This window comes from Balaenoptera borealis (genome assembly GCF_965194805.1).
Source record: "Balaenoptera borealis genome assembly, chromosome: 6".
NCBI lineage: Eukaryota > Metazoa > Chordata > Mammalia > Artiodactyla > Balaenopteridae > Balaenoptera > Balaenoptera borealis.
Window position 1 is genome coordinate 91834808 of NC_138863.1, and position 72089 is coordinate 91906896.

Sequence of the window (72089 nt, forward strand, 5' to 3'; positions counted from 1 at the left end):
GCAAACATTTTAAATACATTAAATATACATTTGGGTCTGTGCAATGTCACAGACTTAAGAGCTAGTATTTTCTGTGACCTTTGCATCTGTTTTTTATGGATGCTCACCAGAAATTTAAATTTTTTCTTTTGCCCAGATTGGCAGAGTTTTCTTTTTTTATTTTGTTTTATTTTTTGTTTTAATTTTTTATTGAAGTATAGTTGATTTATAATGCTGTGGTAGTTTCTGGTGAACAGGAAAGTGATTCAGTTATATATATATATTTTTTCATATTCTTTTCCATTATGGTTTATTACAGGATATTGAATATAGTTCCCTGTGCTATACAGTAGGACCTTGTTGTTTACCTATTATATACATAATAGTTTGTATTTGCTAATCCCAATCTCCCAATCCACCCCTCCCCCTCCCTCTCCCCCTTTGCAACCACAAGTCTGTTCTCTATGTCTGTGAGTCTGTTTCTGTTTCGTAGATAAGTTCATTTGTGTCATTTTATGGTTCCACAAATAAGTGATATCATATGGTATTTGTTATTTTCTTTCTGACCTCACTTAGTATGATAATCTCTAGGTCCATCCATGTAGCTGCAAATGGCATTATTTCGTTCTTTTTTTATGGCTGAGTAGTCCATTGTATATATGTACCACATCTTCTTTATCCATTTATCTGTCAGTGGACGTTTTGGTTGCCTCCCTGTCCTGGCTATTGTAAATATTGCTGCTATGAACATAGGGGTGCATGTATCTTTTTGAATAATAGTTGTGTCCAGATACATGCCCAGGAGTGGGATTGCTGGATCATATGGTAGCTCTGTTTTTATTTTTCTGAGGAACCTCCATATTGTCTTCCATAGTGGCTGCACCAACTTACATTCCCACCAACAGTGTAGGAGGGTTCCCTTTTCTCCACACCCTCCCTAGCATTTGTTATTTGTAGACTTTTAATGGTGACCATTCTGACTGTTGTGAGGTTGGTACCTCATTGTAGTTTCGATTTGCATTTCTCTAATAATTAGCGATGTTGAGCATCTTTTCTTGTGCCTGTTGGCAATCTTTGTGTTATCTTTGGAGAAATGTCTATTTAGGTCTACTGCCCATTTCTTGATTGGGTTTTTGGTTGTTGTTGTTATTGAGTTGTATTAGCTGTTTGTATATTTTGGAAATTAAGCCATTGTCGGTCGCTTCGTTTGCAAGTATTTGCTCTCATTCCGTAGGTTGTCTTTTCATTCTGTTTATGGTTTCCTTTGCTGTGCAAAAGCTTGTAAGTTTGATTAGGTCTCATTTGTTTATTTTTGCTTTTATTTCTATTGCCTTGGGAGACTGACCTAAGAAAACATTGCTATCTATGAATTATGTGAGAGAATGTTTTGTCTATGTTCTCTTCTAGGAGTTTTATGTGTCATGTCTTATATTTGTCTTTAAGCCCTTTTGAGTTTACTTTTGTGTATGGCGTGAGGGAGTGTTCTAACTTCATTGATTTACATGAGGCAGTCCAGCTTTCCCAACACCACTCCCTGAAGAGACTGTCTTTTCTCCATTTTATATTCTTGGCAGAGTTTTCAATTAAGAAAGTTGCCAATTTTTACAATAAGCAAGGATCAAGGCCCTAAAATACTTTGCTCCACTTAATACTTTGTCTTTGGATTTGGCAGGACTCTCTAACAAATGCAGAAAAGTGTCAGAAACACTTTAAATAAGTTAAGGTTTATACTAAGGGCAACAAACAGTTTTGTTGGGTTTCTTGAGCTGTGGTTACAACAAGAATATAAACACATAGGTATAAGATAGGTGCTTGAGAAAGAAAGTAATCCATTACTTAGCATCTTCTATACGCATGGCCCCATGTTAAGCACTGGGAGATGTACAATGATGTATAAAACAACATTCCAAATTCATGTTGTGGGCTTTTTTTCTGAACCACAAAAAAAGACTTGAATATTCAATATGTGACTGCCTCAAGTCCTTTGTAATACCATGAAGTGCAGGCAGAAGCCAATAGTTCCATCCCTCGCACCTGTTGTACCCTTGTATCTTTCCACCACTGACTGGTAGGTAACTCCTAAGGATTTTCTCTTAAAAAAGGCTTGACTGTTCACATTACATTAAATTGAAGCAGGTGAGAATTTATTTATCCTCGTATTTTATAGTAAGGGCTGTATGAGAAAAAGGCCATATTTACAAACATCCGTCTATAGACTGCTAGTCTTCTTCATCTTTAAGCAGCATGTTAGTTCTATTCTTGTTTTGTTTTGCACATGTGCTTTTTAGAAAAGACCATAATTTGCTCTGTAGTCTTGATTTCCATTTTTTTGGTGAAGTTGTTCAAGGTCGTCATGGTCCATATCCATCAATCATGCCTGCTTCACAGATTTCCTTTGTCAGTAGTACATATCAGTATGATTAATGGTTCAGGGTTCATAGTCAGGAATCTGATTGGATAACTGTCATTTCATTTGTTGGAACTGACAATTCAAAAAACATTGATAAAGTTATCCAAGAAAAGAGAGTAATGCAAGTCAGTTTTACTTATTATGAACAGTAAAGCTTGGTAATTTGTTGGTATAAATAGGCTCTATACGTCAGTGTATTTCCTGGACCTGAGGGAAGGCATTAACCCTTTTTAAGTGACTGTACCACAGCATTAAGTGGTAGCTCTGTGATGTGAAAGAGTGAATATCATACTATGTTGAAGGCTTCATCACTGGTGAATCAGGGTCCGTGACCTCTTTAGTAAAACCTTACTTTTGTTCTGTTTCTAACAGGGAGTAGTAATTATTTACTTACTTTTTAAAATATAGGTATTTATTAATTATAAAATTGCTTAACTACTTAAGAGGTGTGCTGTTTTTTTAAGAATGACAGCTGTTTATTATTAAAGATAATGTAAAGATTATCAAAAACTTTTCAAAAATCCTCTGAAATACTACTGTTAAAGATACTTTTTTTAAAAATATATTTATTTTATTTTATTTTTGGCTGTGATGGGTCTTTGTTGCTGCGAGCGGGCTTTCTCTAGTTGTGGCGAGCGGGGCCTACTCTTCGTTGTGGTGGCTTCTCCTGCTGCAGAGCACAGGCTCCAGGCGCGCGGGCTTCAGTAGTTGTGGCTCACAGGCTCCAGAGTGCAGGCTCAGCAGCTGTAGCACACGGGCCCAGCTGCTCCGTGGCATGTGGGATCCTCCCAGACCAGGGCTCGAACCCGTGTCATCTGCATTGGCAGGTGGATTCTTAACCACTGTGCCACCAGGGAAGCCCTAAGGATGATTCTTGATCTTAGAGGAGATCTTAGAAAGAGGGGCATAGGGATGATGGAGTACTGAAATAGACTCAAGTGTTTTCTAGAAATTTAGTGAATGATAAAAGGTGTATTTTAAGTCAGTGGGTTTTTTTTTTTTTTGTCAATTGTGTTGATATAGATGGTTTTCTTTTTGAAGAAAATCAGCTTGTTCTCAACTCACTCTTGATACTTATGTAAACTTCAAACATATCAAAGATTTTTTTACAGTGAAATTATAAAATTATTATGATTAAATATGTTAATATTCTAAAACCTTGGTTTTAGGAGGCCTTTTAAAATGTGTCAGAAGTCCAGAATTAAAAAAGGAAAAAACTAAGTTTGACTGAATAAAGTAGAAAAACTTCAGTATGGCAGAAAACAAACAAAACACTACAAAATCATAGACAAAATTAAAAGAGAAGGCAAAGTGGGAGGAAGTGACAACACATGACTAAGTTAATTAGAGATTAAGAATAAGAAACTACAATAAACAAATGCACATAGAGAAATACTTCTTCACAGAAGGGGAAAAATCAATAAACATATGCTTTCTTAATGTCCAAGGTATCAATAAGCATATACTTTACTAGTATTTTAAAAATCCATAGCACAGGGCTTCCCTGGTGGCGCAGTGGTTGGGAGTCTGCCTGCCAATGCGGGGGACACGGGTTCGAGCCCTGGTCTGGGAAGATCCCACATGCCACGGAGCAACTGGGCCCGTGCGCCACAATTACTGAGCCTGCGCGTCTGGAGCCTGTGCTCCGCAACAAGAGAGGCCGCGATGGTGAGAGGCCCGCGCACCGCGATGAAGAGTGGCCCCCACTTGCCGCAGCTAGAGAAAGCCCTCGCACAGAAACGAAGACCCAACACAGCCATAAATAAATAAATAAATAAATAAATAAATAAAATCCATAGCACATATTTTATTAGTATTCCCAGAAATTCCATTATAATCAACAAATGGAAAGGATTTTATTGTCAGTAAAGCCCGTGAAACTTAGTTGTCTCATTTTTCCAGATTATGTGGTATGTAGACAGCATGTAGTCTCTTTACCGATAGAAGGGATGGGATAAGACCAGCAGTGTCATATATGATTCCACATGGAAGTCCAAGAATATCTTGGGATTTTCTAGATTTTACATATCAGAGAAAATGCTCTGTTTATGTTATGAGATATATTTATAATTTTAATACACAAATAAGTGAATGATCAAAATTGTTCAAACTATAGCTTTTGAATACATTCTCATGGTGGATATTTATGCCTCAACCACTATGAAACTCAGACTGTTATTGAAAAGGACCTTTCCCTCTTTCTTTACACTGAATTCAGGCTCTTGCAGATCTTTCATAATTTCTGCTTTGAGATCAGGTGGTGCTGTTGTACTAAAGTTGCGGGTTTCTGTCAAAAAATCCCAAAGCAGGTCTCCATTTTCATTGCCGTCAATAAAACAGTCAGATATGTCCATGGTGGACAGAAGGTCATAACACTCATACTTAATCCCCATCTTGTCCAGCATCTGCATGAGGTCAGATGACGTGACATACTGGCAGAGCTCATCCCGGTGTAAGTGAGATCCGTACTTTTTCCACAGCTTGTTCCAGCTACTGGTTCCTGTGCAACAGAACAAAATTCATGCTTTCAGTTATTCTTCGTTTCCTTTACCTACTCTGCCAACCAGTACACTAGATGCTTGGACTAGAGCAGTCAATTTAAAAAAAAAGAAATTCTTGCCTTTGTGTAGCTCAGTTCAAGGAGTGAAGGGGGTGGGAGGAGAGAAAGTTAAATAAATAAGTAAATAAATCATATATCAGATGGTGCAGAGTGCTAATGAAAAACAAATCAGAGCAAGGAATAAGGGGGATCGAAGAGTTGGATGGGTTGCTGTTTTATATCAGGTGGTCGCAGACAGTCTCTCTAATAATGTGACATTTGAGCAGAGACATGACAGCAAGCCACACAGATATCAGAAAGGAGATTACTCCAGGTAGAGAGAAAAGCAACTGCAAAGGACCTGAAGCAGGAACAGGCTTGGCGTGTTAAGAACTAGCCAGGAAGCCAGTGAGATTGGAATTGAGTGAACAGAGGGGAGCATGGAAGGAGAGGAGGTTGTATGGGTGATGGTGAGGAGTAGATTGGGTGCTAAATCGTATGGAAAAAGATGAGAAGCTGTTGTAGTGTGGTCTAATAGAACTTTCTGGACTCTTGGACATGTTCCATATTTGCATTGCCCAGTATCGTAGCCACTAACCACTTTATGGTTATGGAACATGTGAACTGTGGCTAGTGTGACTAAGGAAGTGAATTTTAAGTGTTACTTCATCTTAATTCATTTCACTTTCAGTAGCCAACTGTGGCTTCCATATTGGACAACACAATATTAGAGTGACTTAACCTGATTTGCATTTTCATAAGGTCACTCTGGCCACACAGATGGGCTATTCTCTATTGAGAATAGACTATAGGGGCGTAAGGACAGAGCAGGAAGGACAGTAAGAAAGCTACTGCAATAATCTGGGTGCTAGATGATGTTACGTTGCACCAGCAAGATTGGAGGTGATGAGAAGTGGTTGAATTTTTTATATATTACACTCCTAGATCCAGTGCCATTTGCCAATGATTTGGATATTGTTAACAATAATAATTTGGATAGTGAAAGAAAGAAAAGAATCAGTGATGACCCCAGTCGTTTTGGCCCAAGCATCTGAAAAGAGAGAATTGCCATAATTGGAAATGGGAAGAATGAGGGAGGAACATTTTTAAATGTGTTATCAGGCATCTGGTTTTGGAAACATAAGGTTGAGATACCCGTTGGACATTCAGGTGGTGATAGGAGGAAGGCAGTTGTTTATGTTAGTCTGGTTCAGAGGAAAGGGTCTAAGAGTAAAAATTGAAATAGAAAGAAAGAGCACAGCAAATACAATGATAGTTTACCCCAACCAAAGATGGGGTAGCCTCTCATGTCTGTACAATTACAGTATGCTGCCTTGCACTGCAACAGCTCGGTTGAGTCCTAAAAATTTTGTCCCCAGCTTTAGAAGATATATTAGCAGTGTATGTTGTATTTAATTGAAAACCTGGCCCAGTGTAGAAGCTAAGAGATACAGCATCTGTGGGAGAGATAGGTTGGACCGTTCTGACACTTCATGAATGAGATGAGGTTTGGTATTTAGTTTCTCAGAAGCTCAGTTTTCTCATCTATAAGATAGAGATTACCTCAAATGCAACTGCAAGTATTAAATGAGATATTTGAAGTGAATCATTGCTCAGTGGTAAGCACATGGCAGATGTGTAATAAGTACTTACAAAATAAATGAATATTATATGGAATTACTTTGATAATGTATTTCCACTGGTTGTAATCTTGAGAATGTGAAAAGACAAATTTGCTGTTCAGAAATCTGTAATAATACTAATAAATCAAAACAAAAGAACAGCTATTTATGGACTTTCTAACATACGCATCTAATACTGGGCTATTACAGAGATAGTGGATATGTGCAGCAATTAAGAGTGGTCTCTAAAGCCTGACTTTCTGAGTGTGAAGCCTGGCTTTTCCTCTTACTAGCTTTATGAACCTGTGCCTCAGTTTTGTCATCTATAAATCAGGGATAATAATAGAATATCTTCATAGGATTGTTCCAAGGATTCACCAAGTTAATAAAGTAAGGCACTTAGAACCATGACTGGCACATAGTAAACACTGCTGAAGTTTTATGAAATTAAGTTGGACTTGGCCAAAGCAATATAAGAGAGAACTTACAACTCAATGAGTTTCCAGGATTAAAAGTTAAGATTTCAAAGGCGTGAACTGTTTTGGTTCCGAAAGCTCCTTTATGATGTAATGAAAGTAATCGGACTCTCCAGAAAACTATACAAACACTATATAGCCACACAATTCTGCATATAATTATAGGGCGTTGGCCTCATGCATGGGCTTGGCTAAAGTCTCCTGATTTAACTCAACAAAAGAGAATAACCAAGGCAGAAAATGGTAAATAATAAATAAATAAATAGCCTAGATAATTGATGTTCCACTAACATTTCAGAAGAGGGAATGATAACTACAGGATAAGCTCTAGAAGAAGGTGGAATTGGAATGAAGCAGAAAAAAATAAAACCTCAGTTCAGTGAAAAAAAAAAAGAGAGTCATGAGCATGTACTACAAAAATCTTTCATTCCAAAGACAGTGACTGTCTAAATAAGAATTTGCCTGCAAACAAGACTACAAGAAAATAAATATTTCAGTGGTTGAGGAAAGGCTCTGTTATCATTCACCCTGGCAGAGAAAAAAGAACCAAACACTAATTGCGGAGAATTTGCTGGTGTCAGTGTTCTGTGACTCAGTGCCATTTCTGAGCTGAGCAATTAGAAACTTTCTGACTGATACATTATCATAATGGCTCCCGGTGGGCACAACATATGGTGTTACTTTTGTTTTCAACATGATATAAACCAGGTCCCTCACCCCCCCACCCCGTATTAAAAATAACACACCATGATTTGCCTCCTTCCTTAGATAAGGAGAGGGCAGGACAGAAAATGTCACGGATCTCCTGGCTAATCTCCTGTAACCAGATAAGTTGCATTTTAATTAGCAACTCTCTCAACGAAAGCCTGGCTACTACATTTGGAGAAAAACATGCCACTAACATTATTTTAGTGTGGGATACTCCTCATTTCAAAAATCCACCTCTTCTTATTTCTCTTTTTTTTCATCCCCAAATCAAATCGTTTATCATTATAATCAGGAACTTCTGTTTGTTATAAATAAATAAATATTTACTGAGCTGGGCTAACTCTTTAATGGATACTTAGGAACCAGAGGAAAGCCTCTGTTCCCTCCAGCAGCATGTATTCAAACGGGCTGACCAGAAAAATACTGTCATTTAATTCTGATTTCAATTTCTCTTCCTTTTCCTAATTAGTTTCACTTGCCTACCCTTCATTGCTTTTGTCTGCCTATTGGTGTGCACTGTGTGCCTGTGAGTATGTGTATCTTCTTTATTGAGTCTTTTATTCCTGTTCATTAAATCCATCTTCAAATCTCCAGAACTTTCTGTATTTTCTGATTCCATGTCTATCATGTTAGCTAAAACATGGTATCTTTTTCTGAATGGACATTCAGAACTAGTTGTAGTTGGGATCGTATAAGGCAGAAATAATAAACAATTATTCAGTTCAATTCAAACACATTCACTGGGTGTCTTCTTCTAGGTGCCAAGGGTTTTGCAAAGATCTGGAACTAGAGATAAGAGGCAGAGGCTTCTGCTCTCCAGGAACTCTCCTTAAACTCCCTATCTGCCTCTGATCAGAAATTAGCACCTTTTTGAAAGTATGTACATGTCTGAATCCTCCATTAGATTAGGAGCCTTTCAAAGGCAGAGGAGTAACAGTCATCTTTGCAACCCCAGAGCCTAGCAGTGACCAACTAGAGGAGCTCAACAAAAGCTGAATGAACCAAATCTACACGACTATCCTATGCAGCCAACTTGGGACCAAGAGTGTAGGCTCTGTTTGAATATGCTGAATACCTCTGTCACCTTAACCAAGCTAGGTGCCCTGCATAATTAAATCTAGAAACTGACCCCGTATTTCATTATCTTAGAATCTAATAAATTGCAAAAAAAAATGGGTGTCCATATGGTGCTCAAATAACTGAATAATTTAGTTTATTCAGAGAGAGAGCGCATCAGTTCAGTAACAGGTCAGTGTCTGACTCGGATGGACGGGCAGGAGCCTTAGCTCTGGGGCATATTTAAGATGACCTTTTAGAGCAAGATGTTAATCCAGACATACCATTATGTGCTTAGGTGAGATACTGGCTTGATGAGTGTTCTTAGAAATTTAACTTAGTGACTAGTTCTAAGCTTGCCCGACTCTGTCGGCATCAAGTACTCAGTTTGCTGTGTTGCAGTGAGGCTATGGATGACAATATTGCCCCGAAAGAAAGGAAATACACAAACAGGCTTCTTCACTTCTGGGTAATTATGAAGCAAATTCCATTTAGAAAGTGACTGCAACAAATGTGATAAAAACAGAGCCTAGTGTGAACCATTTTGGTGCAGGTGTTTCAAGTTTTAGGGTAATATTCAAGTTTAAGGAATGTTTTCTTTGGGCAAGTATGAAGAATGGGGTTTCAAGAATTATAGTTGGGGCTGAGAAAGTAGTTCAGGGTAATGGTTTTTCTACAGCGGTAAGGTAGGAAGTTGATCAGGCACCTCAGATGACCTGGGGAGCTTTCCCAAACTTGCCTGCTATCCACAGACTGGTCTGGCAGATAGGGATTTGCAGTGATATCATCAAATGAAAAAGTGACTAATAAAAATGTGGATCAATTCAACACGTGTTAATTGACAACGATATAAAACAAATCTGATTAGAAAGTTCTTGTGATTAACTTTGTTTTCACTGTTGGAAATTGACCATGCTCTATTTTCCTGAAAGTTGACCCATATATTTGTATCCGTTTTATGAATGCGACAAAGCAGTTCTTGCTATTTTTACAAAAGAAGCCCATAGGCACTTCCGTACACCGAGGGCCCAACAGAATTTATCTCAGAGAAATATACTGTTGTTAAGATGGGTTTATAGGTGCACAGGTTTATCTAGGTCAGAGAGGCAGAGCAAAAGGGAGTTAAACTGCTCTAGGTAACAAATAAGAGGGGTAGAAGGGGGAAGTGAGGAGCTGGTATCTTAGGAAAAGCACGGGAGTTAAGAGGGTTGTGTGTTACCAGTGTTTTCCTCTTTGGGATACCTGCCTCTCACGCTGTGCGCAGTAATGAAAAATTGTAAGCTGTGTGCTGAAAAAGTTAGTAAAACATCTCCACCGTCAAACTACAGAAGGAATAAGTTTTGACTCAAAATACCTTTTTTTATGGAAGCTAACTGGTTTTTGTGCTTTTACTGCCTTTCTTTGATTTTTTTCCCCCATGAATGTATATAGACATAGTACATGTGAACTACAGTATATAGACATAGTACATGTGAACTACATGTATGCATAGTTGCCATATTATGTAGGTATGATTATCTGGAAATAGTCCTTGCATGAACTAAGACTCACAGACCAAGTTCACACAGCTAGGAAGTGCCTGAGCATTCTTGATTTTATGTATCTTCCTGCATTTCACTGGGCCTGTTGTGGTTTGCACATATCCTGATGCCAATAAACCATGGATTCTATTAACGTATTCATGATGTAGCCAGCAGAATACTGTATCCATAAGGGCACTTAGTCCATTCTCAGTTGCTTGTAGACTGCTCATGCCACTTTCTAAACCTTAGGCTGGCTTTTTCTTATTGGTAGGCATATACTCATAGAGAGCTGCCTTCTGACACTCAAATACTTGACTTCTGAAAATATTTAAGCATAAACGAAATATATATAACAGTGGATCTGCATTTGATATGAAATATATCCTAAAATCAAACATATATGACTACTGGATGAATTGCTATTTCTGCCTGCAACACTGTTTCTTTATTATTGATACAGATTATCAAGAATAGACTGCCCTCAGTGTTGATAACTAAATTTACTTCTGCATTCCTAAATGCAGTACAGAGTGCTTTACCCAAGTGTCCTAATTTAGAGAGAGGTTGGTGGGAAACATCCAGTTTACAGAAGCCCTTCTAAATGGTAAGATAGAACTCTCCCACACAAATGAGTATTTTTCACTAAACTGAGATAAAAATAGTATATCAAATGTTCCCTTAGAGAAGAGGTTGTGTACAGGAACTCTCATTTGCCAAACTCCCACATGAGTTCAAACCCAGGATTATAGGCAACAGCTGTGTTTGCCATCCTTAAAGCCATTCCTCATATTTAAGAATACTTGGGGACTTCCCTGGTGGCACAGTGGTTGAGAATCCGCCTGCCAATGGAGGGGACACGGGTTCGAGCCCTGGTTCGGGAAGATCCTACATGCTGGGGAGCAACTAAGCCCATGCACCACAACTACTGAGCCTGCGCTCTAGAGCCCGTGAGCCACAACTACTGAGCTCCGGCGCCACAACTACTGAAGCCCGCGCACCACAGCGAAGAGTAGCCCCCGCTCGTAGCAATTAGAGAAAGCCCACGGCCAGCAACGAAGACCCAATGCAGCCAAAAATAAATAAATAAATACATTTATAAAGGAAAAAAAAAATAAATGAATTTTGTGACCTATGGTTTCTGAGTACGGGGTCTGGTATAAGCTGAGGGAGATAGAGGCTGCTGTGTACGGGGAGTGAACCTGCCTAGCAGTGTGTGGACAATCCACAAAGGCTGCTGAATGAAAGAAGTAATGAATTAATGAATGCAGCAATGTCAGTGTTTCATTTGCTGATCTGTTTACTTATGTTCTCCGTGTGGTACTTATTGTATCATTGGAAACAACGTGACATGATCAAATGCCTTCTTTGGAAAATAACACGACAAAACAAAACAAGTGAACTATTTTTGATAGTTATTTGAGAAAACCTAAATGAACAACATTGATAGTGGCTCTAGAAATGCAAATTAATCAAATATGATAGTGTCCCAAATATTTAAACCTTTATTTTATTGATATTTATTAATAAACATCACAGAAGAGAAAGAGACATTCCAGGGACAAAAAGGAGGTAAATAGATATATTTACTATTTTTAGTCTCGTTAAAAACATTCCTATCAGTTGTATCTGCTGTATGTTAAATGAATATTTTTTATATAGAGACAACAAGGATATATTTTCCCGAGAGAAAGAAGTAAACAGACATTTAATTCCACTGGAACTCCTAAATTGAAAGCTGTTGTGAAGGACTTTCCTAATACTGTGTTAATTAATTGACCCTGATCAGAAGCCAAATCAAGAATTTCATAATGAAGATGAAATATACCAGCTGCCTTCAAACACATCCATCCATGCGCTATCACTGTTTTAAAATTCAGGCTGAAGGAAAATAACTTACCGGACACAACAGCAATGAGAATCTTAGCACTGGTAGCTAAGAGACTATGGAAGAATTTCAGGGTGGCTGGGATGTCTTTTACATAATACAGCATCTAGAAATGAAGGAAGAGAGAAACGAGATGCTTTACTATGTCAACGTCTTTGTTGCTTGGACTGAATACTCACTAGAAGGTTTGATGTTCAAGTTGAGTGGATTTTTATTCAACAAAACACTTAAGAAATTTAAAAATTAACGATGTTACATATAGAGATAGAATAATAGTGTGAGAAAATATTTGGGGAGAGGGGAAACTATGGTATTTACTCAACTAGAGTCAAACAGCTTAAACTTTACTCTTTCTGGCTTCATTAACACAGACATTTATAGCTCGAGACAGTCTGCATTCCACATGGGGGCAGTGAATTCTAATGCTCACTCTATATTTTGTGAGTTTTAGTAGTTCTGGGCAAAAATGGTGCTGGAACCGTAAAAACATTCCATTTCATGGAGCGTTGCTTTAAAATTAAGCCCTTTGCACTAGCTTCACCATAGGCTCACAGATGCTTTTTTTAAAATCATGGAAAATGTGACAGGCTTTGATGTTGACAGATTCTCTAGGGAAATGGACTGGATAAAGCCTAAAGTTACATGCATGGTCCCAGGGTGCTAGGAGTCAGCCCACCCTTTTTTTTTTTTTAAATTGAAGTATAATTGCTTCACAATACCGTGTTAGTTTCTGTTGCACAACAAAGCGAATCAGCCATACGCATACATATGTCCCCATATCCCCTCCCTCCCATCCTCCCTATCCCACCCCTCTAGGTGGTCACAAAGCACCCAGCCGATCTCCCCGTGCTATGCGGCTGCTTCCCACCAGCCAACTATTTTACATTCGGTAGTGTATGTATGTCGATGCTACTCTCACTTCGCCCCAGCTTTGCCCTCCCACCCCGTGTCCTCAACACCATTCTCTATGTCTACCTCTTTATTCCTGCCCTGCAACTAGGTTCATCAGTAGCTTTTTTTTTTTTTTTTTTAGATTCCATATATATGTGTTAGCATACAGTATCTGTTTTTCTCTTTCTGACCCAGAGTGAAGTAAGCCCACCCGTTTTTAATAACTGAACCATCTCTGGTGAAGTGCAGGGAGAGGTCTTTCCACCCAACACAGATAGAGCTTGGAATTAAACATTGGCAGTAGAAAGTTTTCCCTAAGGACTTACATCCCTGGAATCTACCCCCAGAGACACTTCTTAACGTCTCATCTTCAGCTCTCTTAAACAAGAATTCAATGTTTTATGTAGATGCCATGATAGAATTTATTGCATAAAGCAAAAGCAACCTAAGCTATGCCCCTCTCACACAAATGAACGCAATACAACGGAGCTGCACACGACTTGTGCAGTATCACGGGCCATATTTAGCATCGTGTCACTCCATGCTGTTCATCACAGGGACCATGCATAGACAGGCACCCAGATGCAGCTAATCCACAGGATGGCTAACAGTCCGTGACATGACCTGGCTGAAAAGAGGAGGTGGGTCATAGCAGGTGCTCTGAAATTTGATCTAATAGACATAGAATCTCTGCAGTTGATTATGAATATTAAGTTGAAGGATGTCATGAGAACGCTAGGACTGTTAGGAGCAATGAAAAGAGAAATAGCACAGAAAAATGCAGAGTAGATGGAGAGGAACAGAGCAGTAATGCAAAGGAAGCAGAGTTGCTATAAGAAAGAAAGAACAGGGCTTCCCTGGTGGCGCAGTGGTTGAGAGTCTGCCTGCCAATGCGGGGGACACGGGTTCGAGCCCTGGTCTGGGAGGATCCCACATGCCGCGGAGCGACTGGGCCCGTGAGCCACAACTACTGAGCCTGCGCGTCTGGAGCCTGTGCTCCGCAACAAGAGAGGCCGCGATAGTGAGAGGCCTGCGCACCGCGATGAAGAGTGGCCCCCGCTCGCCGCAACTGGAGAAAGCCCTCGCACAGCAATGAAGACCCAACACAGATTAAAAAAAATAAAATAAATAAATAAATAATAATAAAAAAAATGATAGTGTCTATTAACTGTCGCTAAATATAAGCACTAATCCATTCCTAATTACTGTGTTTTAAAAGCCAACACTCTTCAAACACTGAGATATTTAAAGAAATGGGTTAAAATAAATAAATAAATAAAAGAAAGAAAGAACAAACGTGGAGCTTTTGAGAGAAACTGGAGAATGATCTCTGAAGCTGCAACATTATATAAGAATTTTATAAGAATGGGATCTGGAGCATATGTGGAGGGATTGGCTTTTGATAAAGGGAGGCTTTTGTAATAAGAGGAAAGAAAGACATGGTGCATACAGGTGCAGCTATGTTTGTAAATTTGGAGAGTGAAAGATGATTTTCTACCTGATGGTTTCTCTTTCTGCCACAGAATGGGAAGTGAGGTCATCAGTTGGAAATGAGTGGTGGGGGAGGGATTACAGGAGGTGTAAGGAGACAGAGGGAGGTATGAAATAGTTATACAGGTGACCCTTGAACAAGGCAGGGGTTAGGGGCATCAACACTCTGTGCGCAAATATTCACACGTAACATAGAGTTGGCCCTCCCTATATGCAGTTTCTCTGTTTCTGGGGTTCTGCATCCAGTCATGTAGCATTTATTATTGAAAAAATCCACATATAAGTGGACCCACGCAGTTCGAACCTGTGTTGTTCAAGGGCCAGCTGTATGAGAAGGTGGGAAAGTAAGTCTAGTAGAGAAACATTGGTTTGCTGAGCAATGTTAAGCACTCCCTTATAGGTAAAAGATTTTGTCCGCTAAGAAAGCAAAGATGTAGGATTGCCTGGGTATGCTGATCTTGGAGTCATTTCTTCCAATGATTTTAAAAACTTTATTCCTGTGGGATGACTGTGCTTGTGGACTATAGAAAGCAAAAAGCATCTTGTTGTTTATCATGGTATTTCTAAAATATACACATCTTCTAATGGTAGCCAACACCCAAAGCCTATACACCTATATGCTATCCAGATACGTTAGTGACCTCTGGAAGTATGTCCCCATACCACCTACTGAATTGTCTCCCCCTTTCCAAGAAATACACTATCGTATTTCTAGGAAATACACTATCAGTGCTGGACCATGGAAATAAATTCCTATTTAATGACTGACTAATGTCAGTAACACTTTGTTGACCTGAGAAATCACCTAGCCTGCCCTTCTGTCATGTGCACACGAGCCAGGTCATCAAAAGAAGGCAAAAGCAAGAGGATTCAGAAAAACTCTGGGATGTTGGTCCATCCAGACCATTAGAGTTACTGGAGAATTGTGTTAGGATGTGTTACACTCTACTATCTATGAACTTTCAATCCCACAAAAGTTAAGCCAGCATTGAAAAAAAATCAGTAACTATGGGGGTATTTTGCATAGAGAAAACTGGCTTTTTAAATGTTACAGAGAATCTCTTAGTATTGTCAACATCTTTAACTTCAGTTTGGACAGATAATGGTCACTTGTAAAATCAGAAATCAGATTTTCATTTTTCTTTTTAAAGTTAAAATATTGGGTACTCTGAAATATTTCTGAAAAATCTTTCTTCTGAGAGTATATAACAATAAATATTTCTTACCTGAATCATATGAATAAAGTCCCACTTCTGAAGTTCTTTTTTCTCCATCATTCTATTTTGATATTCAGATGATGTCTCCTTATGCCAAGTAAACTTTATGTTCTCGAGGTTTGATGTCTTGGCTACAAGCTCTAAAATACGGAGAAAAGGTGGCACACCATCAATTTTAACTGCAAATTCGGAACCCATTTCCATTTAGAATTGTAATGCAATCAGTGTTATATACATAACAGATATAAAGCACATTTTTCTTCTTTATAAATCTCCAGAAGACCAAAGAGTTCATCCTAGTTTTTCCATTAGTGTTAAATAAAATTAGAGAATGGAGTCAATAAGAAATAATTATGAGAATCCTGATCAGACATAGGTACTATTATCTCAGTGTTAATGGGAAATCAACTGGTGAATTTTATCAATGGAAAATTGATGTAAGACAGGTGATATGATTCTGTAACTCAGGAATCAGCAAACCATGGCATGGGCCGTATCTTCCCACCACCTATTTTTAAATAGACTGCAAGCTAAAAATGTACACTACTTTCTGATTTCATGCTTCTTTCATATCTTGTGCCATTACACTTTTAAATGGGTGAACAAAATCAAAAGAAGAATAATACTTCATGATAGGTAAAAATGATATAAAATTCAAATTTTAGTGTTTATAAAGTTTTATTGCAACATACCCACACTCATTAGTGTATGTATTGTCTATGGCTGCTTTTGGGCTTCAGTGGCAGAGCTGATTAGTTGTGACAGAGACCATGTGGCCTTCTAAGTCTAAAATACTTACTATTTGGCCCTTTTTAAAGAAAAGTTTCCTGATTCCTGCTGTAAGCAATGAAACGTAAGCTCTTTAAGGGCAGGGATTCTGTTTAAATACCTCTGAATGAATTAATGACTCTGTCTCTAAGAATAAATATCAAAAATAATAGTTGATGACCAGGGGAGGGATGGAGAGTCAGTAAAAAAAAAAAAAAAAAGGGGGGGGGGATTCTAATCACTATTTATATTCTGAGATGTTTAGTCATTCCTGCCAAGAAAACAAATTAATCAGGTTCTTCTCTCAATAGGCTTACAAAGAACATACCACAGCAGCTATGTTGTTAATGATTGAAGGGACGCATTTGGGATGACAGGCCTTTCAGAATAGAATTTGATATACAGCACCATGGATTACAAGTACCTTTGTACTTGGTGATTTGTTCAGCACTTGGTTCAACAACTTCATTGTTGATACTAACTCCTGGGTATTGAGCCTGCACTTTGGAGAGGATGTGAAGATCAATTTCACCTGGAAGAAAAGCATAGGGAACAGATCACCTCAGTCCAGAAAGAAATGATTAAGAATAATCTGAACGAGTTTATTATCTCTAGGAAAGCCCAGCGTAAATAAAGAATACTACTCAGCTGTTGCCCTGCCACAATGTCTACGATGCAAAACAGCTAAGTTGTAAGTAGGAATAATAATGTGATTTGAGGAGGGCTATGATTGCTATTCATTCATTCATTCATATAGCCTTTATTTAATATCTATTATTATATTACAGTAAGTCTAAGATGCCCTTCATTATAGGATGCAAACAGCCCTTCTTTTTATATCCCTAAATCAGAAAAAACACCGTCAATTATAATTTTAAGATTTCATCAATGGGAAGATGTATATCAATTTCAGAGATGTTAAGTATGAAAAAAACACGCCAAAGAATTGATAAATTAGGCTAGGCCAGATGCATACAAGAAATATGTCAAATACAAAATATATCAGGTATAAAAAAGGATAAAAAGGTATATCAGACATGTGCCCTCAAAAACACCATGGTCTAGTGGTATAGACAGACATGGAAAGAACCCTGACTGGGTTGGACCAAGGTGGGAAGGAGAAAGGAGACAGCGAGGGGGAGGATAGGAGGAGAGGCCAGAGAGAGGGAAAGCTTCATGGCAGATCACTCCTGAGCTCTTTGTTACAGGGTAAGTGGAAGTTAGCCCAGGGCCTTCTGGGGAAGTGGGAATTGCAGGTAGAGAGGACAGGAAGTCAGGAAACAGAATCGTATATGTGGGACTACTGGCAATTCAGAGTTTTGCAATGTTAGGCAAGGCCGTGCCTCCATGCAAGAGGTGATCCCAGAGAGGTAAATGGAGAGGAAGTTATGGCAGAATAGATATTTATGCATTAATTCATGCACCAATGATTAATTGATTACTTACTATGTACCAGGCACTACACTAGGCTCTAGCAAATGATGGTAAGAGGAGCAAATAGATACCTGCCCTGATGGAAATTTAGTCTGCAGGTGACTATGTAAGAGAGATAAGATGATGGTAAGTTGGATAGACTTGAGTTCCAAACCTGTCTGATTCGCTTACTTGGTATTATGACCTTTGGAAATTTGCTTTATCTCTCCAAGGTGCATTTTCCTCATCAGAAAAACAGCAGTATTAATAGTACATAATTTATTGGGTGAGAGGATTAAATGAGGCAATGCATATAAAGCACAGTGCAAAATAGAGTTGGCACCTAATAAATGTTAGCTGTTCATTATTTTTATCGTTATCATTGAGTCCCTCTCTTTAAAAATCTCTCTTCTTTCCCTATTACTGATGCCTCCAAATTAAGTTTGCACTTTTATTCTCTTAGTTATGATGTTGACCTTCACTAAAACAGACTTATGTGCTGGCAAGACTAGCATATGAAAATGACATTAGTCTTTAACATTTTGGCATAAATGGCATTAACAGAACCTTTCCAAGGTTAGATATGGCGGGCGAAAAAAGCATAGGTCATAAGACTGAGAGGTCTGAAAAGAAGGAGATGAGGAAGATAAATCAGGAACAAAAGATGCTGGGCTAGGGAAAGAGGGCCGTCTAATGGTATAATGAGAGTCCCAAGTACTGGTAATGGGAGACAGTGGGGATTAGGGGGGAGAAGATATGGGAAGGAAGCTGAAACAGAGGATGAAGAAGCCTATGTGACAGTTTTCTCCAAAGCCGGCCCCACCAACCTGACACCTTTTAGTCCTTCCTTAATCATTATTCTAGCCGTCATTTATTGGCCACCTATTATTTGTCAAACACTGTGCTAGGCACTTGACTTGAAACATCTCACTTAATTCTGACCACAATGCTATCACAAACGCCACAGTATTGTTCCCAACTAGATAAGGTGATTTGAGTAATTTGACACTGAGGGGACATTAATGTGCCTAAAGTTTAAGGCATACTTGTCTGACTCTGAAGTGTTTGTTTTTCTAACAATTTCATACTAAGAAATAGGAAAACACCAAATACTAAAAGGACATAGGAAGTTTTTCTCTACAGTAATTATTTTTGGAGGGTACAAAAGATAACTAAGGCAAAAGGTTGATAGGAAAATCTGTGGGCTAATGAGAAATAGATTCCAGCTTGCCCCAAAGGCCCAGAGGCCAAAAGTTTTGTTCTTGCCTCTATCAGCCTAGCCATATATTTTATTTTATTTTATTTTTTCTATTAACATGCAATGATTTTACTATTATTATTTTTTTAACATCTTCATTGGAGTATAACTGCTTTACAATGGTGTGTTAGTTTCTGCTTTATATCAAAGTGAATCAGTTTTATATATATACATATATCCCCATATCTCTTCCCTCTTGCGTCTCCCTCCCTCCCACCCTCCCTATCCCACCCCTCTAGGTGGTCACAAAGCACCGAGCTGATCTCCCTGTGCTATGCGCCTAGCCATATATTTTAGATTAAAAAAATCATTAATTCTGAGGCTCCCAAATCCAACATTTAAAATTCAGATAGTGGGATCTACCCAAATGGAAGAATGTATCTAGCACATCCCCAGGGCTCATTCCAATCTTGTCCCTTTCCCAACCTGCAGAATGTTCTACCATAGAGCCACCCAGTCCCGCCTCCTATGGCAATGACAGAGGACACAGTGCTAGAATTGCAGTGGAGACTCGGAACCCATAGGTTCACGTAACAACCTCTATAGAGCGTGAGCGCACGTGTGGACACGAACCTTCTGTGCATTCACTGCTGGGTCCCTAGCAGAAATGAATGAACAACAAGAGGAGATAATGAAATTATTTCCTCAGGGGGTAGCACATAAAATGCAGTTCTGACTCCATAAGTCAGGTGACCACACTTCTTGTTTGCCAGGGACAGTTGCACTTGCTCCTGGTGCTAATGTCCCATCTGGTTTTGTTTCCCAAGTTTCTTTAATTTTTAACAAAATATTATCACTGCAATTTTATTTTTGAAAATACTTTTTTAAAAATAACTATATTTTAAAGTTTTTTGTATTGAGATATAGTTGATTTACAATATTATATTAGTTTTCAGGTGTACAACAGAATCAAAATTTTTATAGATTATACTTCATATGTAGTTATTATAAAATATTGGCTATATTCCCTGTGCTGTTGTACAATATAGCTTATTTACTTCATACATAGTAGTTTGTACTTCTTAATCCCCTGTGCCTATCTTGCTCCTCCCCCCTTTCCTCTCCCCACTGGTAACCACTAGTTTGTTCTCTTTGAGTCTGTTTCTGTTTTGTTATATTCATTCTTTCATTTTATTTTTTAGATTGCACGTATAGGTGATAACCAAATATTTGTCTCTCTCTGTCTGACTTATTTCACTTAGCACAAATACCCTCTAGGTCCATCCATGTTGTTGCAAATGGCAGAAGTTCATTCTTTTTTTATGGCTGAGTAATATTCCATGGTGATATATGTATCACATCTTATTTATCCATTCAACTGTTGATGAACACTTAGGTTGCTTCCGTATCTTGGCTATTGTAAATAATACTGCTGTGAACATTGGGGTGCATGTATCTTTTTGAATTAGTGTTTTTGTTTTCTTTGGCTATATACCCAGGAGTAGAATTTCTGGATCATTTGATAGTTCTAGTTTTAGTTTTTTGAGGAATCTCCATACTGTTTTCCATAGCGGCTGCACCAATTTACATTCCTACCAACAGTGTACTAGGGTTCCCTTTTCTCCACATCCTTGCCAACATTTGTTATTTGTAAACTTTTTGATGACATAAAAGAACTGTTTTATAAATTGACTGATATAATAAAAACAATTTGTTCAATAAATAAATATTTTAAAAAACTGTAATAATTTTACTCCTTTTACTCACTCCCTCCCACTCTCACTCTTAAAAGTATCCTGGGTTTGACAATAAACAATGTCACCATGCTCATAAGGCACTTATTTTCTGTGTTATGTTTGTTATTTATAACAGACTCTATTATTTCTTATTGTGAGATTATATATATATATATATATATATAGAGAGAGAGAGAGAGAGAGAGATCTCCCATAAGACAATATATTCCTTGATCTCATACCATATGTAGTTTGCATTCTTGTATCACTCAGAAATAAGAGAAATGCATTTTAAAAAATGATTTATATGAGCCTCTTTCCCCCAAAAAAGAGAGGCAGTAGAGAGGTAGTTCGGATGTTCTGTAGTATTACAGTCTAAACATTTAGCATTCAGTTCTAAATAAATTTAGTTACAAATATTTTCTTGATACATCACCTATACTGTTTACTTTCCATCCAGACATCCAAGCTTTGCTCTTTTCTTCATCTTCCCTCCCTGGCCACCTGTAGGTTTTCCTGCTATATGTTTCATTACTTTCTCTTTTCCATCCATACTAGCAATGTCCTTGTTTAGGCCCAAATTACCTATCTCTTGGAATACTAAAATAATAACCTAAAAATTCAGCCTGTCTCTGCTGAACTTGGTCTCCCTCAAAGCCATCACTACAACAACCATTTAAAACCCTGAGCTAATAAGCAAGCCCAATATTTCTGAGGTTAAAACCTTCTAATGACTAATCAACTGGATTAAGTCCAAACTCCTTAACTGAGCACAGACCACCTTGTCTGCTTTCTTATTCTCATCTCTCACAACTTCATATTTTGAAACTCTTGTCTCTAGGAACCCTGAATTTCTTGTATTTCTAGGCTGCGCTCTCCCCCTCGCCCCCCCATTGACATCATGACTCTTCCATACATTTTGCCTGCGCTCTCTCCTCTGCCAGGAAGTCTCTCCCCTCACTGCCTCACTTCATCTGACTGACTCTTAGGCATGAACTCTTCCACACATCACTAACTACCTTCGTAGTCTTTCTCACAGAGCCTAGCAGTAGCATCAGAACCCATCAGACAGAAGCTGCCAGTTATTTGACTGGAGTTGGCAACACAGATAAAACCTTGTGTTCCCTGATCCTGAATTAGTGCTTTAATTCACTTATTTTATTCACTAGCAAAGGCTTGATTCCAATGAGTTTGTTAAAAAGTATCAAGGACTCTAAAATGCTAGATTAAGCAACTGAGCAGGTTGATCGTTAATCACTGAAAAGCATGTGAGGGGTTATCAGACCCTATAGTACCATGAGCCAGCAGTAAAGAGATTCAAACAATGAAAAAAAAAAAGAAAGAAAGAAGATCATTTGTTCTTTCTCGGCTGAATCCTTCTGAATAGGAGCCATAACATTATGAATGTGTTCCAGTATCAGACATTAAGTGCCCTGTAAAGGCTTTTAAAGAGCACCCAAGCCAAACTAATATGCCAAAAGAATGGGGGAAAGTAAACTAGAAATGAATCAGTCAAATAATTCAGAAATTCTCTACAAATTCGGGGGTAAACAAAAGAAACGTGGAAGCCAGCAGTCTGCTGCTTTTATTGTGCATCGCAGAGCCTTCTGGAAATCTTAACTTTCAGGTCCAGAAAACAACATTTAAGAGGAATAAGGCAGTACTTAGTCATTTTATAGTCAGTCTCCTTTCATATATGATCTCTCCTTAGGCATTGCTTGATCATAATTCTGGCAGTTGTAGACTACTTACTGATGACATCCGAAGCCTTTAGGCCAGCAGTTGTTTGAGTTAACTAAAGCCTTACTATTACATGTTTCCCCCTAAAGCTTTGGAACAAAATCTGCAAAATTTCCTGTGACAAATGGAAAAATTATAGGGATTAAGCAAACTCTTTCCAGTATACCATCCTTCTTTTTTTTTTTCTTTTCTTTCCTTCCCTCCCGCACCCCCTTTTGTGACTAGCAAACCAAATTAATGATTTTGGAGTCTGGGCATTTTATGATGATGTAACTGATTTTCTCAGTTGATCAATATGTGGAGCTTGAGCAAAGTTAGGAAAATCCAAACATGTGTCAGCATGAATCAAAAATTATTTTCTATTAGGCTGGGTTGTGGGTTTTTTTTTTTTTTTTTTTTTTCTGTTAGGCTGGGTTGTGGGTGTTTGTTTTTTTTTTCTGTTCTGTTCACTCCTGTGTTATTTTCTATCCTGACTTTTTGATTTGGGAAGTTAAATGAAAACTAAATTTTTAAAATCTCCTTCCTTGCAAATCTCTTTCCTTTGTACTACTCCGTCCCTCAAATCAGCTACAACTATAGAATGACTTCCCATGTCTCCTTTCTGACCTAAGTTGAGTGTTTTACTTAATTTCACAGTCAGATATTTTTGTGGTTATAATATCTTGCTTTCATATGGGCCATATTTTAAATGCATCATACCTATATTTGAAGAGCGACATATAATTGAAACCTCTGACAGTGGAACTTAAAAAGTTCAAAAACAGGGAAAAGGTGGGGATATTCTCTTCCAGACAACTTTTCTCCACTCCCTGAACTTCAAGGATATATTTCATGAGATAGCAGAGGAATGTTGCCTTTTTGCTTAAAACCCGAGGTCATTTGATTAAAAAGGAAAAAAAAATATATGAAAAGGAAAAGTTAGAGGCTATAGAGAAAATTGAACTCAAATTTTGTATTCACTAGAAATATCTTATGCAAATTTGTTAATATCTCTGCCCTTTAAATTGCATATCTGTAAATTAGGGATAATATGGTCTACTCTTCAGGGTCACGCTGAATGTTAAAGGCATTATATGGAGATAATTTACCACAGTTCATGATATATAGTAATAATTACATAAATTGAAGTTATTATACATTAAGTCAACAAATATTTTTAAGCACCTACTAAATGCTAGGTTCTAATCATTGGAGATACAGCAATGAATAAAATAGACAAAAACATCCAACCGTTATGGATGATGATAAGTCCCATGGAGAAAACCAAGGCAAAAACTAGCTAGGGGAAGCCATGAGGGGAAGCTCTGTGATTTTCAGTTGGGTTGTCATGTAAGCCTCCAGGAAAAGGTGACATTTAAGAGAAGGCTGAAGGAGACTGGGAAAGAAGGAAATGAAGATTTGCCTTTCTAAATGGGCAGCTCCATAATAAAATGACACTGTGAAAGAGCACTCATCATGTATTCATGATGGCTTGTCTTTCTGACTGAGCTACATTCAATGAAACACAAAGCCCAGCTTGAGAACCCTGGGGCTGCCCCAAAGAAGAACATCCTCCAGGCCAAGAAAATGGAGGATTAAAGACTGGTCAAGTTATCTCCAGCCATTTGATTTCCATCTATTCTTGCTTCATTTCTAATATCAAAATATATGTGAATTCTTCAGATTATCAGCAGGAAAAATTTTATTCTATTACAGTTGCATTAAGATTACGATCTTCCTTTTTCCCTCTACTAGAATATCAGGCACAAAAAAATTGTTTCTAGGGAGAAAAATTGCCCAGATAACTCTCTGCTTAGTGATGAAAAATAATTTCAGCTATGGGTTTGCAACCAGAACAAGAACAATCTGATTCTGAGCTGTAGTGTAAAAGATAAAAGATTCTTGACGAGATCCCTTCTCTTTCCTTTCTCTCTCAATCTCTCTCTCTCTCTCTCTCTCTCTCTCTCCCTCTCCCCCTCTCCCCCCCTGGGAGCCTCAGTATGGAGGCAGTTCTGTCAGTATGGAAAGACAAGAGTAGAATATTAAAATAGCTGGAGAGTCACAGGAAGGGGATTATAAATATAAATTCTGAGCCAGAAGGGCATTGCCATTTACTCTCGTGTGTCTCCTGGCTGTTGGCCCAGGAACAATACTGCCTGATTGCTTTGCAACTTCAGAAGAAAAGCCATGCTACCAAAATGTTCTATGAAACACAAACATAGAGAAAATGTCCCAAAGGGTGCTGAACACTGAAGTGTAGAGATATTTGATAAACAACTCAAAAAAGACTGCGTTTTGCCTTACCTTTCAATTTATACATTTTAAACATAAAGATATTTGCTACTTCAGCACATACATAGAGAGGTAAATTCTATACCTACCATATTATGATGTTTATAAGTCATATTGAATTACCCTTAATAAAGTACCAACTTTCTTCTACCTTCTTCATGCCCAAAGACAGGATTTATAAGATGAAGCTACTTGAGCTGGCAAAGGTAGTCCAAGATAATCATGTAGTTGGTGTGATTTCATCAATATCAGCGTGCATGCGTGTTCTTACGCACTCCTAACCTTCACAATCTCTCATCTGACCCTTACACCATTGGCCCGCCACATTAATAGTGGTTAAAACACAAATGTTGCCGAGGAAAATTATCAGCCCTAGTGTGAGCAGAGTCTGAGAGCCTGTTGCCCTTGTAGAAAAAAAAAGCAAGAAATAATCAACAGAAAACATCAAGGACCTGAAGGACCAGAGAGCCGACAACCACCATCCTCTTGATCCACATCACCCTCACTCTCATCACCATGGCCACCATGTCCTCGCAGCAGCCATGGGAGAACAGATGGACTCTGAAGAAAAGCTCTGCTAAGCTACAACGCAAGCGAGATTGTTCTTAAAGTATTCATATGGGTGCAATACTATTACTGGTGAGTCAGAAATAGCCAAAGGAAAATTGTCATGAAAACGTGTGTCAGAACAGTGCTTTGGGCGTCAGCCAAACAGCTGAAGGAACTGTCAGAAGTCAGTGAGTCTATTCTTTACCATCATCTCTCATCAACTATAAAATTATAATTTAAATTGGGTTTATGTTTCCTGTCCCTGGCTGTAAAATTAATACTATAGAAAACTCAAGACATAGAAGTGTAAAGTAAAAATAAAATAAATATCTCATTACTGGAGAAAGCAAAGGTATAATGTTTTGGTTTATTTTCTCCTAAGTTGTTTTTTTCCCCTTTGAGAAAATAATTTTCTTTAGTTTACCCAGGAGAGATTATTATGTATATGAATTATTTTGACTTTCCCACTTGAGAGTTAAACCATGAATATATCAAAATTTATTTGAAAGTGCTATTCGTATTCTCAAAAACGGATATGTGGAATAATCAATTTCATTATTAACCTTTTATATATAATATAAATAAAAGTATATATCTAAAAAAATATATAAATGTGTGCATTTATATGTGGAAATATATATGAATATGTATTTATACATAGAAATACATTTTTATATATAGTTTTTTATGTATAGTTATACTTAGCTTTAAGTTTTTTTGCTATTCTGAGGCATCTGACAATGAACCGTGAATTTTTGGGCAAAAATCTTTTTGCAGATTAATTCCAAGAACCAGAATTAATGATTAGAATGAGATCCTTGATCTTTGGTGATATAAAACAAAACAAAACAAACAAAAAAACAGGTGTCAGACACTAGCTGCTGAGAAAGGATGCAGGCTAAAGAACTAAAGAACATTCTTAGAGGCCTTCTGAGCAGGCAAGACCAGTCCAATTGTTGGGACCCTTGGAGATGGGGGGCTGAGGTACAGGGTGGGTGGGGAGGATATACAGAATCTATGAGGAGAGGCTGAAGCAGCAGCAGGGGCTGTGTTGGGACATCAGGAATTGGCTATTTACCAAGTATGTCAGTATTTTAACAACCAGCATCACAAGGGCCTTGTGCGATAGATGAATATCAGAACTGTTCTTGATATATAATGCCACGCTACTTTCAGGAAAACTTCGTTTCATTTCAAACTCTTACCTTTTGTACATGAAAGCTTTCATGTCACTGTAACCTCATCACTATTGCATATTTGCTTTTTAAATCTTCTCAAATTGTTCTCAGTAAAAATTTGAACTTTTCTTCAAATAGTTTTCTTATATTTTGTACTGAATATATTAGTAGCTCAGCCATTCAGTATTTTTTTACCATTTCTATCAGTTTGTTATTGTTAATAGAGACAAAGCCTCAGAAGACCCTGGGCATTGACCCCAGTCTCTAGGACCCCCAATCCCCTTGTGGCATATATGATTAGGTTCACCATGTATAAAATGAAGATGACAGCAGACACCCTACACCAGGGTTACGTGACTGTGTGTATTAAATTGCAAAGTTGTATTCAATAGTGTATGTCAAGTAGAAGCATATTCACCGACTAAGAGACTGTGTCCCAAACTGGCACAAGAACTGGGAAGATACAAACTTGTCCTTCAGCAAAATTACACATAACCACATGCCACAGACTTTCTAGTACATTGTAAAATAATCAAAACTGTAAATGAAAAACACTCAGATGTTGACCAAAAAAGAAATGTGGATCTACCGTATTGCTTTCTTCCTATTTTACCTTTATCAGGCCATTACTGCATTCTTATTAATTTTAAGGCTATACAACTGAGTTTATTTGCTTTTCTAAGTATACAGTCATTTAATCTGCAGATAATGATAGCTTTGTCTTCACTCTGCTCTTTATCCCCATTTTCCTGTTTCAGGCCTTATTGAATTAGCCAAAACAATCTTGTTTATTTTGGTTTTAATGACGGTGGCTCCAGTATTGTAGCATTATGTTCACGTCTCTCCATTCTGTACTGTATCTGTCTTTAACAGTACTTTCATGTTCACTGAAAGTTTTAAATACAATACAACGAGGTAAACTATTTTGGTAAACTTATATATGGAGAATAATTTTTTTCAAAATAACATAGTTATGAATGCCTTTAACAATCCTTTATATCTGAGGCCCCAAAGTATCTGAAGTAGACAGTCCTAAATCCTACAGGTTAATAATTGGCTAGGGTCCATATCCTTCCGGTTATGGAGTAAGTGCTAGCATGCTGCACATAAGTTGAACAGTTCTTACTCACGTCAAGTTATAAAGCAATTAGGATCCAGACAAAAATCGTCTGCATGTCTACAAGTCCTGTTGAAACTCTGCTTCTTCAATGTAACCAAACGTGGTGTTAGCCACACCACTCTGAAGAAATGCCTACCTCTTTCTAGAAGGTTACTCATAAGATCATAGATTTTCTGGACTGAAAGCACCTTTAATGGCCCAAACACCCAAGAAATCATTGCCTGAGTCCTTTCCATAGCATATGTGCAAAGTGTTTTTCCACCCTAAGCTAGTACTCCTAGAGTGACTGCTCTTTATATCCCAAGATGTGTGCTTTCATTTCTGAACAGGTTTGATCATCAGTAAATGCTAATACGGAACAAAGAAATCTCTCTCTTTTAACCACTGGCCCTTTAGGGGCAAATATTCTGTGGTTTGCTCAATAGGAAATATCTGCAGATGGCAATAAGCACATTCAGATTCTTTTTTTCTAGGCAAAAAAAATCCCCCAATTCCCTGTATTTCCCCAGTCATTCCTTAGTTGCTGATACAGACTCTTGGCTTACTCTAGACCATTGGAAACATTAACCTTTGCTTCCTATCAGCTCCTGCTTCTCAACTGGATACACTGGCTCTTCCAGTTCTTGCCTTAATTACATGTTTCTACTTCTATCCACCTAGTTTAAACTTCAGGGTCACCTTAACATGTCATTTATGAAAGGAAACGAGATTCATAATCTGATAAAATTAGATTTTCAAATAGCTGGTCATTACTAAATACTGAATCTCTCTTTTGCCAGGTCGATAATTAACTTTTCTATCTGTTTAGTACAGTTTGTTGGACTGGACTACAATCAAGAGACCTGGGTTTTATTCTGCCTGATGGTTCTCAGGCTTTTTGTTTGTAGAATGAGGGTATTGATGGTCTCTAAAATTCTCTTCTATTTTTTAATCTCTGTAGTAATGTTGGTGTCTATATGTTACAGAATAAGAAAACAACCTAACTCAACATATGTCAGCATAATTATTTTCCAAAAAATGTTATAAAAGGGTTTATACCACCTGTGTTTCATATGTGAATTGCTTCAGTGGATTAAAAATTTATCTATAAATATATACACTATTATATAAGTTATGACACCTGAGTTGGTACATAATAGGTTAATAAAAATAAAAGTAGAGAGCTGGATAAAATGAGATTATTTGAGTCCTGTCGAAACCTTATAAAATTTTCTGGCATTTGAACATAAGAACTGAACAACGCAGCAGATAAATGATTCTCCTCGAAGCAAAGCCCAGAGCAAGGAGAAAACATTGCCCATTACTGCCTTCTGGAACCTTTTTCCATGTATAAATGTACACTGTAAATTAACAGCATTCTCCCTTACCAAAAAGAGTATGGGTTTCTTTTTCTTCATGTACCATCAAACATAAAGACAACACTCATTAAAAGTTGAATAATGAAGAAGCTCCATTGGGTGGTTTAATTTTAGGAAGCATCAGTATTGAAGATGGACCAAAAAAGCATGTTCTCTGAGACTTAGAATACAATGCAGTTGCTCTCAATAGCTAAAAACAATTGGGAATTCCCCAGCGGTCCAGTGCTTTTACTGCCGAGGGCCTGGGTTCCATCCCTGGTCAGGGAACTAAGATCCCGCAAGCCACACAGCCAAAAAAAAAAAAAAAAAAAAAATTGTTGAAATAAGCATGATATGAATACTCTGAGACCTCGAATAAAGCATTCCCGTTGCTCACTTTGTTTCATGAAAGCATACAAACTTATGCACATACACATACAGCTTTACACTTCTCTATTTGGCCTTTGTAAAAACTATATGGTCTATATTTCTGTACATGATTTGTTTTTCTCCTGATTTCCTCTCTTTCTTTTGTGGATACACATAATATTTATTTCAAACATTCTCCTAACATTAAATATATAATCTATGAATAACAATGCTGCTTATCAATTGTATTTCACTGATGTAGTAGATCACTTACAGAAGACCTGGAAAAGTTTTCCATCAGTTTCCTTTCTTTTGAACTGCTCAGAGCCCTAATAATTGCTTGGCTTCTGAACTGAATTGCCAAACACCTTTTTCTAAAACCTTACATTCTCTCTTAAATTATGAAATCCCTCTCCACCCAAATACCAACCTCTATAGAAGAGACAGAAGAGAAGACAGATAGGGTACATAGCAGCCCCTGCTCATGCTTCTGAGAAGAAAATCAAACAGGCCCCCAAAGAATATGAACATTAAGTGACATAAATGCAGCAATTTGATTTAGGGAAGTTTTCAGTTTGTTTGCTTTTGGTGTGTTTTTTCATCATGATGGTGAGAATGGTATCACCATTACAAATACAAAGATAGTATTTGCACCAAAGATATGCAGAATAGGATCTGTAGGTATATGGACATCCAAAAGAAAACATCTAGGAAGTGAAACCAGAGAGGCCCATAAGCTAAGACCAGAGTAGAACCCTGTAAGATGCATTATGGGAGCCGAGCACAAGGTGTCAGACGGGGCCAATGGCCTCATTTGCCAGGGACTGGAGTTCAAACACTGATTTGGAAGGATACCTAAGCCACAGGATAATGCAAAAGTCTCAGGCACGCTGTAGATTGTGAAACATTTGGCGAACCCATTTCTCTAAGGCAAGTACAGGAAATTCCTCACTATATAATAATATATTTTTCTTCTGTGCACGCAGTCCTTGCAGTTAGGCAATGACAGATTATTAGATAAGCATCTCCCAGTTGGTATATAAGCACTCAGACTAACTGAGTGAGGTGTCCTTTCACCCAAAACACTACTCTTTCATGCCAAGGACCTCTAGACCTAGGGGTTTTAAGTGCCTTGCTTTTGATTTCATGTAACTTACTTGAGCAGTGAAGACTAAGTATTTACAGCTTGAATTTCTCTTGTAATTCTTATGTTTCTGATCAGTTTCTTATGAAGAATGAGCTTAAAGGGCACCCATATTCTCCCCAAGGCAGAGCTTGTTATTAATACAATGTTAGGGCTCAGTCAGAAGAACACCAAATGCTGCTCCCTGTGTTTGGAAAAGTTCTCTATATTAGCCCCTCTGTGCACCTTTATGTAAGGAATCACTGTGTGGGGCAAATGGTCCTTTCTCTAGATAGCTTATAAGCATCTTGATAAATTTACATTAGAAATTCAATTAACTTTATATTAAAAGGTCAATTAACTTGGCCACGGTAGAGATTGTTTTTAATTACTTTTCCTTGTAGGGCTTCTTTTCTTGTCCAAGCACAAGTGACGCTATCAAATGATAGTCTCATTGCCTGTGGTCGCCTGAAATTCATTTGCAAAACACACTGGAAATGACTGTCTTGGTGAAATGAATTAATAGGACACTCTTTGGGCAATTCATCACTCTTATAAACCTTAGGACATAAAATATCACAAGCAATAATAGAGTATTTTAGCTTAAACACACTGTATTAGATCATTCATGACAGTATCTTTCATTACCTGTCCTTGATGGTTTCTGTTTTCTTGGTGAAAGATAATAATGTAAAATTATTTTAAGAGTCAGTCCTTATTACATTATATTACAGTGTATTTTATGAAAAATGAGCAAATGATGACATGAAAAACTAGCTATCCTATTCCATTAGAGGGTTCTTGGTTATCTTTGTGTTAAGATGGGCACAATTCAACTCATTCATGTAGGATTAGAACACTTACACTTAGAAGACAGAAGAGATTACCATTTGGCACTATGTGACAAGTGGTAATGTAGTGTCCACTTGTTACCAAGTTGTAACCTATACTAACCATCACTCCGTGGTTACTTCAAATGAAAACAATAATAAGGATATAAACATATGAATAATATGTTTAAATATTATATATGACTATATATTATTATATATGGATATATTATATAATATAAATATATGACTATATTATTATAGTATTAACATATCATATATATTATATAGTATATATAATATATATATTATTATTATGTTAACTCGGACCTCCAGATGACTAGCAACTTAAAAGTAAAGCAAACACTACTCAGGAGTTTGATATGAGGCAAAGTCTGGAGATGAATTTTCTTGTTTTATTTTTGCAGAAAGGACCTACCTCCACCTTATAGAAGCACTTTATAAACTAATCTATATAAATCTCACTACAACCCTATGAGACATAATTCATTGCTCCCATTTTAGTGATGAGCAAACTGAAGCTTATGTTTCAGCCAAGTTCACACGGTTCATTAGTGGCAGAGTCAGAAACTACACCCACATTAACCTGTCTTTCCAGACTTCCCATTTCCCCTAGGATAAAAGCACTGGCTCTAAGTAATGAGAACATGAACCGCTAACGAAAGGGAGTTGGGGAGTGTGCTGAATTCTTAGAGGGCAGCTTTAGAACTGAGCCAGAGGAAGGGAATGGTTTAGGCCAGTGCAACTCAAAAAGAGTGGGGTTACAAGAGTGTAAATTAACTATGTCATTAAGCATATTTTTCCCCATAGCAATGCTTTCTCAATGAAAGGAGCTGTGCATTGATTTACATTCCAGTGCACACTTATCTTCTCATGCACCAGCAATAGTTTGTGAACCATTAACCAGTCTATGGACCTTGCTTTAAGTGGCACAAGCTTAAGGAATGTCTTATGAAATTTCCCTTTTCTGTGAACAGTTAAATCATTTTGGATCAAAGTTATCCTTAAAGTTATCCTATATTTTTTCCATTTATATTAAAAAAAATAAGAAAGCCACACGTATCCGTATCACAGATAATAATGAAGGCCGATGTCCTAAACCCTATAAATCTATGTGGACATTAATCTTAGTTGAAGTGGTATGTCTCTTACTAGTTTTAGTAAACTAAACTCTACCAAAAGCAAAGGAAAATGGCTTTCCTAAAGAATGAACAATATTGCTGTCAGACAACATGATGTTTGGAGTGAAATACAAATTTTAAAATGTGTTATTCATACCTGCACCTCCACCAATGCTTAGAATCTTAATTTCAGATTTTGTGTCTCCAATCCTGAAAAAAAAAAAAATTATGTAGTTTAAGAAAAATGTGCCAGGTGGTTTGTAAAATCTGATTATCAAGTCTAGTTGAAGAGAACAGACTAAAATTACAGTGAACAAAAACTAGGCCAACAAGAAAGGCCTCGATCGTTTCAGTGGTTATATTGTTGTCTTCAGAAATCTTTAGAAGTAAAGGTTCCATTTATTACCAATCTTGAACTGGGAGACTTTTAGAAACAGCACTATAAACATCTCAGAGGTAGGAAATAGCATTTGTTTGAAGATAGTTTGGAGAACAAAAACAGAAAATGTGGGCCTTTGAGTCTGGTAATATAATAAGCCATTCATTGTAGATGGGAGAAAAGCTAAGGTGATTCATACTATCTCTGATATTTGCCTTCTTTCCTTCTTCTTGCTAACTTCCTTTCAATAAACAAATGTTTATTAAACATTTATTATGTGCCTATCCTAAGCACTGATACATAAAAATGAAAAGACCACTTTGCTCTCAAGTTGAAATGTGAGACAATAAAGCCCAGTATTATGGCTCTATACAGAAATAGAGTGGAATTGATGGGCTGGGATGCAACAGTAGGACTTTCTTTAAACTGATGTAAAAAAAAAAATAAGGGGTCAGAAAAAGGACGAGGTGCACGATGACTGCCACGTTGTGAATTTGGATGACTGGGTGAAGCGTGGAATCGAAAAGGAAGCTGGACAATGTGATTTTATGGCAAGTTTATGTTTTGTCAGTTTTTTGTTTTTTGTTTTTTTTGGTTTTTGATAAATCTGAATTCAACAGACATTTGGATATGCAAGATTGAAGCTGGGTAGGAGAGAGATCAGGATTGATGATGTGTTCTGGAGAATTATCATATAGTAATGGTCGAAACTAGGAGAATAGATTCTATCACCCAAGGGTATTGCAAAGAGAAGAGCAGTGGGATTATGACACGATACCAACTTTGAAAAGTCATGGGATAATGGGGAACACACAAAGAAGACAGAGAGGAAAGCAGTAAAGCTCAGAGAGACGCTAAGAGAATTAGAGAAGGAAAAGGCCATTGTACGTGTCTGACTGTATTACTAAAACATAAAAAAGGACAACTCTCCATTGAATTTGGCAATATGAATATCTTTGATAATAGCAGCTTTAAAAGGTGGTTGAGGGCAGGAGTCAGATGGCAGTGGGATTAAAAGTGAACTCAATAAAGAAGAAGAAGATCTAGAGATTTTTGAAAAAGGATGAAAGAGTGAGAACGAAAAAGGGAGACTGCTAGAGAGGAAACATGAACTGAAAGAATGGTGCTTGTTTGTTTGTGCTTCAGGATGGTAAACAAGCCTACTTTTTGGCTAAAGTGAGGAGCCTGCCCAGAGTAATAGGAAAAAGACAGATTGAAGCAGAGTTCTTAAGGACACTGGGAAACACAGAGTCAAGGACACCTATGAATGAGTTGCCTTCCTCAGTTCTAATTATCTTCCAATTCATAATCATGAGTCCTAATACACCCATCCTTGTCTGTGCCCTTGGTTAATTCTCTCTCTTTTTTTTTTTAAAGATTTAGGTTTTTTTTTGGTTTTTATTTTATTTATGGCTGTGTTGGGTCTTCGTTTCTGTGCGAGAGCTTTCTCTAGTTGCGGCAAGCGGGGGCCACTCTTCATCGCGGTGCGCGGGCCTCTCACTATCGCGGCCTCTCTTGTTGCGGAGCACAGGCTCCAGACGCGCAGGCTCAGTAGTTGTGGCTCACGGGCCTAGTTGCTCCGCGGCATGTGGGATCTTCCCAGACCAGGGCTCGAACCCGTGTCCCCTGCATTGGCAGGCAGATTCTCAACCACTGCGCCACCAGGGAAGCCCTTGGTTAATTCTTAAAAATGCTTCTATCATTAGCTAGCATAGTGAGGTTACGGAGCAGAGCACCTAGGTTGAAATCCTAGCTTACTAATATGTAACCTTGAGCAAGTTATTTAACTTCTCTGTGCCTTTATTATTGATTCTAAGAAATAGGATAATAATACCACCTACCTTATAGGGTTGTAATTATAGTATCTGCCTTATGGAGGAGTTGTGAGGATTAAATGATGTAACTGATGTGAATCTTTTAGAAATGTGTCTGCACGTGACAAGCACTCAACTTATTATTATTATTCCAGGCACAGCTAAGTGACTTATATGACTTAACTCTTTTTTAAAAAAATTTTTTTATTGAAGTATAGTTGATTTACAATGTTGTGTTAATTACTGCTGTACAGCAAAGTGACTCAATTATACATATATATACATTTTTTTAATATTCTTTTCCATTATGGTTTATCGTAGGATATTGAATATAGTTCTCTGTGCTATACAGTAGGACCTTGTTGTTTATTCACTCTGTATATAAAAGCTCACATCTGGGACTTCCCTGGTGGCGCATTGGTTGAGGGTCCGCCTGCCGATGCAGAGGACACAGGTTCAATCCCTGGTCCGGGAGGATCCCACGTGCCGTGGAGCAGCTGGGCCTGTGCGCCACAACTACTGAGCCTGCACTCTAGAGCCCACGAGCCACAAGTACTGAGCCCGCGTGCCACAACTGCTGAGGCTGCATGCCTAGAGCCTGTGCTCCACAGTGGGAGAGGCCACCGCGATGAGAAGGCTGTGCACCGCGATGAGAAGCCTGTGCACCGCAATGAAGGGTAGCCCCTGCTCGCCTCAACTAGAGAAAGCCCGCACGCAGCAACGAAGACCCACGGCAGCCAAAAATAAATAAATAGATAAATAAGTAAATTTATTAAAAAAAAAAAAGCTCACATCTGCTAACCCCAACCTCCCACTCCATCCCTCCCCCAACCCCCTCCTCCTTGGCAACCACCAGTCTGTTCTCTGTGTCCGTGATTCTGTTTCTGTTTCCTAGGTAGGTTCATTTGTGTCACATTGTAGATTCCACATATAAGTGATATCATATGGCATTTGTCTTTCTCTTTCTGATTTATTTCACTTAGTTTGATAATCTCTAGTTGCATCTATGTTGCTGCAAATGGCGTTATTTCTTTTTTTTTTTTTTTTTTTGGCTGCACTGGGTCTCCATTGCTGTGTGCAGATTTTCTCTAATTACTCTTTGTTGCAGTGCACAGCTTCTCACTGCAGTGGCTTCTCTTGTCGCTGAGCATGGGCTCTAGGAGCGCAGACTTCAGTAGCTGCAGCACATGGGCTCAGTAGTTGCGGCACGTGGGCCCTAGAGTGTGCAGGCTTCAGCAGTTGTGGCTTGCGGGCTCTAGAGCACAGGCTCAGTAGTTGTGGTGCACAGGCATAGTTGCTCCACGGCATGTGGGATCTTCTGGACCAGGGATCAAACCCATGTCCCCTGCATTGGCAGGCAGATTCTTAACCACTGTGCCACCAGGGAAGTCCCACAAATGGCATGGCTAAGTAGTATTCCATTGTGTATATGTACTACATCTTCTTTATCCATTCATTTGTTGATGGACATTTAGGTTGTTTCTGTGTCTTGGCTATTGTGAATAGTGCTGCTATGAACATAGGGATGCATGCATATTTTTGAATTATAGTTTTGCCTGAATATATGCCCAGGAGTGGGATTGCTGGATCATATGGTAGTTCTATTTTTAGTGTTCTGAGGAACCTCCGTACTGTTTTCCATAGTGGCTGCACCTACTTACATTCCCACCAACAGTGTAGGAGGATTCCCTTTTCTCCACACCTTCTCCAGCATTTGTTATTTGTAGACTTTTAATGATGGTCATTCTGACCAGTGTAAGGTGGTACCTCATTGTAGTTTTGATTTGCATTTCTCTAAGAATTAGCAATGTTGGGCATCTTTTTATGTGCCTGTTGGTCATCTGTAGTGAATTAACTCTTTGAATTCTTACAACTCCTCTATGAGTTAGATACTATTATCATCCCATTTCATATATTATGATGATAACTAAGAATTATTGAAAACTTGCTATTTTCCGGGCAAGGATCTAAATGCATTATATGTGACAACAACAAACTTTACTATTTACAGCTGTATGCTATAACCATCCTCACCCTGCTTACCACCTCCAGATAGGGGATTGAATAATTCCTCCATGAAAAAATAACCCATTTCACTAAATAAACTTATCTATATTGGCATCTGAGAATCTCCCATCAAGTGCAAAATCTACATCGAATTACTACAGTGAGCCAACTGCTCAACAGACTGTTCCTGTACATACACAAAGAGGACCTAAACTAATTTTTAGTGCCTTATTATTTGATTGGATGGACAACCAAGACTCATCAGTAGTTGGGGAGCTCCCCTAACATGAGAGAGACCAAAAGAAACAGAAGAGGAGAATTCAGAAGAAACATGCAGAGAGCAGAGGAAAATTTTATAATAGATAAAAGATGGTATTATATCTATGAAAGATAAACAGGATGCTATAAAAAAGGAACATTCTTGGAAATTAAAAATACAATAGCAGGGCTTCCCTGGTGGCGCAGTGGTTGAGACTCTGCCTGCCAATGCAGGGGACACGGGTTCGAGCCCTGGTCTGGGAAGATCCCACATGCCGCGGAGCAACTGGGCCCGTGAGCCACAATTACTGAGCCTGCGCGTCTGGAGCCTGTGCTCCGCAACAAGAGAGGCCACGACAGTGAGACGCCCGCGCACCGCGATGAAGAGTGGCCCCCGCTTGCCGCAACTGGAGAAAGCCCTCGCACAGAAAGGAAGACCCAACACAGCCATAAATAAATTAATTAATTAATTAAAAAAAAAAATACAATAGCAAACAATAGAGGGCTGAAAGATAAAATTGTGAAAACTGGAAATATAAGAAAATTAGAGAATCAACTGAGAAAGTCTTCTGTTTGATGAATAGAAGTTCCAGAAAGAAAGAAAAAAAAAAAAAATAGAGGGCAGGAATGATTAAATAATACCAAAGCTTCCCTAAACTGAAGGATCTGAATCTTAATTGAAATGGCCCAGGGACTACTCACAAAAATGGGTGAGAAAGACCCACACCATAACTCATCATCTTAAAATTTCAGAATACTAGATATAAGAGAAGATCGTAAAAAACAAAAAACAACAAAAAGTTCACAAACCAAAGATGAGGAATTTGAATGGCATTAGATTTCTCAACAGTAACTACAAGACCATGGAAAAATATCTTTAAATTTCTGTTATAAAATCATTTTCATTGTAGAGCTTTATACCTAAACTATCTAACAATCTAACAAAGATGAGCAAGGAGTGAAAGCATTTTTAAACACACAGAGTCTCAAAAAATTTACCTCCCATGCACTCTTTCTTAGAAAGTTCTTAAAGGATTAGCAGGGAAGAAAAAAAAAAAAAAAAAGACTAAAGAAACCAAGAAAAAAACAGCATGAGATCCAGAAGCCAGGAATTCAGTACTGGAAAGAGAAGGGAATTTCTAGAAGATGAAATAAATTCCTCATCAATACTTGTATAGCAGGCCAAAAGCAAATCAGCCCAGACTGGAAAAAAAGAACAGAGAACTCCAGAAAAGATGTTCCCATGAGGAAAAATCAGCAGGTTACTTGATCTGTTGGAATATATTGAGAGGAGATTAATACTTCTGCTTGGGGTATAAGTAGTGATAGGTACATAGGAAGCTAAGAAAATAAACTAAAATCAAGACAATAGTTAACTCTAGGAAAAACAAAAGCCTGTACATGAAAGGAAATATAATGATAGTAGTAATGATAGTATAAATGCATTGTTCAATTATGAAAAATATTTACACAGGCAAAATGATATGATATAAACAAATTAACCAAAATTTAGACATATATATGTATATATTTATATATATATATACATACACGTATATATTATATATACCCACTATATATATATATGTTGTATTGACATAATGGGGAGAGGGATGTGCATGTTTATTTAGCTACTTTAATACATCAAAATTAAGAAAGAGAATAACATGTTATTTAGAATTAGGAAAGAAAATTCCATAAGCAACAACTAAATGATTTCAGAGTGTTGAAAGTGGTTGTCTCTGGAGAGCCCAAATCAGGAATGGAAGTGGGTAAGGCAAGGAACCACTATTTTTGTTGTTACTCTAAGCATCCATAGTATGTCTTCAAACCAAACGGATGGCTGAAGTAAACCAAGGATCTGCATAAGCCACAGACATGAACCCAGATGCTTAGTATTGCGAAAGAACTCAGAAATTAACTCATTACCTTTAATTTTAGAAATGAACAAAAAGACTCAAAGAAGTAAACTATAATTAGTTCCTAGATAAGAAATTGTATTTGCTGTCTGCTTTGACTTTTGCATTTGTTATCCTATTACTTATTACTTATTAATATATGATACTTAATTTAAAAAAAAACATTTAAAAACTGAACCATGAAAAATAGAAGATAGAAAGGGAAATAAAATTCCATATACATCCAACAATGCCTTCTCTGGTCAGGTGGAGTTAACTATCCTGGTGAAAGAATTACAGGCCTACAATAGAAAAATCCAGCAAAAGATAAAAATATCAGTTTCCTTTGCTGATAGGACACTTTCCTTTCCAGTTGCAAATTGGATCCCCAGCCATTTCCCCCAGTTTTCCATCATTATTTCCTGAAGCGCAGAGTAAGTTCCAGCAATCCACCCCCAGATAGGTGATTTGATTATCATTGCCATGTGAAATCTGTTACTCTCATAATACTTATCAGCTCTGGCACAAATTGAACACATTAATCACCAAAAAAAAAAAAAAAAAAAAGGAGTCTGCGAGAAGGATAGGCACTAGTGAGTTTCACTGATAATGGGAAAATGCTTTTTTAGGGCCACATTGCTAATATTAAGTTGAAAGTAAAAGACAATTATTATTATTATTTTTTTTTCTGGAGAGTGGTAACTATAATAATGGATAAGGAAAATGAATTTAAATGGGTATTAAGAGAATTGAGAGGCACCCACTCAATCCTCAGGGGTAAATAGTATTTGGTAATTATTTGATTCTAATGCAAAAATACTAGACTCCGTTGGGGATTTTTTTTTTTTTTTTTCCGGAAGGTAAAATTTGGAGGAGGGCTGAAAAATCTGAGCTCAAAGATTGGGATCTTATCTTTTCCCAAAGGAACGTGGATTTGTGCCTTCCGATGGTTAACGCTTATCTCCGAGCAGCTGGAAATCCAGCACAAATCAGAGCCTTTGAACGTTTCAAGCGAGCGTCTAACTGAAACGCTGCAGGAGAAGGGGCCCAGGGCGGCGCGGAGGGTCGAGCGGGGCGGCTGTCAGTACCTCGTTCTTATCCCCGCGCCCAGCCTCCCGGGATGGCCTTGACCCATCTATCACTGCACAGAACGAGACCGAGGCTTGTCCCTGGGACAAAAACGGCCTTTTTTTTTTTTTTTTTGGTTACCTTGCTATTATGCCCGGCAGCTTCTCGTCCATGAATTGCTGCATGCACTGATGCTCCGTGGAATTGTCGAGAAACCTCCGGAAAGATTCAACATATCTGCTGTGGTCAGAAACCAAGCTCTTCATGGAAGATGCCATGTTTGGTTTTCTGAGAAAGACAAGGAGGGAAGGGAGGTCTAACTTCCCTCTTCTCTTCCCAGTTCCTTCTTTCTCTCTTCACCCGCACCAGTTTATATCCAAAAAAAAAAAAAAAAAAAAAAAAAAAAAAAAACAAACACAAAAAAGCCCTGCTTGGAATTTAACGTGCTGGAGAGGCTGGGTTTGCAAAGATCGTTACTAAGTGACTATTTGTACAGGACTTTGCCCCTGAGACTTTAACCCCGACACGGGCGTTTTGGAAGAAATGAAGTCGTAAAGCAAAGCAGTAAATCCACTGCTGAAACTTGTTTTAAAACTCTTGAAGTTCAGAAAGTCCTAAAAACAGACGACATTCAAATCACTTCCTGTTTTGGCAGCAGGGGCCAGCCAGTAAGTTCCCAGTGGGAAAGTGGCTGCTTTCAGGGCCAAAGGCGGCAAAGGCAGGAATAAACAGGCCAGCTCCAAGGTTACAGACCGCTTCCAGAAATCGACAGCTGCTGAATCTTTGACAGAAGATTGTCATCTGCCTCCGGGCTTTCTGTTAGGAGAGTTTCATGCCTTCACATCCCTAAACACTTGAACTTTAAACTCTGCTGCGTTTCTTCATATGCTGATTGATTTGTTGTGATTCAGGAACAGAGCTATTAACTGAAAGGTCTGAGAAGCCTAGTTGGGAGGTGAAGATGGGGGAGAGGAGGAGGGGGCAGAGAAAGAAGTCTCAGGGAAGAATGCAGGACACTGGAATCCTTCAATCCATAGGAAGCCTTCCCTAAGTGCTTCTGAAAGTGGGATCCTAGAAATGTAGGATTGGATGAGCCTTTGGAGGCCCAGTGGTGTCACCCATCAAAAGAGCCAACGCATTTGAGTATCCACATGCTGAGCCTTTTACCTGGGAAATGGTCTTTAAGAAATCCACCCCTTATCCAACATGGGATGTTAATAATAGTATCCAAATCATGAAGGAGTTAGGAGAATTAAATTCATATACCTCTCTTAGAAATGTGTCTGCCTAAACCATTCTCTTCCTCTGATTCAGGTCCAAAGCTGCCCTCTAAGCATTCAGCATACTCCTTAACCCTCTTTAATAAACATCTCATGGTCTCACTACTCTTAGAGCCAGTGCTTTCATCCTAGGAGGAAATGGAAACTCTGGAAAGGCAGATTACTGTGGATGTATTGATAGTTTCTGACTCTGCCACTAATAAACTGTGTGAACTTGGCTGAAACGTAAGTTTCAGTTTGCTCATCAGTAAAATGGGAACAGTGAATTATATCTCATAGGTTGTAGTGAGAATTATATAAATAACATTTTTAAAGTGCTTAGCATATTATTAGTGCTTAATAACTGGCTCCTTCTGCAACAGTAAAACAACAAAAAAGCAGTGGTTTTATGTATGGACACTGAAAATTTAGTTTTATATTATTTTCACATGGCACAAAACATTACTCTTCTTTGGATTTTTTTCAATCATTTAAAAATGTAAAAGTTATTCTTAGCTCATGGGCTGCACAAAATCAAGTGCTGGCCTGGATTTGGCCCAATGGCCGTGGTTGGTCGACCCCTAGGCCTCTATACATGTGCTACTTAACGCCCATCTCTATGCAAAGAGCCTCGCCTTCTTCATGCTGACTCTCACAAGCTTTTAATTCTTATATTACCATTTTCCACCCTTCTCTTTAGAACTTAATCCAAATCATTCATTCATGTATTCATCTACTGAACAAATATTTAGTAAGGGTGTACTGTGTGCCATTCTGCTGAGAAGAAATAACCTTAACCTCTGTCTTCCTACTAAAAACTACCTTTAACTAAAACTCAATCTTCACCCGAGGCCCTCACCTGCCTCACTTGTTCGCATGTCTTTCCCAACAATCTGCTCTTTATGTGTGACTCGTTAAGGATTTCCTCTCCATTCTTGTTGCTTCCATGATACTGAGATTCTCTTTTTTTTTTTTTTTTTTTTCACCCACTTTCCTGCATTAGGAATCACACTTTCAGCATGACTTGCACTTGACTAAATGCTGGTTTTAGCAATCACAACTACCTTTTAAAATTGCATTTAGAATATCCATTTCATAATCCATAACGCATCTGGAATGTCCCTGGAGATTAAAACATCTAGCTGGCTGGTTGGAATGATGAAGTTTTCCCCTCTTTTTTGAAAATTGGGGCAAACAGTCCAGCACATCTATCATTTGCCATGACTTCTCAAAGGTTACTGGCCATAGCATCATTATTGCTTTTATAAATTATTTTAGTACATTGGGATACGATTCTTCTAGGCCTTGAAGGATTGTCAAGTTTAGAATTCTTAGGTATTCTCTTACTTACTTTGGGCTTCTGTTCCCTGTTACCTATCACTTATTAGGCTGTTACTGTGTCAAAGTGCCTTCCATGAATTATCTCCTTTAATACTCCTAGCCCTCCGGGGATGAAACTATTGATATCATCAAGCAAGATTCAGAGCAAATAAGTTGTACAAGATCATATAACTCATGAGAAAAGAGTCTGGATCCAAATTCATGTTGTTGAACTCCATGGACCATTTTTTAAAAATTACATCCTATTACCTCTCACCACTTTGTAGCTTTCCAACATAAGGATTATTTTCCATGGTAGAGAAGACTAGAACAAAGCAAAAGTGCAGTAGTTCTGTATTGATCCAATCACCTATGAATATAATACTACCTGTGCTAGGTCAAAAAGCAAAGGGTTTCCCTTGTTTATTCTTATTGCTCTTATATTCTTATTCCATTGCTTTATTCTTATTAGGCTATGTGCTATTCCAAAAAAACAAACAAATGAACCAAAGAGAAAAATATACTTTAGCAGAATTCTAAGGACCCATTTTTATTGTACATAGCATTTTTTGGCTCTCTCATTCACCCTGGTATATAGTCTTCTGAATACAGTTCTTATTGGACTGGCTTCTTATCCTTAGTAATATGCCCCATAGCATAGCATATATGTATATGACAATGGTAATATTGTTAAATTATCATAATCAAATAGTTAGAAGAGTTCCATTTTATTTTCTCTTAACAAGAAAAGAGAAGGAAGATGTTTTTATACAAATTGATTGGCTCACTTGGTATGTTGGTTTGTTTGAAATTTAGTAAGTAGGTGACCACAGTAGTCTCGAAGGGAGGTTTGAAATCATAGTACATTAAGATTTTAGAGCTCAATTAGACTGGCAATTTCAGGCAAGTATAATAGGTATCAGGAATCTTAGTTTCAACAGGACATTTGGCTAAGTTTCTCATGAGTGTAGAAACAAGCCAAGAAGCAAGAGACCTGAATGCTATACAAGCTTAGCCTCTTACTAACCAAACAACATTGGATAAACAACGTAAGTACTCTAAGCTTCCTTCCCCCGCATCCATGTTATATGTAAATATGGGGAAAGAAGGTAGACTAGATGATCTTTAACATTCCTTGAAGTTCTGATTAGTCTTCATCTTTTTAAAAAATAAATTACTGTGAGCTTGTGAAACTGAAAATGGATAGATTCATACCTAGGAGAGCCACTGTATTCCAAAGACTGCCGATAATTGATAACCTAAAGATAGTCTCTGGATAGGCAGCCCCTTGACTTTATATGAAATGTCATTGGCCATATTTTATCAATGTAAATTGCTTAAGCTCACATAGGTGATGATATGCCATATGTCTTGTTTTTAATGGCATAGTTGTTTCAATTGCACTTTATTGACATGCAGTTTATAATGGTTTTGTTTTAATTAACTTATAACAGAAAAAAAAAGGCCCAAAATACCCAGAGAGGAAACAAACCAAACAAAATAATGCCAAAGAAATATTTGTGGAATCATTAGTTAAGAGGGAGAGGGGTGGATGGGTAGATGAATAATGTTAAAAGCTGTAGAAAACAGTGATATTCTAGAGATGTAAAGCTTATATGAAATGTTCAAGGGTGATTATGAGACAAGACAAAGAAGAAATAGTCTAAGAACTTAGTTCCTATTTAATAAGCCAAAAATTTAAAAAGTCACCTGCAAAACTCTAGAATCCCTTGCAAAGATAGAGGTTGGTAAGTATTTAGAACCTGGTAAATTATCAGGAACTGGACAATTGTCAAAAAAAAAAAGAAAGAAAGAAAGAAAAAAAGAAAAGAAAAACATAAAATAATACAATTCATCAAACAACCTTTGCCTGAGTCTGTGATACAGATCACCTCGGTTACTGACTCAGTGACCCTAAGGAGTAGGTCTCATGTTGAATTAGGGATCTGGTGAAGGTTAAGGGTTCATGTAAGAGAAACCTTTATAAAGAGAGTGGTCATGGTAAATAAACTTCTCTGGCATTTGGTACAGGGGCATGTGCTCAAGAATGTGCCAGGCTAAAACATCCTTCCACCTGGGACCTTGCTTGTGAATGATCCAGAGAATGAAAGGATACACATGCCCAAGAGGTTCCAAAATTACTTTTATTAAAAAATGAAAGCATAATTTACATACAATAAAATACATAAATCTCAAGTGTACAGGTTGAGGAAAGCTTGCACATGTATACATCCTAGAAGATTAACTCATGTCTGTAATCAGTAATACTGCCCGCCCCCTACTCCAGAGAGCCACCATTCTGACTTTTATCCCCATAGATTAGTTTTTCCTGTTCTCGAACTTCATGTGAAAGCTCCACACAGAATACATTCTTTTGTGTCTGACTACTTTTGCTCATCATCATATTTTTGAGATTCACCCATATTTTTTGGGGGGGGGGAGGCATCAGCAGTTCATTCTTTTTTATTGCTAGACATTATATTTTATAAATATTTCATAATTTTTAAACCATTTTTCTCTTAATGGATATTTGGGCTATTATGAATAAAGCTGGTAGAAACACTTTTGTACATATCTTTCATTGGATATAGGCACTTATTTTTGTTACCGTGAGTAAAATGTCATAGGATAAGCAAATGTTTAACGGTAGAAGGCATCGCAAAAATGTTTTGCAAATGTCCACAATCACCAGCAAAATATAAGAATATTAGTTTCTCCATATCCTCACCAATTCTGGTATTGCCAGTCACCTTTGCTTTAACTCTTCTGGGCTTATATAGCAGTATCTCTTTGTGGTTTGCATTTGAGTAATGATTTTTTCCAATACTTGTGGGCCATAAAAGTTATGTAGTGTTTTATGAAGGGCCTGTTAAAATCTTTTGTCCGTTTTTTAAACTGTATCATTTGCCTCTTTTCTTATTGATTTATGTAAGATTAATTTTTATATTCTAGATATCCTGTTATATATATGTAAATGTCTGTGTATGTATGAAATGTCTTCTCCCAGTCTGTGGTGTGCTGTTCATTTTTTGCTGATGTTTTTTGAAGAATAGAAATTCATCAACTTGTCCTTTTTAAATCCCGACTTAATCTGGAAATATATGTGTTTAGTAGAACCAAGTCAACTAAAACTACCCTCGTGCCTTTTATACCTTTAGCCATTGGTGTGATGGAGCTGATTGTTAGAGTTTCAGGAACCTCATGAGCTGGTTGATATCACATTAGTAGCTTAAAATCACCCATAGTGGGACTATTTACACCATGGAAATTGGCAAAGGAAAGGAATCAAGACTTTCTTTTTCCTGGAGGGCAGATTGTTAAACCATTAACAGCACCTCACTGCTTTTAGGCCTGTGATTATTTGCACAGCAGCTGTGGAGAGCCTTCTGGTAAACTGCCTGAGCGTGGTAATGCAGCAGAGGCCTCCTTTGCCAGTCTCTAGCATGCACTTCCTGAAGAGCTTGACCAATCAAACTCCGGAAGAGGTGGTACCATCTTCCAGCATCTCTTAATTAATTGGTTGTACCCTCACTGTGATCTAGAATGTCTAGAATGTTACCGAATGCAAATTTGTGTGCCCTATGCACAGGGAGGCCAAATAATACCAAAACGTCAGAGTTTGGAGCAGAGAAAGGTTTATTACAGGGCCGTGCAAGGAGACGGGTGGCTCAGGCACAAAAGACCCCGAACTCCCTGAAGGGTTTCAGCAAAGCATTTTTAAAGGCCAGGTGAGGGAGAAGGGTTGCAGGGTTTGTGAGCAGCTCATGCACAATTCTCCGGTTGGTTGATGGTGAGGTAACAGGGCAGTTAACATTATCAATCCTTAGGCGCCAGTAGGTCTGGCGGCTATGTGGTCAGGCTCGTGACCGTCAAGTAGTTAATTCCTTTCATTTGGTGGTGGTTTTTTAGCATCTGAAAACCTCAGGAAACATGCCTGAGATAACTATTATTTGGGCACTTCAGAGAGGAGCTACAGCAGAGGATATGGGGGAGGGGGTCTGTCCCAGGCAGACCCCCATAGGGTCGTGCTTGGTTATAAGCATAGCTCCTAGGTCTGCCACTATTATGACGTTAGGTAGGTTATTTATGTTCCCTAAGCCTTATTTTCTTGTCTGTGAAATAGGAATAATCACATCTACCTCATAATATTTTTGTGAGGATTAAATGAAATACCGTGTAAAAGTGTTCGGCATAGTGTCTAACACACAGTACTCTCTCTGGTGTGAGACAGGCCTCTCTAACCTTCATGGCCTTCATTTATAGGATGAGGACAATCATGAGATTCAAGTCCAAATGGCAGAATCCACGTCAAGTGGTCCAGAGGGCATTTTTCATAGTGCGAACTAATTGTAAAGGTACTGGGAGAGCTGAACGGGCCAACCGAGACGGTAAGGCAACCCACCAGGAAGCTCCTACCACCTGTAGGGCTGTTACCAAACCCCTGGAGCCTGGGCTACGCAGTCAGAGCCAGAACAATGGAGGGGACTCAGCCGCTCTTGGAGACGCTCCCTGAAACGGAAGGAAGTGGGCAGAAATGTCCAGTGTCTCTCCTCTTCCTACCTTCTCGTCTTTGTTACTTTCCCTCTTTACTAAAACTAACTGAAAACCAGTTGGCAAGAAAGCTCGGGTGACGTAACTTGCAGGGTTCAGCCCCCTTCAGTATGGCACAGAGCAGGGGAAAAACCAGAAGCGACTCTGACAGAAAATAGGCAAAAACCAGCACAAGTGCCTACTGGATTAATTTGCTGTGAGAGTTAAATTTTTTAAAAATGTATAAAGCGAAACACCTAGAACATGTTAAATGCTCAATGAAAATCAACTATACTTCAATAAAATATTTTTTAAATGCTCAATGAATGCCAGATAATCACAGTAAAATAGTGAAAATAAAAGCTGTTTTCATTGTATGATGCTATTTTAGTAGCTATTATGGTATTATCATATATGTTCTATATTATGATGTTATTATAGTTATTATGATAGCTGCAGGGTCAAAGGAAGGCTGACATTTATAAAATCTTAAAAATGAGGAGCTGAGATATGATCATTAATTCCCTCAGGTCATCAGGAAGATTGGCTTTGTTTTAGGAGGGGGGTATTTGGTTGGTGTTTCTTGGTAATCTGTCAGGGTTCAGTAAGCTCATCACAAAGAGCCATCGTTGGGCACCGGGGGCCCCTCTAACCTCTGAACGTTTCAGAGCCGGCCAGGAGCAGGGTCGGGTAAGTCCCCTCTTCTCTATGCACGTGGGGTTAGTAAGCAGAGCAGCCTGTGACTTCTGGCTCTACTTCTTGCCACTCTGCTTACTAACTCCATGTGTGACTTTGAGCAGGTATTTAAATCATCTGGCCTTGAGTTTCTTCAAATGTAAAGCACTAGATTCCATCATCCATTTCCGGTTCTAAAATTCTAAGATTACTTGGGTATAAACCTGTTACTCAGAGCCAGTGGCTAGGATTTCAGGTAGGAAAACAGGATGCCACTTCTCAGAAAGGTATGCCTCGTTCTCTGACTCTTTGGTGTTCCTCCTTCACTAAATTCAAAGCTATTTTCCATTTTTAAGCATAAGTGATATCATCATAATGCACTAATTATTTGGTAAACATAAGGAGAGCATAGTAATTACCCATATGCTCTCAGGCAGTAGAAAATAATTAAGATCTGTTTATCAATATGGCTACTTAAAAGCAAAAAGCATGTATATATATCAAAGTCTGTTTTTTTTTTTTTTTTTTTTTTTAAGATGATGGCAATCTTTTTTTTTTTTTTTTTTAAAGCACTTTTCTTTTTTATAGCTACTTTATTTATTTATTTATTTATTTTATTTTTGGATGTGTTGGGTCTTCGGTTCATGCGAGGGCTTTCTCTAGTTGAGGCAAGTGGGGGCCACTCTTCACCGCAGTGCGGGGACCGCTCTTCATCGCGGTGCGCGGGCCTTTCACTATCGCGGCCCCTCCCGTCGCGGGGCACAGGCTCCAGACGCGCAGGCTCAGTAGTTGTGGCTCACGGGCCCAGCTGCTCCGTGGCATGTGGGATCTTCCCAGACCAGGGCTCGAACCCGTGTCCCCTGCATTAGCAGGCAGATTCTCAACCACTGCGCCACCAGGGAAGCCCCTCAAAGTCTGCTTTTATTATTTCTTATATAGGCCTCTAAGAGTTGTTGATACCTGCAGGACCCGGAGAACTAACTCTTTTCCCAGGATGTTCTGTAATCAGACATTAGACATGGAGTGTTAGCCAGTTTCAGTAGCTAGAAGATGGCCTCCCATAAACACAATTGCTGTTACATTTCAGAGTTATCAATTCTGAATGCATTTTGTGCAGTCAAGTGAAATTTGCAGTCAATAAACACATGATTTAAGGAAGCGGCATCGTGTGTACAAAGTGCATATGAAATCTCTCTATTCTGCTAGTCCAAAGAAATGCTTCCACCTGGGACAGTTCTAGCAGCAGTGAAATGCATATTGGGTCAAAGATGGTGAGAGTATGTGGAATTAACTCAGTTAATTTTGAACATTTGCTTTGGGGAATTCTGAATACACGTGTGGGCTACCTTGCCTCTGAAACATCATATCACTCCCTCCTACCCCCCCAAAAAGATCACAGAGTGATTTTTGCCTTCCACAAATGCCCGCTCTATTTTATAGTCTGCCTTTAGTTTGGATGCCAGAGGAAACACTGGTTGGAATTCCAAAGTTGATTAAAACTTTTCACAGTACTTGGTCTTTCACTGGCCAGATAAACACCGAGAAGCTCATCTGTTTTTCATAATACTGCTGTTAGAATCATTTTCTTAAGGTTCATTTTATCACCTTTTTATCTCCAGTCAGGATAAGAAATGAATGCATACTGGAATTTAATTTGTGTAGGGAATTCATTTTGTTTAATTTGGTTTTAAAATACTAGCTGTAATCCAGTATTGAGAAGAGATAGCTTACACTCCTTAATAGCCTTATCCAGAGAGATTTTCATAGTGAAAATGGAGGGAGAGGGGGAGATAGATATTAATGATATTCAAACAAATAATTTTAGAAAACCCGTGGAACGAACCAAAATTATGTATAAAGACTCAAATTGGAATTAGAATTCAAAGCAAGGTCTTGCTGAATATGGGGCCTTGCACACTGCTGCTAGATGGCAGGCAGAGGGAAGAATAAATGAGCTCTAGCTTTTGAGAAACTTAATTAAAAGTTGTATCAAACCTGGGATTCTGCTGAAAGAATTTGTACTTTCTATAATAAAGGCTGTTTCTCGTTGAGAAGCAATTCTAATTTTATACCAGGCTTGCAATTCTATGCTGAAAATGGCCTTTCTATGAGATCTTGTTCATTTTTGCAAAAACAGTATATTGCCACCCCCAGGACCTTCCTCTGGCACCCAGACAGGAGAGCATTTGCCAAAACCATAGGAATGCTTGGAAGATAATAGCTCTTCTCTGAACCTTATTACTGTGAGCTACAGTACAACCAAAAATCCAGACCAAGGGCAATGCCAAGATAAAAAGGAAACCACATTTACCATCCAGACGAGAAATTTTCATTTCCACTTTTAAAATTCTGGTAGAGCCAGAGAACAGATGGGTGATGGCCAGGGGTTAAAGGTCGGGGAGAGGGTTTGGACTATGAAGAAAAAACAAGAGAGAGAATTTTTGGAGTTAATGGGACTATTCCGTAGTCTGAGCGTGGTCATGGCATTTGTCAAGACTTCTAGAACTGTACGCCCAAAATGAGGACATTTTACCATATGTAAATTTAAAAATAAATAAACAAGCAAACATTAGCAACTTTGACATTTTAAAAAAGTGTGTCAGTTTAGCTTTCTGTTACCTAAGTCCATCAATAGACTTGACATCTTACTGGTACTTCTCCGCCTCCCTAATTACGATTTCAAAGGCCCCCTCCCTCCCACCTCTCCTCAGTTTCCCTTCTTCCTCAGGGCTTGCTATGATTTCCTGATTTCTCTTCTTTTGCAAAAAACCTTTGAGAATCAAGGCATGAAATTAACGATGAAAAGAATTCAGACCTGGGATAGAGCATCAGGGGAGAAAATGTGCTGATGGAAAAGCTTTGCACGGAAAGTTGGTGGGGAGGCAAGGGGTTCCTTTTTCTGCAGGACCCCTGAAAGTGGGGGACTAGGGAAGGAATGACGAGAAGGATAGAATAATCCTACCTTTTTGTAAAGTGTGTTATAGTTTATGATAATCTTAAATGAGCTCCTGTAATATTCCATCCATCTGCTCGTGTAGGTAGGGGTCATTGACCCCCCATTTTACAGATGAGAAAACAGGGCTAGCATATGAAAAAGCTTGTATGTGAGCTAGGATTCCTGTGCTGAATGAAATGAAAACATACAACATGAGAGTTGTGAGTTTCAGTTTTATTTGGATACTGTAGTCCCAGGAGACTATTTCTCAGGTAGCTCTGAGGAACTGCTCTGAAGAGGTAGGGGGAGAGACCAAAATCTATATGTGATTTTGGCGAAGGGGTATGTGCAATCAAGCAGACATCTTGGTAGAAGATCACTGCTAGTCACATATCTCAGTTAAATGATTTTAGTGCTTTTCTAAGTATGGGAAGATGCAAGAACCTAGGTTCATAAAAAATTTCTCCTGAAATATTTCTAACTGTCTAAGTAAGGGCTTGTTTTGCCTGTTTTCCCAGAGCACAGACTGCCTCATCCTGATCTTCACCCTGGATTCCTTTCAGGGTATATTGTAGGTCAGTGACTGCAGTGGCTAATGACTTGATTCATGTAGGACTGGATGGTGGGCAACATTCTTTGCTTTATGCCTGGTTCTAAGCACTGGCTTCAATCTAGAACCCCATGTAGCCTCTGCCCAAATGCTATGAGTCCAGAGCCACTGACAGGGATGTCACCCCAGTGAAATCCTTGTGGACAGGGTGTGGGTGAGAATGAGTCTGCAGTCTCCACTTTGGGTACATCTTTTAGTGATGATGTTGCAGCCAATGCTGTGTTGATGGGTTTTCTCTTACTATTTTAATTTGGTCTAGAAAAGCCATAGAAGTAGGTAGCTCAGGCTGGGGCAGTGTTCTCTCAGTCAAAGGCCATCTGCACAACAGGCAGCATCAATTTGAAAATCCAAACCCAGAAAAGAGTGCCTGAGATCTCATCTCCCATGTGGTGTAGGAGAGGGATTTGACCAATTCAAAAAGTGTGTCAGGCACGTTTTCCCTCATGAGGCAGGAAGTAATTAACTAGAGATTAATATCTTTATTTATGCTGTGCCTTGTTCCACAAATGATTTGAGAAGGCTAGCTAGGAAATCCCAGATCTAGTCCTGTTAAGCAAACATAGTTCAAGGAAGACGGGCCCCAGCACTTCCTGAGAAATTTCCTCAGGAGACTTTGGTTTGGCCAAATGTTGTGTGTTTTGCTCTCTGTAATGGATTCAGTATTTCTCATTATGTTTCACAGTATAAATAGGAAACCAGTTGAGCAAATGCCTATCTGATTGTCTAATTTCCTCTTTTTAGATAGAGGAAAAGAAATTTGCCTCTGACTTAAAAACTTGGAAGAGAGTTGGTGACTCTATTTCAAATCTGATCTGGCCACATTAACTCATACCTGAAAGTCATTTCATCAGACGGACAATCCCTGACCCTCCCCATCCCCCTTTCCAATCCCCTTCCTGGCCTCCTCCAACCTGTTATTCTCCAATGCAACTTAGATCTTTCCTTTCAAGGGAAAAGATCGAAGATCCCTTAGATCTTCATTAGGCTGAAATACCAGGAGGGCCAGGGACTGTGTGTTTGAGCCATAGGTGGATCTCTGTGTATTACTAGGGCCTCTCACAGTCCTTGGCACATGAGATAGATTACAATAATAAATGGAGCAGACTGCTATGGAGTGCCCATAACTATGGGCCAGAAAAGCTGGGCTGCCTTCCCTTTGTAAGCAGAGGAAGCCTTTTCCTCCCTCCCTTTCATGCCTCCCTTTACATGGTAGGAAAAATGTCTCTCGTGTCAGACGATTCTGGATACATGGGCAGCCCCCCAGGGGTGTATGCAACCGTGAGAGAATATAAAGCCACTCTTCTACCTTCAAGGTCTCTTCTTGTGAAGGTTGGACAGGCTAGAAGGCAAACATTAGGATGATTATTGCTGGGGTTTGCTCCATTTTTGTGTGAGAAACTCAGTTTCTTAAAATGTAAAATGTGCAAACACTTGTGGAACAAGCACTGGACTTGCTGTATTGAAATCCTAAAAATAGAGCTGGAACTACTTTAGACACCATCATGGCTGTTGGTTTTCAACCCTCACCGTGTGTTTGAATTGTTACCGAAAGCTTGGCCTCTCCGTACACAGGTGCTGAATCAAATCCTAGAGACAGAGTTTTGGGTGAAGTAGAAAAGGATAGCTTTATTGCTTTGCCAGGCAAACGGGGACACACTGGGCTTCTGCCTCGAAAAACGATGTGTCCCAACACCAGAGGATTTGATGATGGGTTCATAACAGTGGTTCAGGGTAGGGTCTCTGACAAGATTAGGGTCTATGTAGGGCTTACACTCCCTTCATCTCATCTTGATGAGCTTCTCTGGTCCCTTTAATCTTGCCTCAGGTGGTCCTTGGCTGCTCTTCCCTTGATTAGCAACTGTTTGATAATCTGCCCTCTGGAACTCAGGGAAGGTCATGGAGGCTGGAGTGTTGCCTGCAAGAAATGGTGGACAAAAGTGCTTCCGTGCCTGGGAGACACACAGGGCCCCACTTGGTTTCAGAGTCCCCAGTAGAGACAGAAATAAATGTATGGATGCCTGGGCCCCATGTTTAGGGATTCAGATTCATTTGGTCTCCTTGGTATTTTGTCATTTAATTTGTCCTCAAAGCCCTGCCCACCCCCCACCCCCACCCTCCCGCCAGGTGATCTGGCTGTGCAGCCAGGTTTGAGAATGACGCCTGTGAACCAAAGATTTGAGACACTCTGGTCACCTGCTTTAGCTGCCCAGTAGCATCTGATCCCGGGCTCTGTGTTCAGGGAATTCCCCACCTCGTGAGTTGTGGTGGTGGCAGCACCTTCTCCCAGGTCCCCAGCCTCCCTTGCAGCTAGAAGGTCATGAGGGCCTGAGAGTGAAACCCTTTCAATCAGACGCACCAGCCTTGGATTTTGGGAATTGGAATGGGAATTGGAGATCCCAGGACGCTAAGGTCACAGCAGGTCTCTCTGCTGGCAGTGGCTGTGACACCAAGAATGAATTTCTTGGGCAACAGTGGAAGCAGGTCCATCCCATCATCAGTTGCAGCAGCAGCAGTATCCTTATCGCATCAGTTCTGGCTTGTTCCTGGCAAGCAGCCCTCAGATCCACTTCTCTAGGCCTCCCTGGGAGAGAATCAAAACCCTTCAGAATATTCAAGTAAATAAATGCCTTTTCTGCCCAGATCAGCTAGACTCAGGTTCTGTTGCTTGTAAAGGGGGATCTTGAATACTGCAAATGTTTTTTTTTTTTTTTTTTTTTCCTGGCTATATTTCTTGGAATCTTGTGGTTCTGTGGGTACCCCAGGAGCAATGTAGAGAAGACAAAGCAAGCCAAGCCTGCATTTCTCTGGGTTCACCGTCCCCTTCAACCAGAGCCGTTCCATTTAATGTTTTCTTATGAAAACGGGTTTCTACTGCCAAGAAAAAAGTTTGGAACCCACATTTGGGTAGCAGGGAAGACGTTCTTTAGTCTCTACCAAATTCCATTAATTTTTCTGGACTTTCCCTGAATACCAAGACAGAGCTGTTCTTCCAGTCTTGGGTGAAAGAGTCTAGTAGTGAAGTAAGCCAAAGTGGCCACCTGTTCCTTTTCCAACATTCAAAGTTTGTCCAGCTTATATTTTAACTGGGGGTCTGGAGACCCCGTGGAGATCATATTTCTTAGCCATGTCACCATGGAAAAATACCTTATTTCCACTAAAATTACATTCCCCTTTCGGTAAAATAGAACAACTAACACTCTTCTGTCAACTTCATATGAGACGTGTATGGCTCAAATGATATAATAACTTCAAATGATATAATAAGTAAAGATATCTTATGCACTTATAAACTATTCTATGCATGCAAGATGAAATTATTATTATCATTACTGTCAGCATGAAATCTTAAATCAGTTGGGGAGTTTATTTCCTGGATATGAGTGAACTAAACTAGTTAACCCAAATGGAAGAAAAAGCTGGTTCTTGTCACAGAAAGATGTATAGTGTTCTACTGTGGGTCTGTGGTTAAATTCTGACATTTACAATATACAATCTTTATACTTCAAGGGCCTATAGGCTCTGAATGACTTATTTGCTTTTGGTATATTATTTGCAGAGAGAGCTAGCAGTAATACAAATGGTTGAAAGACAGTATCCCTTATATTTTCATTTATATAAATTTGTATATTTATAATTATATACAAATGTCAATCAAAGAACAAATTTTATTAAGCACCTTCAAAGTATAACACAGTGTGATTCTATGTTTATAAAAAGGCAAGGTTAGGAATGAAACTGGGTCGTTTGTAGAGACGTGGATGAATCTAGAGACTGTCATACAGAGTGAAGTAAGTCAGAAAGAGAAAACCAAATATCGTATATTAACGCATATATGTGGAATCTAGAAAAATGGTACAGATGAACCGGTTTGCAGGGCAGAAACTGAGACACAGATGTAGAGAACAAACGTATGGACACCAAGGGGGGATAGCGGCAGGGGGGTGGGGTGGTGGTGTGATGAATTGGGCGATTGGGATTGACATGTATACACTGATGTGTATAAAATGGATAACTAATAAGAACCTGCTGTATAAAAAATAAATAAAATAAAATTCAAAAATTCAAAAAGAAATAAAGGCAAGGTTATATAAAGGCAAGGGTTGTTAGAACTCTGGTTATTAGTCTGAAGTGCTTGGATTCTGCTCAGTAGTTAAGAAGCTATTGGAAGTATGTGAGAAGATTCAGACGACAACAGCACTGTTTTAGTAAGAAGTAAAGGTTAATTGGATAATGATTAAGGCATTAGAAGGGTGAAATATAATTCAGATTTCCTAACTGGAGAAATTGAGAGCATGACATTGCCCCTAGAAAAGAAATATCTGGCTCGGTGTTTTAGATGAACCTTTAGAATGTGTAAAAGTCTTTAAATATGGCCAGAATGAAAAGAAGAACAATGAGTACAGAGTATTCTTGATTTGCATCCACTTTTAACAACCACTGCCACCTGGTGGCTTGTGACCCTGTTTCCACTGAAGGAAGAAATCTTGTTGATTCTTGATCCTGTGGACCTAGGCAGGGTTGACGCAGAATAGAAAGAACGCTGAGCTGGTATACCAGAGATCTAAGTTTCTGGAGCATTAGGATTAAGAGCCATGTCACCTTGTGCAACATTATAACATGTCTAGTCTGTAAAGTTCCTCCAGCCATAAATATCTATACTTTAATGATTTCTTATGAAACTCACAGCCAGAGCTGGAATCCAGCAAGGTTTCTGATAGCAGTAGATGTGAATTAAAACTGCAAATCCCATCACATATGTTCGAATTACTCCCTTCTGTTTCCTTTTGATTCAGTAAGCCTCAGATCTCTCTTTAATTACTGAGTAATAGAAGACATAAGAACCCCAGTAGTTTAGGAAAGAAGTAATATGTGGACAAAGTCACAGTGAGAAAGACAGTGAAAATGAGCAGCACAAAACATTTCAAGGAATAAGTTAACAATTGAATTTTACTGAAGTAATATCATAGTATAGGTGCATAGCTGCTGATAATCTTGATTTCTGAGAGTGAATATTTACTCTCAGGGCCAACATTCCATCACCCATAACTCCTTATCATTTTCCAAAAATAAGAGGCCATTTTAAGATTTCTTGGTACCTTTCTTAATGCCTCCTGCTGCTTGGAAATTCCACCCTACTGTCTACACATTTCTTTCAGAAACTTCTTGTTCAAAAGGCTTTCCTCATCCTGGAAAGCCTTCTAAAACTTTGCCCAAACAGAGACAACACTTCTTCCCTCTGTGACATCACTGATTGCATTTTGTTTTCATCTTACTATGCTCTTATCAACTCCTCATTATACTTCTATCAGAGCAATGTATGTTAGATCAGTTTAAATGCATATCAGTGTCACTGTACTTTGGCCTTCTTCAGATCAGACACTTTGTCTTTCAGTTCTATATTCCACATATTCTTTTGGTTGACAGCTGCTAGAATAGATAACACCCCTCTCTCACATCCCAGGAGGATAATTCTGGGGAGAAATTTGATAAGCCTGTGATAGACCTAGATACCACTTTCTATGAGGGTTAGGGTATGAAGACAGTTTATGTAAACATCTACATGCTTGCACCCATGGACCTGAGCTTCTAAATAGTTTTTTAAGACCTCACTCAGGATGCATAGGGAGAGTTTGCCAGCAAGTAGATTTTATCATGGAGGTTTACCAAATTTTGGCTTTTTTTTTTTTTTTAAACCAAAGGTCCTTTTACTGACAATATGTAGACATAGTTTCTGGGGCTCTTCCATTTCTCTAGAGAGGACCCCTCTGCCTTTGCCCAGGGGTATAGCTCCTGACTGCCAGTCAGTGCTCTGGAAGCAAGACAAGAGAGAATGTCCAGGAAACCTAACGTTAAATATGTAGAACATGGAGGAAACAGAGATCATCAGGGAGAAGAAACAAGATTAAAAAGCAAAATAATGCTATCATTAACAATCTCAAATGGATAAGAGAAGCTAATATATCCATAAGACTAAGGTGCTATGAAAAATGAAATATACAATAGCCAAGATAAATGCAATAGAAAGGTTAGAAGATAAAATTAAGGATATCTCCTCAAAAATAGAGCAAAAAGGGAAAAAGAAGTAGAAGAAGGAGGCAGAAGAGGTAGAACCAGAGAAATAACATCATGAGAAAGATTTGATGGAAGGGGGCCATGAGCCAAGGAATGCAGGCAGCCTCCAGAAGCTGGAGAAGGCAAGAAGATGCACTCTCCCCTAGGTCCTCCAGAAAACAAGGCAGCCTGGTCAACACCTTGATTTTAGCCCAGTGAGATGCATTTTGGACTTCTGGCCTCCAAAGCTAGAAGATAAAAAAATCCATGTTGTTTTAAGCCCCCAAGTTTGTAGTAGTTTGTTATAGCAGCAATAGAAAACTAAAAAGGACCATATTGCATTTGTTATTTATTCCCTTCCTTGGTTGCTTTAGGACACTGACCCCCAGTCCTGCTGTCCTTGTCCATAATCCTTGATGCCCAGAAGTCCATCCTTCCCACAGGATATGGTCTCTGTTTTGCTAGAACACCCAGCAACCTGTACTCACTGCACTTGGACCAGTCCTAACTCCTCGTTGGCTTTGAAACCCAGTACTGCAGAGTGTCACTGAGTTAGCTCAGACTCTGGCTGTCCTCACTCACGCCCACCTTAAGCCCCTAATGAGAAGAGCATCGACAAGGATAACAAACCCCCTGGGATTCTTTGGCATCATCACATGGACAAAGAGGGTTCCATCCTGTGTCTTCTTTTCCCCTCTCAGGGCTCAAATGCACTTATATGACTGCTTTCAACACATGGATGAGTCTTAGTTGTCTTGATTGAACTCTCCATGCATGGTTTTTAAGCAAAAATGTCTTTAATTACCCAGCTCATCTCTGACTCCCAGCTCATCTCTGACTGAATCCTTCATGTCAGTCAGAAAAACTATCCTACTGGGATCTAGCTCTTGGCAATCCACAAATAGTTATTAAGTTGAGTGTTTCTTTTAGAGTTGCAAAGGATTGCAAAGACTGCTGAAACCTGGGAATCTTAGCCAGAGATCTAAGGGGAAAAGAGTCAGTGGGCCTATCAAGAAAATAAATAATGACTGAGAGATCCCAAAGAGGACTGCTTAGTGCAAAGGGCCATTAGTAGTGGGGGAGCCACCAGGAGTGGCAGGAGAGATCCCAGAGAAGCAGAAATCTTCAAGACAGGCCGAGCTCATTTGAGTTCAGAACCTAAGTCATACGCCAAGTGCCTGGCTTGATAACATTTTGCCCCAATTACCGTTTTCCTTCTGACCTCAGACTAAAATCTAATTATAGTCAGCATGAAAGAGGTCTGGTGGGAGTTGAATACCCACAACCTCTCTCCCGTCTCTTTTATAGAGGGCTAAGAGGGGGCCTGCAAATGTGAACAGAACTAGCAGCCAGGATTTCGCATCAGGCTAGCAGAACCTCATTGTAAGAAACAACCAAACTGTCAGGGACAGAGAACAGATTCTCCTGTCGCCTGTGATTCTCCAAGGTTGTTTTTATTAAAATGGAAATATCCAAGGCTTTATGCAGGGCTCACATGTCGATGAAAGAGCTGCCTCACCAGCAGCTGAGCTATAATTGTCTTCTCTTATTCCTGAACTCAGCACTTGGCTGTTCATTAATTAACGGCACACTCACGGGCATAGCGTTTCCAAACCGTGGGTTGCTAAGCAGTTCCTCAGCAAACACTGTGTTTCCTGCATTAGTATCGCCGCTCCTTGATGTTATGGACTTCTAATTATAATTTTATTCCTTTTTCATTTCGCACATTAGTGTTGAACTTCTAGTGTAATAAGCCAGTTTATGAGCTGTTGTGGAGGCTATAGAGATAAATAAGACGGAATCAATGCCTCAAGGTACTGAAAGCTGGCAGCTGGGCTGACCCCCGGAAGAAACATAGAGGGTGTGGCCACCACCTTGGAGTAAGAATACAAAGCCCAGATTACTTCCCTGTACCCTAAGCCTTCTATTTTTACTATCAACAACAATTTTTCTTAATAATTTTAGTTGTAAAATAGATTTAAGAAAAGTTTAGGCACTGTATATTTTAAATATGTGCACCTTATCGTCAATTATATCTCAATAAACCTGCAAAAAGTGAAAAGAAGAGAAAGGTTTAGGCACTGAGATTAGATTCTGTTGGATGCTCATAATAACCTTAATGAGGAAAATGATATACTTTCCCATTATATGTAAGCTGCATTTCCCAAGTTTCTATGAAACTGGCACAGATGAGGTCAAATCATTGGCTGTAACCTAAGTTTTACTTGATTTTTGCCAACATTCACCAATGAAGGACTTCCAGGAACATGTGTGTTTTGAGTCGAACAAAGCATCGTTCATGCAAAATGAACTCAAGCCTGTCCACTCCTGGTCGGCTCCCACCACTGGCCTAGCAAAGCCTGCACTACTTTTGGGATCCCTGCTCTGCAAAGATGAGGACATTTGGGCTCTGAGTCAGTGAGTTGTGTGAGGGCACACGCTTGTAAAAGACAGACCCGGACGGACTGTACTTTGCACTCCAACTCCAAGTGCAGTATCTTCTCCTGCGTTAGAGCTGATCAATCTCTTGTCGAAAGGCGGAGCCCTCACACATGAGCCCAGTCTTGTCTATTACTACAGACTTTCACAATCACACAGATTTGTTTCCTTTGGCAGATAAACTGGAATTGCAGCAACTGGCAGGCTACAAGTGTAGGTTGGGGCCGAGGAGTCATGTCCTGAAAGAGGCCTCATGAATCTAAAGGGCAGGTGTCCCTGAGGACAACGAACCACAGGGACTCCATGTGCAGACCTGAGGAAGAGGCAGTGCCAAGTCCAGGCCTCGCTCTTCATCTAGGCTGAGCATAGTTTAGATGATACCATGTACCTAACATCTAGTACGATCTAGCAGCTAGACCGCACGCTTTATCACTAAGCAGAAGTCCCTATGAGCATTCACCTATTGCCCATTCTATGCCAAATGTATACACCATGGTTTGCTGACTTTCATCTATCTATACAATCTTCTCAAAAGTCCTGACGGTCCTTTGGGACAGAGAATGTCTCTTGCTTCTTGTACTCCCTTACTACCCTGCTAACAATGCATGAGTAATAGATTTTGTTGTTTCAAATGCCAAAGGGAGTGGAAATTCAACCAGTGTTACCCAAATTAATCTTCCTTGAACAGGGCCAGTGCCCTTCCTTGGGATGCAAATCCCATGTACCCCTGCAAATCCTGTGAACAACTCTGCAGTCATTGATGTGGTCATTTCTGGCTTCCCTCCCCCTCTTTGAACATCAGTGGATGCATTTTCTTTTTCTTTTTCTTTTGCAAGATTAAGGAAGCCAAACCCTCAGCTTCTTGGAGAACGTGCTCATCTAGTGCAGCTCACGTATCTCTTCTTGGAAGGCCAGGTCCTCAGAAAGGCGAGCACTTGACTTTTCCTAAAGCAGTGAACATTTTATCTCCCTTCCCTTAGACAAGCACCGAGTCACGTATCATTGTTGCTTGATGCCCCAGCCTGTTCTCTCTTAGCTCCTTCATCCTCTCTCACCTTCAGGCTTGAGCTGCAGACTATTCAGGGATTCCAACTGCATCACCCCTCTTCCTCTTGACATTTCTCTGAGCTTCAAGTACTCAGGAAAGATTCTGTTTCTCTGTGTTTACCAACTGCATTGGTGTGGACAGAAGGGTACATCCCACACACCATTTGCAGCAACTGTTTCTTAGGATCAGTCATTTTAAAGCAATACACCTCCTCAGTCTCTTAAATATGTCACGGCAGGAACTGCTGCGCCCTTTCCCCATCTTCTCCATCATGCATATGTCAGACATGCCTTAGGTCTGCTGGGCATCTGCTCTTCACCAGTGGACCCCTCTCCACCCCCAGGCCCTTGGTAAAGTCCTCTGAGGAGTGACTTATGGAAGACACAGCAGCCTACAGGGAATATAATCTAAAATGTTTTAGTTCCCAGCTTGGCAAAAAATAGGTAGGGAATTAACTGAAGGTTTGCCCACTGCAGGCTCTGTTCATAAGCATAATATTTATTTATTTATTTATTTATTTATTTATTTATTTATTTATATTCAAACAGAAAGTCACAAAAATTATAATCATCCTCATCAGTTCACTCAGTCCCATGTAATTAATTTTTTTTTTATCTTGATCTTTTGTTAGCACTTTTATGAATTCATCAGTTTGCCATTAGAGTTCTGAAAATGCTTATTCATTCAGTTCAGCAGTACAGTCAGTTACCAGAAACCTGTACTTGTCAGAGTCTTTTCCATGAATTCTTTGAAGATGAAACACTTTTATAGGAACATTTTTGCAAAAGCATCAGAGTACACCCAGAACTGTCTGTAAATGACAAAAGACTTAAAAATAACCATGGTTAAAGATTTGATGCAAGTTCATAATAATGCAATTGACAAGGAAATTTAGTTATTTCTGAGATATACATTTTAAAGTAATAACTAGAATTATGACTTATAACATTATACCAGAACATATAAGATTTTTAGAAATTTCATGTAATGTCTGAAACATTTTTATTAACATATTTCCATACAAATAACCCAAAGAAAGTTTAGTATTAGTTGTTTTTTTTGTTTGTTTGTTTGTTTTATACTGCAGGTTCTTATTAGTCATCAATTTTATACACATCAGTGTATACACGTCAATCCCAATCACCCAATTCAGCACACCACCATCCCCACCTCACCGTGGTTTTCCCCCCTTGGTGTCCACACGTTTGTTCTCTACATCTGTGTCTCAACTTCTGCCCTGCAAACCGGTTCATCTGTACCATTTTTCTAGGTTCCACATCCATGCGTTAACATGCGATATTTGTTTTTCTCTTTCTGACTTAACTTCACTCTGTATGACAGTCTCTAGATCCATCCACATCTCAACAAAATAAGCATAATATTTAAAAGTTAAAAATAAATAACCCCTTCTGCTCCTCTGTTTTCTAAAGTGCTCTGGGTAGCTCAAAATGGTGATATTTTACATTTCATTTCACCAGTCAGTTTTTGGAGAGAGAACTGTAGCCTGGGCATTTTATATAATTCTGGTAATACTTTGATGAATAAGGCATGGGCAAGACCATAGACTTACTGGGGGAGACAAACGCCTAACGAGGTCATTAGAGCGGATCGTGGTTAGAACGATGGCAGTGCTGTTTACCGGTACGGATGCAGAGGAGGGTCACTTAATGTAGCCTAATAGAGGGCAGAAAAGGAAGACTGAGAAATTCTCGGGAGAGAAGAGGCACCTACATGGAGAGTTAAAGACTGAAGAGTTAGGGAGGAGATTGGTAGAAAGGAGGGAAAAAAAAGATTTCTTAATTCTGTTGTCCCCTAACTTGTGTGCATTATTAGCACACCCTGGGAAATCTATAGCTACTGCTTCTTCAGAATTCTTTACACCTGGTGAATTCCATGGCCCTCTGCCCCCATGTAATTTCTGTGCATTTGCTTAAATAAGACACTGTGATAGACTGGGCAGACATTTCCTGGCAGTTAGTAATCAGCTAGAGAAGTTTAAGTCTTGAAGCAAAGCTGTGAAAATATGCATGTATATTTGTATAAAAAGTAGTCAAATTATTACCTTTTCATGTCTCGATCAGCCAAAAGTTGAAAAGGCACATTGTTGTGGTCGACAAGCTGCATGTATGGTTGGTTCTTTTCCTAATCTCTAAAAGCCAAATAAACAGGAAGAGAGAAGCACACACTCTTTTGCATTAGGTGTTTGGAATCCAAGTTACCATGGAGAACTTTCCTAAAAGTAGCTGCTGATTAATACTGGGATTAATTACTTAGAGAGATTTGTGGTACAACCATCATAAAGTCATTTGTAAATGTCTTTATTTAATCAAGGTAGGTTTGACAGAGTTCTGCCGAGAGATGGTGGAGTGGGCCAAATGAATCTGGTGATTGGCTTATAAAATGTATAAAATGTTTTGGGTTGATAAATTTAAAGTGTAATACTTGAATTATGCACAGAAATGACGTATAGTATGGGTTATTTCTACTTCTATGAATTCATAGAAAATTGGGCAATTCAGTGCAACAGACATTTATTAAGCTCATACTATATACATGGCACAATGTGAGAATAAGATGATGCATGGACCATCACAGGGTACTCCAGGATATACTACAAGCCAGTGCACTGAAACTGATGTTTTCCTTCTGTTTTTAAAGCAGCTTCTTTCTTGCTCTAATCTTTGTAAAACTAAAGGCAAAATCTGCACCTGTGCAAAGGAGATATGGCAGAGATCTCTCAGGAAGGACTGAGCCACGTAATAAATTCGCAGCTTCTTTTCACCTTGTCACAATCTTGCTCTCCCTCCTCGCAGTATCTGTGGCCTCTATCACATATTATGCTGCTTTTATTTTCTTTATACTCTTATCCCGTTCAGCTTTGTTTGTCAGCTCTTATGCAACCTACACAAGTGGAATTCTCCTTGGACTCTTCTGTCTCAAACATGAATTGAAATACAGCAACTTTGGCAATGCCCTTTGGACACATTTCAGTACACTCATATCTCAATGAACTGAGTCAAAGAGGCCGACTTGTTTTTACTGACAACCTAAAGACAAAAGCATTTCAGGGTGATGAAAAAGGCTTACTTTGAAAGTACAGTAAAGAGGATTGTATGGGGGGAAAAATGGATGGCAATGAAATTTTACTGTTTTCAGGAAACAAAACATTAAAAAGTTTAGACTGTTATACCCAGATTGCTGGGGAAAAAAATTGGGTCTTCATTTGTATCCTTTAAAGAATAGCAAAAAATACTGAGTTTGATTTTACTAGGAGAATTAACTGGAAGGGGAAGTGTGTTCTTAGGAATTTCTCACAAAGGAACGAATGGCACACCCAGCCCTCCCTGCCAGCTGGACCAGCCTGCTTCCTCGGCTGGGAGACCAGGATCATCACCTCATCTCAGTGGCACTAGGAGGTCCCCTACATACTCGACCCAACCAATAGCTTATGCTGAGAGTGGTGCCCTGAAAGGGCCCCAGTGGCATTGGGGAAGGGCTTGGGCTTTGATACTGGGGAGATAAACGTGTCTAAGCCAGGGCTTTGCAGTGTGCTTAAGGTTTACATGGGATTTCTTGGAAAGATAGTAGAAGGGATGACAGAAGGTATCTGTGCTCTGCCGCTGCCTCTTTTTCTAGGGTCTTATTCTAGCTCTCTCCTACCGCTTCCCACCATGACAGAAAACATGGAGTGCACGCAGGGGCTTGCTTCTCTTTTCTTGTGTACACGGAGATACTGTACACAAATCTGGTGTCTCTGCATGTGCAATGTGAGGGCTTCAAGACTTCTCAGGTTGAAAGCGGATGAAGCACAATAATGTCCTACTGTATAACACAGGGAACTATATTCAATATCCTATGCTAAACCATAATGGAAAAGAATATTAAAAAAAAGTGTGTATATATGTATAACTGAATCACTTTTCTGTACAGCAGAAATTAACACAACATTGTAAATCAACTATACTTCAATTAAAAAAAAAGAAAAAAAAAGGAAGTGGATGAAGCTTTTCACCACAATTGCACATACATCCTCAGACTGACATCTTTTGTCATTCTCTAGATCTAAAACATAAGCTGTATGTGGTCTTACACTCCCTTTTCCCTACATGAACACATTGCCCATGCACTTCCTGAGTCACATGGCTCTGTAGACAAAAGCAGGTGGAAAATTTGGGGAAAAGAACTTGAAAGTAACATGAGCTAGAGAACACTCTGGGAGAGCTAATAAAAAGTACCCTTTCTTCTCTTTTCTTTTTAACCATGTCTAGGAGTACCAAGGGCTGGAGTAGAGATTTCTTTTACCCTAGGCACACACTAGACAACATTTCTCAATCTCCCTTGCAGTTAGGTGACCTATGACTGCATCTGGCCAGTGGGATGCAGGCAAAAGTGATGACTACTGTTAGCCCCTTACCCTCCTGTGCTCTGTCCTTTCTCTTCGCTTGTTACTATTGGATATTGACACTCAGGGAGACCTTGGAAGCTCTGCACTGAAGATGTTGGATTCTCTTTCAGCCTGAATCTCTGAGAGACTGTGTACATCACTGTTATGGACTGAATTGTGACCTCTCCCCTCAAAAAATATTTTATATTTTGAAGGCTTAACTCTTAGTGTGACTTTATTTGGACATAGGTCCTTTAAGGAGGTAATTAAGGTTAAATGAAGTCATATGGGTAGGGCTCTAATTCAGTAGGACTGGTCCTCATAAGAAGAGGGACACCAGAGCTCGTGCTTTGTCTTTTTGTGCACACACAGAGAAAAGGCCATGTGAGGACAGAGCCAGAAGGCGGCCATCTGCAAACCAAAGAGAGAGGTCACACCAGAAACCAACCCTGTGGACACGTAGATCTTGTACTTCCAGCCTCCAGAACTAGGAGACAATAAATTGCTGTTGTTCAAGCCACTCAGTCTGTGGTGTTTTGTTATGGTGGCCTGAGCTGATAAATCCAACATAGATCCCACTCCCATCCCCACCCCTGTTGCATATTGGATTTTGCATGATGAAAAATAAACCTCTTTTTTTTTGTTAATCCACTGAGATTTCAGGCTTTATCTCTGAAAACAGCTGGTGTTTTTTTTTTTTCTAATGCAAAGACCAAGCAGAGCTAATCAAGTTTGTGATATCCCTTTTCTCATAGTGTATAGGTTGGAATTTATGCAAACTTTACCTCAGTGCAAAAGGTTCCTTGGGGTCAACTCCACAGATTATTTTTTAAACAAAGAAAGAAAAGCTAACACCTCTTTATTTAGTTTTGTTTTGCTTTGTTTACAGTGTACAACATGATGATTTAATATACATACACATTGTGAAATGATTACCACAGTCAAGTTAATTAACACATCTGTTATGTCACAGTTACCTTTTTTGTTGTTGTTGTGTTGGTGATGGGAGAGATCCCAAGAAACTTTCATCTTATGAATGAAAATGTGTACCATTTTGTCAACATCTCCCCATGTTCCCACCACCTGACAACCACCATTCTACTCTCTAGTTCTATGGGTTTGACTTTTTTAGATTCCACATATAAGTAAGATCATACAGTACTTGTTTTTCTATGTCTGGCTTATTTCACTTAGTATAATGCCCTCCAGGTTTATCCATTTTGTCACAAATGGCAGGATTTCCTTCTTTTTAAGGTTAAGTAACATTGTGTGTGTGTGTGTATGTACATACATATACCACATTTTCTTTATCCATTTAGTTGTTGATAGAAACTCAAGTCTTTTCCATATCTTAGCTATTGTGAATAATGCTGCAATGAATATGGAAGGACAGATATTTCTTTGAGAAATTGATTTCACTTCCTTTGGATGTATACTCAGAGGTGGGATTGGTAGATAATCTGGTAGTTCTATTTTTAATTTTATGAGGAACCTCAATACTATTTCCTGCAATGACTATACCAGTTACAGTCCCACCAGCAGTGCACAAGGGTTCCCTTTTCTCCACACCCTTGCCAGTACTTGTGATCTCTTCCTTTTTTTGTTAATAGCCATTCTAACAAGTGTGAGATGGTGATATTGTGGTTTTGACTTGTATTTCCCTGGTGATTAATGATGCTGAGTGCCTTTTGATATACTTGTTGGCTATTTGTAAGTCTTCTTTGGAAAAGGGTCTATTCAAGTCCTTTGCCTAATCTTTAATTGGGTTTTTTTTCTAGAGTTGTATGAGTTTCTTATATACTTTTGGATATTAACACCTTATCAAATACATGGTTTGCAGATATTTTCTCCCATTCCATAGGTTGCCGTTTCACTGTGTTGATTGTTTCCTTTACTATATATAAGCTTTGATATAGCTTCTTTGCTATAGTCCGATGTAATTCCACTTGTTTATTTTTGCTTTTATTGCCTGTGCTGTTGGTGTCATATTCAAAATCACCATTGCCAAGGTCAATGTCAAGGAGGTTTTCTCTATTTATTTTAATAGGAGTTTTACAGTTCCAGTTCTTCATTTAAGTAAGTCTTTAATCCATTTTGAGCTTTTGTGTGTGTGTGTGTGTATAGTGTAAGATAAAGGTCCAGTTTCTTTTCTTTTTTTTTTGTATGTGGCTATCCAGTTGTCCCAATACCATTTGTTGAAGATACTACCCTGTCTCCATTGTGTATTCCTCATGCCCTTGCCAAATATTAGTTGGCCATATATGTGAGGGTTTATTTCTGGACTTTCTATTCTGTTTCATTGGTCTATGTGTCCGTTTTTATGCCAGTATTCATACTGTTTTCACTACTATAGTTTTGTAATATAATATGAAATCAGGAAGTCAAGAGACAAAGAAAGTCACTACATAATGATAAAGGGGTCAGTTCATCAAGAGGATGTAAAAATAGTAAATATATATGCACTTGACATTGGAGCACCTAAATATAAAAAGCAAATATTAACAGAACTGTAGGGAGACACAGATAGCAGTAAAATAATAGTAAAGGGCTTTGGTACCACACTTTCAACAATGGGTAGATCATCCAGACAAAAAACCAATATGGAAATATTGGTATTAAATAACAATATATACCAAATAGCCCTAACAGACATATACAGAGATTCCATTCAATGGTAGCAAAATACACATTTTTCTCAAGTGCACATGGAACGTTCTCCAGGACAGATCATCTGATAGGTCACAAAACAAGTCTTATCAAATCTAAGAAGATTGAAATCATATCAAGTATCTTTTACCACCATAATGGTATAAAACTAGAAATCAATAGCAGGAGGAAAATTGGAAAATTTTAAAATATGTGGAAATTAAACAACACACTTCTGAACAACTATTTTAAAGGCCTAATGTTAACTTGGCTTACTCTGAAGAGGCTTCCAGCACAGGGCTGGATTAGGGACAGATGTAAATGAAGAACCAAAAAGTGGAGCTAAGGTATTTAAAAAGTTCACACATGTTTGTAACATTCTTCAGAGGTTGTCTGTACAAGTTGGAGCCTCACCTCAACACTTATAAATAAAAAGCATGTTTTAAGTGTTACCAAAGAACTTTGTAATTAAAATGATACCATTCTTTTTTTTTTTTTTTTTTGGCCATGCTGCATGGACTGTGGGATCTTTGTTCCCCGACCAGGGATCGAACCTGCACCTGCTGCACTGGAAGTGCAGAGTCTTAACCACTGGACTGCCAGGGAAGTCCCGAAATGATACCATTCTTAACTTGTGTTTTGAGGGTAATGGAGGAAGGATCAGGGTAGAATATATAAATTTGAAAATAAATTATTTTTCAACCACAGAAAAATAAAAGCTCAATCTGACTAGTGTACACAGAAAATAAGCCATCTTCTAAGTATACCAGTGACTGTAAAGGAGCTGAAGTATGGGGGAAGGGAGAGAAGCTGTCTATAATAAACTCCATGCAACTTCACAAAACTTTTATGTTTATCCGAAGGGAGTATTAGTTTTAAAAGCCTGAGAAACAAGAGCTTAAGGTATTCTGTTAAGGTCTTCATTAATGCTAAAGGCATTAATGAGCTGTGGAGGCTTGGATAAGTCCCATAACCCACCTGAGCTTCAGTTTGCTCATCTGTTAAGTGAAGATATATTGAAATAATTATGTGTAAGATATGTGTATGTGTGCTTATGAGCAAGAACATATATTTGCAAATGTCGAGGTTTCTCAGTTGTGGTATAAATGTGATAAAACAAAGAAAATAAAATATTTTGTTTTCGTGACAACTAGTCCATCTCATCAGGTAATTCAGGTCTTAGGACAGTTTTGTCTCCAGTTTCCAAAGCCTAGATCTTATGTCTCAAAAATAACAGTACTTAACTAGAAACACTTTTTGTATTCACCTTGTAATTAAAAAAAAAAAAAAGAATCAGCTCATAAGATTAACTATAGTTGACAGCCATGTCCCTTGAAAGGCCACATTTTCTGAACATTAGTTTTATCTCCTGGAGGAGTAAGACACAACACATGTATCTAGTCCTCCCAACCTAAAGCCTCCACCACCACAGTGGGAATCAAATCATACCTAAGAAGGGCAGTCATTCTAAAGTCATTACAATTCAACAGGAGCAAAGGGAAGACTTAAGCAGAAAATTTGATTCCTGAGACATAATAAAGTGGGTTAATTTAGGAATGAGAAATGACACTGTGAGGGACATTTAGCATCATCACCCTCGAGAAGCATGTCAGAAAGATCCAGAACATTATTCTCTGGGTGGTACAGATTTGGAAGGGGGCATCTACTTCAGCTCTCCTTTTCCTCCCTGGGACACTGATACTACCTAGCATATAACTCAATTCAAAACAAGAACAAAGTCTGGAATTTCATCTAACACTTCTAAAGGATTGAAAAGTCTGAATAAAAATTAAAGGATATTGGTGGCAGTAGAGGAGGGTGATGGGGCATTTCTTGGGCAGGAAGTATTTATGTAGAGATAAACCATGAAGGCACACTTTCTCAACTCCTGTCTCGCCTCTGTCCTCACATGGCCTTCTCTCTTATGTCTCTGTGCCCTTCCCTTGCTTTTTAAGGACACTTGTCTTGGATTTAGGATTAAAATCCAGGTAACCTCGCCTCCAACGGAAGGTCGAGCGTCCTCAGAAACGACCCTGGCCAATGTCACCGCAGAGCTGAGGCGGTGTCTTCAGGGCTAATGTGAAATCTCTTCCCGTGGAGCCGATCCCCTGGCTCGGCAGCACCAGCTCGGACAGACTGAGGTCTCTGCGGCTTTGGTGACGCTGCTTAAGCATTCCCACCGTGTCCCAGCTCTGCTCTCAGCCTGCCGCCCACTGCAACCCCTCTCACCTGACCTCGGGGCTTGAGAAGGGGGCCAGTGACCCCGAGGCCAGGGGCTTTTGCTCAGGAGAGAGGTCAGGCTTCTTGGGGGCTTTGAGCTCTACCGGGGTTCAGCTGACCTGGGACCAGGGGTCGCCCAGAGATGCACCTCATCCTGTGCCTCAGGAAGGGCTAGGGAGCAATTTTGTTATTGTACTAACTTTACTCGCTTAACTCACTTGAGAAACTAAGCAATTTTTACTTTCTGTTTAGAATGATGTATGTGTAGGAGAGTGAGCCGGCATGCTCCCAAAGTGCCTTGTTTTCTCTGATATAAATATATTTGTAAGGACCAGGTCCAGCGGATTCTTGGGTGTGTTTGCTACGTGAAGACTTTAGGGACTGGGCTTGTTGTGTAGTGGGGTTACAGTCTGAAAATGAGTCTCCTCCCCCTGAAGATGGAAAAGGAGCTTGAGGTGGAGCTCTGAGCAGTGGACTTAAGCCAAACCCCTGAAATGCCCTTTCCTCTTCACCCTACTCCTCTCAGGTCCTTAGAAGCACGTCCAGTTTTTCAAAGCGCTGTGCCTCCAAGCCTGGTCTCACTTGAGTCCCTGCCAGGCTCATGTGTGTACCACATTAGCACCCCAGTGACCTGAAGATTCTATGTACTTGTTTTATGTATACATGCGAATACATAAATGCCAACATTTGAAATAGTTTGATAAAGTCTTTGTAACCACGCCAAAAAAAAAAAAAAAAAAATCCAGGGCGATTTCATCTCAAGATTCTTTTTTACTTCCTAATTACATCTACAAAGACTCTATTTTTAAATAAGGTCACATTTCTGATGTTCAGGGTGCACATACATTTTGGGAGGACACTATTTATCCCACTACACCACCTTCCTTTTTTTTTTTTTTTAATTAATTAATCTTGACTATTTATTTATTTATTTTATTTTTGGCTGTGTTGGGTCTTCATTTCTGTGTGAGGGCTTTCTCTAGTTGCGGCAAGCGGGGGCCACTCTTCATCGCGGTGTGCGGGCCTCTCACTGTTGCGGCCTCTCTTGTTGCGGAGCACAGGCTCCAGACGCGCAGGCTCAGTAGTTGTGGCTCACGGGCCTAGTAGCTCCGCAGCATGTGGGATCTTCCCAGACCAGGGCTCGAACCTGTGTCCCCTGCATTGGCAAGCAGATTCTCAACCACTGCGCCACCAGGGAAGCCCCCCGCCTTCCTTTTTATAATTTATATTTGATTAATGATAAGGAAGGTTTATTTAGTGACAAGAACATCTATGGTTAATTGCTGAGTTTCTGATTAGAAAAGGAAGTATGGTCCTCAGCAGCCAACAGAAAATGCGGGCCATAGAAATCCTACCTCATTCTCCATGTTAAAGAGAAAAAAAAATCAAGACATGCAGACATGAAATATGCTTTGTGGGTCTATGTTTTTCTGTAGCTTCTATATATTTTAATCTTTTACTTTGAGCTTTCTTTTTTAAATTTTAGCATAAATGAATTTTTATTGCCTTTGATTTACCATTATTATTAATTTTTTTTTTTACAAAAACTGGTGTGTGTGTGTATGTGTGTGTGTGTGTGTGTATAAGTCTTTTTCCTAAGGAGGAAAAATATTGACATTTAAAAATTAGGTCATAATTAGGGGGATAAATTAGGAATAAGGAATTTGGGATTAACAGATACACACTCCTATATATTAAATAGATAAACAAGCACCTACTGTATAGCACAGAGAACTATATTCAATATCTTGTAATAACCTATAATGAAAAAGAATCTGAAAAAGAATAGACATATATGCATATGTATAACTGAATACTTTGCTGTACACCAGAGACATTGTAAACCAGCTATATTTCAATTTAAGAAAAGGAATAAGAGAGAGAGAAAAAAATTAGGTCAACAGAACTGACTTTATTAAATGCCTACCGTGTGTCCAGGTACAAAGCTAAGGAATAAAGAACAATGATGAGTAAAGG

General features: G+C 38.9%; 1 protein-coding gene across 1 annotated transcript; it reads right to left on the reverse strand.

Moving 5' to 3' along the window:
* Window positions 1-4177: 4177 nt before the first annotated feature.
* On the reverse strand, window positions 4178-40993 carry HNMT (histamine N-methyltransferase). The gene is made up of 6 exons (XM_082395827.1): window positions 40137-40993; window positions 32729-32781; window positions 16990-17097; window positions 15807-15937; window positions 12211-12304; window positions 4178-4889 (listed from the first exon to the last, which is right to left on the reverse strand). The coding sequence occupies exons 1-6, from the start codon at window positions 40271-40273 to the stop codon at window positions 4534-4536; spliced, it is 879 nt and encodes a 292-aa protein (XP_082251953.1). The 5' UTR covers window positions 40274-40993; the 3' UTR covers window positions 4178-4533.
* Window positions 40994-72089: the final 31096 nt, after the last annotated feature.

Bases quoted from the DNA above. Each gene is read 5' to 3' on its own strand.
- HNMT (XM_082395827.1), bottom strand. From the start codon at position 40,273: ATGGCATCTTCCATGAAGAGCTTGGTTTCTGACCACAGCAGATATGTT. The intron at 32,782-40,136 runs GTAACCAAAAAA...TTTTTTTTTCAG, and splicing joins CTGCCGGGCATAATAGCAAG to GATTGGAGACACAAAATCTG. The intron at 15,938-16,989 runs GTACTTGTAATC...TCCGTATTTTAG, and splicing joins ACAAATCACCAAGTACAAAG to AGCTTGTAGCCAAGACATCA.